At 31.6% G+C, this 72,089-nt stretch overlaps 3 protein-coding genes across 5 annotated transcripts; 2 read left to right on the top strand and 1 right to left on the bottom strand.

The window, feature by feature from the left end:
* Positions 1–16,748: 16,748 nt before the first annotated feature.
* LOC139495399 (uncharacterized) lies at positions 16,749–20,087 on the bottom strand. Its single transcript, XM_071283701.1, has one exon. The coding sequence runs from the start codon at positions 20,085–20,087 to the stop codon at positions 16,749–16,751; it is 3,339 nt and encodes a 1,112-aa protein (XP_071139802.1).
* Positions 20,088–31,322: 11,235 nt separating this feature from the next.
* Positions 31,323–33,452, top strand: LOC139494735 (uncharacterized). The gene is made up of 3 exons (XM_071282940.1): positions 31,323–31,392; positions 31,806–32,018; positions 32,551–33,452. Exons 2-3 carry the CDS (start codon positions 31,911–31,913, stop codon positions 33,022–33,024), a joined length of 582 nt encoding a protein of 193 aa, XP_071139041.1. The 5' UTR covers positions 31,323–31,392; positions 31,806–31,910; the 3' UTR covers positions 33,025–33,452.
* Positions 33,453–40,230: 6,778 nt separating this feature from the next.
* Positions 40,231–47,680, top strand: LOC139495051 (uncharacterized). Of its 3 annotated transcripts, XR_011657245.1 has the most exons (3): positions 40,231–40,623; positions 41,420–41,509; positions 47,199–47,680. XR_011657245.1 is itself a non-coding variant. In XM_071283206.1 (2 exons), the coding sequence occupies exon 2, from the start codon at positions 43,560–43,562 to the stop codon at positions 46,149–46,151; it is 2,592 nt and encodes an 863-aa protein (XP_071139307.1). In that variant the 5' UTR covers positions 40,231–40,623; positions 41,420–43,559; the 3' UTR covers positions 46,152–47,680. The 3 variants fall into 3 exon arrangements, 1 of the variants encoding a protein (XP_071139307.1); XM_071283206.1 differs by having other exon boundaries at positions 41,420–47,680; XR_011657244.1 differs by lacking the exons at positions 40,231–40,623; positions 41,420–41,509 and adding an exon at positions 43,565–47,080.
* The last annotated feature ends 24,409 nt before the right edge of the window (positions 47,681–72,089 follow it).

The raw sequence follows: 72,089 nt of genomic DNA, 5'->3' as shown, positions 1-72,089 counted from the left end.
ACGGTGAGTTGGATGTAGAGCATGATGATGAGGCTGAATCATCACGGGAATCACCAGTCTCAGTACATGTAGACTGTTGGGAGTTTAGGCCTACAATTAAAAATTATTTAAACATGTAAATAAAGGTCACCATTGGAAAAATGGGATTAGATATTGCATGTACATGTAGCTTCTTTACTTTAAGCTAAAATGGCTGTTTACATGTGAGCACAGATAAACCTGTGCAGCTGGAAAATTTTTAAGGCATGGCATGACCTACATGTAGATATATAAAATTCAAATGTATATAATGTTTCAGAAAATTAAAAACTTAACTGGATTTTGCTGTGCACTTTTTTTGGTCCCTGCAGATATGAAGTTTAGACACAGCCATTTCAGCCTCAAGGTAAAGATGTTTATTTAAGAATTGAATGCTTCTTTTTTTAATTTTATTGGGGTCAGTACAAGCGTTGACCGAAGCACATTTTGTATAAAGTGTGGAAGCGCTTCATATTAAAAATGTGCGCATGATCAACACTTTTACACCCTTATAAAATTATAAAAAGAAGCATTCAATTCTTATAATTACATTTTTATGCTACAACCATGAAATTAAGTTATATCAAGCTTTCTGTTTTTTTTGTTTTTTTTTAATACATGTAAATGCATTGTTTTGACATTGTCAGGGATAGCACGTGCAGTCATAGCTGCTGTATTTTATATGGAAATAAAATGTGATATGGGAGTGCCTCACGATTGTTTTCAGCCAATCAAAAATTACGAAATCTAATGAAACATACATGTAATGTTATTATGTATAAATATAATGTCTTTACTGTAGTAGTTGTTCAATTTATTTCCATTCATTTTGTTTAAGACATGGTTTTTTTCTCAGGATAAACAAATGTTTTTCGACATTCGTAAAAATACAAACTATATTTTTTAATAACATACAGGAACAATATTATTTTTTCCTAAGTTCAACATTGTATTTTTACCCTTTTTTTAAAAAGAAAAAGAAACCACTTTTCCCACTTCCTTTCACCCTTTTGAAACAAACTATTTTCCAAGAATATTTAGAATCAAATTATTTTTTTTAAAAGCCCATTGTTTTAATACCATTTGGTTCTTCTTTACTTTTTTTTTGGGGGGGGGAGGGTGGCATGCCAAGAGGTACATTTGGCTTTTGAACCAATTATTAAACTTTGTTGGCTATTGCATACATTTCTTTTGTTTAATAAGATAAAATGAAACGATTGTGTACCATTAAATCAACCTGTCTACCATTTTTAATATGTTATATATATATACGTGCCATCAACGAGATCAGCTGAAATTCATATAAGGGCCGAAACATATAAAGGGGACGATTGAAAGTCAATGCTTGAGTAAAATATACATTTAAAGAATATGGGAAAATGCTTGAATATGATGCATAACACATTTGTGCATATTGTTATCGAATCATTTACCTGCACTGATACAAGAATGGCGTAAAAATTCGTCCATATTGCTGTAAAGAGATTTGCAAGATTCACACTGCAAATGCACGCTTTCTGTTTCGGCCATGGTGAATGAAGTTGTCACGTGGTCTCTCCACTTGCTACCTGGGTCTCGAAATGGAGAATCGGTAGCTCTCCAGTAGACCAGCTGTTCCCAAACGAACTATCGCGGAGCGATCCAGTAGCGATCCTGCAGACCAAACAAATACGCCCCAGGCTAAAGTTGGGGTCAAATATACATGTGCTGAAACATATAACTCAAACAGAAATCATCATGGATTATCCCCTGGTAGTGTTTGTAACTGGGCAATAATTTCCTTTATTGATTTAATTTTAACAATTTTCATTATCAATTTATATTTAACCATTAACACAAATGATTAAATTAAAACATTTCAACTTTCCAGACGCAAATGTTAAAACACGGGAAAGAAATAAAATATCTTACAAGACATAAACATGTAAAGAATAAATATATATTTCAGCTTAATAAAAATATTTTCATAATGGCACTTTGTCATCATTTTTAAAACTAAGTTCCAAACATTATTGCTCAGTTGATATACATGTATGTCCTTCTGATGCGGTACGAGCACAGGCACTTGTTTCTATCCAAAATAGTTTTATATGGATAGCCGACCTTCCTATGGATAGAAACAAGTGCATGTGGGTACGAGATAACTATAATTCTCATGCAATCCCGAAAAGGGGGGGGGGGGTTCATCACAGACAAACATGACATTAAATCGTTATCACTGATGTATTGTTTAGGGTCAGTTGAAGGACGCCTCCGGGTGCGGGAATTTTTCGCTGCATTGAAGACCTGTTGGTGACCTTCTGCTGTTGTATGTTTTTCTATGGTCGGGTTGTTGTCTCTTTGAAACATTCCCCATTTCCATTCTCAATTTTATTATACGAACAAGAACAAACAGCTCTACGTTGCTTTGACATTTATCAATTTTCAGGAAACATTGCGAAAAATGATCTTCAATATTTCGAAAACATGTGAAATAAAATTGCTAACACGGTGGACCGTCGAGTGTCAACAAACGTAGTAGACTTGTTCACTGAAAAGACGAGGATAATGGTTTCATCTGACATTTGTTATGCATTCCCAGTTTTGATCATGATATTTAAAAAGACGTACTTTTTTCAATCTATGTAACTAGAAAATTCCAAATTGAAATATCTCTTCATCTGGACCGACTTGGCATCTACTACGTTTGGACGGGTCCATTTCATTAGTAAGGTGATCGATAAATATTACGGAGTTTGACAGAAAAGGAAAACGAACTTATTGTTATGTGTTTTCAACAAGGGTTTCGTTCCGCTAAATTATTTGCGCAAACAAAGTTTGTCTATTTTTAGATTACAGGTAATCATTTGACACTACGCATTAACCTGTGTAGTGATTTTGATTTTACGATAAATGTATGAATGAACGATAATTTTATGAATGAACAAGAGCACCTGACCTCTTAAAGAAACACAAATTAAACATATAAAACCGTATTTAATAGGAGATAATTCAGTTAAATTTTCAATACTAAATCAACAACTGAAATGAATCCATATTTTGTTGAAACATCGTACGAACGGCGGAAAACGGAATCGCAGTTATAAAAATGTACTTTTTTTCACTCGGACTTTTATGTTATTTGATAGTCAAACGGTTGACCCTTTAAATACAAAAATACATCTACAAGACCATATTCTGAAACTTCTTAAATCCACTAACGTTTTTTTAAAGTTTCAAGCTATGTATTGCATTAGAAAACATACATAGGTGTTAAAGAATGACAGACCAGGAGCCTGTTTAACAAAATACTATGGCTTGATATGGGCGGAGTCTCTGATCTGGGTCACAAAGATGACCATACGCGATAGCATAAAAGCAATTGCTTTAAAAAATTCAGACTTAACAGAAAAAGTAGTATTATTGAACAAAATAGTTTTGTCGTTCAAAGTATGTCAAGATCCATAAGTAAAAGTAATTTTAATAAATGAAATAATTTTGTCGTTTAAAGTATGATGTTATACACAATCACAGAGTCACGTCAAATGAATATCTCAAACAACTGACTGAACAGTAAAAATAATATTATTAAAGACTAATAAAAGAATACTATAACACGTTATTAAGATGATAACCAACGTCAGTACGAACAATCTATACTTCAAGACCTTTTATTATCAGTGAAGTTGATACGGAATATTTAGCAACAAGTTCTGGGTATCTTCCGATGAACTTTGATTTAGAAAAAGGACGAGACATTCTTTGACATACCCCTGGTTCATCAACTTTCTGCTCAGACACTGGTGACGTTTTACAAAGTCTGAATTGGAGCTGCAAGCACTTGAATACCGAAAAAGTTGGGAAATTTATATTCTATATGCGGGTGAAGTTGGTATATTACTTCTAAGGTGGGAGAAATTGTTAATTTCAAAATAAAAATCGTCTCGTTTGTCATAGATTCTGGTACTGAGATGACTGTATGTCAAATTCGAGGAACAAGTCCAAAAATGAGGCAGAGGAAGCCGTGTTTGTAGTCTCTTTAACTTCTAGTTCTGGTGGGTATATTAATGGAACCCAATCAGAAAAGTTTGGATTGTTAATTGAAAAAACAGCATCAACATATCTGAAAGTGAAATTAAATAACCTGGCTTCTTCGATCTTCTTGTTGTTGACAAGCGTCTGAAGAAACTCCGATTCATTTGAAAAAAGAAGAGGTCGGCAAGGAGAGGCACACAGTCTCCAAATTCAACAAATATGTTGTCAATAAGAAACTCCAACATACTGATCACTTGTTCCTTTGTGCAGCATGTTTTGCCTTTCAGTTTCCTATTAACAAAATATGCCTTATGGTAAAGTGATTAATTTAAAGCGTATGCTACCATTTATATGATGAAAAGCATTGTAGATAATTTCTTTTAGACGGTTTTAATTTCACATGGGGAAAATTGTTTACAAGGTTGAAAACTCATAAGTTATGATAGAACTTATTTCAGACCCAAGAATTCAAATTATGCAGAAATTCTTTAGAGTTTTTAAAAATCCACATATTGTAATACTACGCGAATAAACAGTATCACAGTATATCTGAAGACCCTCTTTGCGGACATAATTTCAGTCAATATAATGTAAAATTCAGTGGAACATGCAGATGATACGGCAATGTACCTTTGTTTGTACGGAATTTTGTGAAGTTAAGGTATCCAGTACAAACAAGGTAAGTCCTCTGATTTGTTGTTCAATGAAATGTCCATTGAAGCCATGAAGGACTTATGATTCGCCAAAAACTCATCCTTGTCAAATAATATGTTTTTGTATGTGGGATTACCTGAGTGCTCATTTATTCCTAATTCGTTTACAAGACACTCGTAGTAATACAAGTTTCATATAAAGACAATATTATTTGAAGCTTTGTTCGCAGGAACAACAACATACTTATCTTGAAGAGATGATAAACATTTTACTGCCTATTTGTCACAGAAAAAGAATTTTAGTCAATATAATGGACAATTCTTAAGTGGAACATGCAGATGAGCCGGCTATATACCTTTTTTTTTGTACGGAATTTTGTGAAGTTTAGGTATCCATTAAAACAAGGTAAGTCCTCCTAAAACCATGTATTAATGTAAAATCTATCATAAAAAATATTTACACCTACTATTTTATATAAATTCAGCATATAATAATGTTAATCAAAATATCTTAAAACGCACAGATTAAAAGGAGTGAAATAGATTTACTAGTAAAAGGTAAAAGGACATAGTTTATTCATTTATTTCTCGACAGAAAAAATAAAAGGATTAATACAAATATCGATTGCTATTTAATGGTCTGGGAGTAATCATTACTTTGTACACCACTAAAATTAACTGTAATGTTACTGTACAGAACATGCATAATTTATATCAGCATACTTCTATTTTACCAGTTGTTCTTCAGTTAAAATAGAAGTTGATTATATGGAATCATAGAACTTTTAAAAATCTAAAATATTTAATCTGAAACATTACTAAGTTAGGCTTTTTTTAAATCTTAATTATTGAATATTCCTTTTTGTGTTACTTTGTCCATTTAAGTTTACTCTTTAACTTTCTTTTAAGATATATGTCTGATAATTAACTAATTTAATTCTTTTTTTGAGGGGAACAAAATAATAGTTTTGAAGACTTTCAAACATAAATACAGAGTCAGGTAAAGTAGATATAAAGTAGATTTAACAAAAAACAGACTTAACAGTAAATGTTATTATAATAATAATAAATTAACTGTGACGGGATACATAATTACAGAGTCACGTCAAATGTATATCACAAAAAAAAACCCAGACTTAACAGAATAAGTAGTATTAATAAATAAAATAATTTTGTCGTTCAAAGTATGATGGTATACATAAGCACTGAAACACCCTTTGAATGGACGGCAATTTATCCTAACTAAAAATGATGGAGCTGGTTCTGTATAGAATTGATTGTATATTAGGTTACCGGGATGGGAGGAATGCTGTATTGGATGGTACAGAATCGTGAAAGGGTTGACTTGGTACACTAGGTTGCATTTGTGTTGAATTAAAAGTTGTTGTTTGTTGAACTCTCCTGCATAGTTCTGGAAATAAATGTGAGCATTCAGGACTGGGTGTTCCTGGACAGACATGAGTTGGTAATGGAGACAACGGAGACATTGGACGTGCTACAGGATATGCTGATAGTCCTTCGTATCTTGGTTAACTTGTAGTATTGCTGGTGATGGAGGATTAATTTAAACAGCTGGAGTTGTGAGGTCTGTCAATTCACTGTAGAGTTGAGCCTAGCTTTGAACTTACAGCCGAACAAAAACGTTATTGCACAACTAGAAAGGAGTTGTTGGCAGTAATTAGATTTACTAGACAGTTCAGACACTACCTTCTGGGAAGACAATTCACTGTTAGGACAGACCATAGTAGTTTGACATGGCTTGTCAATTTCAAAGAGCCCCAAGGGCAATTAGCTATGGTTGGAAGAGCTCAGCCAATATGACCTGGTCATAAAGCATATACCAGGTAAACAACACATTGATGCAGATGTCTTGTCTCGTCTCTTGTGTTTCAGAAGTGTTCTCTCAATTTCAACGTTCAATTTGCCTCTAACTTTAAATGGTTTACCATCGGCAAGTTTCATAAATAAAGCCAACAGTAGTATACCGCTGTTCAAAACTCATAAATCCATGGGCTAAAAACAAAATCGGGGTAACAAACTAAAACCGAGGGAAACGCATTAAATATAAGAGAACAACGACACAACACTAAAATGTAACACACACAGAAACGGACCAAGCACGAGACAAAATCCCACTTGAATAACAAATATAACATAAAAACCAAATACATGAATTTGGGATCGACAAGTACCGTGACATGTATTATCGCAATGTAAATTAACACTCAAAAATAGGAGAAAACAAACGACGCATACTTAAAAATTGAGAATGGAAATGGGGAATGCGTCAAAGAGACAAAAACCCGACGATAGAAAAGACAACAGCAGAAGGTCACGTCATACCACTTTGTTACCATCGTCAAACACATCTTTACCTGATTTAATCAGTTGTTTGATATTTCCCAATACAGTCAATCCATCAAAGTTATAAATGTTCTTAATTCTAGCACATTTCATCGGTTTGAAATTTGAAGGAAAAAACAAGTTTACAATATTTTCCTCGCTATCTGAGAAGCTTGATTTGTTTGGTTTTGAAGCGGTTACTAGTTTCGTATGCTGTGCACATTAAGGGTTGGATTGTAAAGAATTTAAAGGAGGATTATAATTAACTAAGGAAGAAGCGGTAGCGTATCCAGTAGCAGCCATTACTGTATTTGTTTGGAAAATAATTGCCGTGATGATGGGGATGTTTCCACGGCTGTCTTTTACTACCCTGCGAATTTCCAATATCTGGCTTGGCATATCTTGAATTTAAGGAGGATCTGTCTGTATTGACACTGTGGTCTTTGGAGTTGACTTATCAATAAGTATATTCACAAATCTTTCTAGTCTGATAAGATGATGACAGAATCAGTCTCAGCTTGTTTGTCAACAACACCTTTCTCGTAATACTGGACTAGATTGATGACAATATTTGCTTGGTCTTGGGTAAGGCCTCCCTTAAACATGGCTCTCTCTGTGGAAAGGCTCTTGTCTGGCTATAATCTCCAGCTCCTTGATATAATACTTTCACTAAACGACTCTTGCTACCCTGCTAAAAAAACAACAAAAAAACACTAAGATAATTACTTCTAGAAGGAATTAATTGACAATTCAGCCACACTAAAACACCAAATATTATCATCTAGTGATCATTGTGCTATTTTCATTTTTATGTCCAAATTAATATATTTTTGGGTAAATACAGTGGGAATCAGTTCATGAAACACAAAAATTACAGATGGTGCTATTAAAATCATGTAAAGTTATTCAGGGACATAATTGAAGAAATGGTCACTACCTTAATTTGTACTTGATCTGAATCTTTTGAATCTTGGAATCTTGCACAGTGCATAATTACAAGCTCTGATCATCGTGATTGCAGTGAATTGAAATAATTGTTATGCATGTCAGAGCAAAGACTTTAGACTAAAGAGAAGCTGTACAAACACCCTTTTGTTAAATTTGTCAAGTTTTTGAAACCCTTTAATTTATAGCTTGCTGTTGTCTGTACTACATTTAGTTTTTGCATAAAAAAATAAATCATTATCAAAAAGCTTAAAGGAAAATAGTTAATGTCAATGTTCCTAAATAACAGTCAATTACCCGATCTATGCTGGCACCTTCATTTTGACGCGTTCCTCCCCTTCAGCTATATTAATTGTTTCTAGTTCTACTCTTTGGTCATCTGCTAATGACCTTTTTTCCACATCCATTTCTATGCTGACATTTTCATCACTTCTTTTCTCGCCTCACCCAGAGAAAACGAAAACTTATCTGGGGTTAAGTTCTTTACCCCTTTTCTTTGTTCCCGCTCATATCTAAATTCACAACAGCTCTTGTCTTTAAGGTTTTTCTTAGAAACTCCCTTTGATAGAGGCTTCCTATTTTCAAATGCTTTGAGAAGAAAATCGGAACCGTCATACTTGAACTTTTATGTTTCCTTTTCATAAATTACATATAGAACTTTTGGTTCGTAGACTTGTTCAATAATCAGTTTGTCCTTCAATTTTTTAAATTTCCATAATGCACAACTTTTCTGCATTCGTAGTGAATGTTTCCTGTTTTTAATACCATCTGATATTGTTTTTAGTCTTTTTTTTGCATCGGGTTTGGGTCTTGTCAATCCTTCCTCACCATTATCACCACCATTACTACTTAATTTTGCCTGACTTCTAATATCTATAATAACACTATTTACACTTTCACTATCATCTCTATTTACATTATTTACAGGAGTTAAGTGCCTTTTCAGGCTCTCTATGGGTCCCATCTTGGCTCCTGGTTTAATCTGTAAAAAGAAACCATATTTATTTAACAGTTGCAGACAATTTAATAAATTTAAATCAAAACTAACTGGTGCTGAACATAAAAAGCAAAATGACTCTGAATTACTGATTTTATACCTAAGGAGATGTTTGTACGCGAGTTCCTACCTTAAAAAGCTTTTTCGTACAGCCTTTTCCTGACTTTTTTTCTTTGCTTTGATCAATGTCCTCTTGTGATATATGCTGTTCAAGTTGCCGTTCTGGTTGTTTTTGTTCAGGTTGAGCTTCAGCATGTGCAGGCTGTGGTTGTTAATGGGGGATGGTGATCCATGGACGACTTGTATAGAAAAAATACAAATAACAGTCGTGCCAATGAAATAAACTCTTATTAGAACAATTGATACTGAAATGTATTGAACAGACTTCGTAAAAGTATTTATGTGGTGGAGTAAAATATAATTATTTATTATCTCATCACTTGGCATCTGATGTCTTATCTTAACATGTAGAAACAGGTTGTCCAGTTGCCTGTTTTTGTTGTTCCGCCAGTGTCCTACCGCTCACTACACCAAAACCAAAATTGTCCTTTCCTGGTGGTAGGAGCTCTATCGCAGCATCCTTCAGGACCACTGGCATCTTCCTCCTTTGCCATATGGTAAGTCGTCTGTCAATGGCAATGCCTCCATGAATCGACTTTTTTTAAAAGAAAGAGTCACAAGTTTTATTTTTAAAGACAAAAAAAGGCCGTATCCGGTCTCCATGTTGTCAAAGACGATCATACTGTTACATACCGGCAGACACTCCTCTGGTCGACATGGAACAATTAACAACGTTTATGTTTTTTGAATATTGACAGCAGAGAGACGATAATTTGGCATATTTTCTCCATTCTCTCATTCCCTTCTGGTATGCTGTGTATCTTCATCCTCCAATAATATATGTCTGCTGGTTGGAATTTGGAATAACTATCTAAGCTGCATTCGCATTTGTGTTCATCTAGTTCTGTTGCAATGTTTTTGAAGGCGAATGCAGACTATCTTCTTTTAGAGTTGAGTTCTGTTTGATTTATGAAAAAATAACAGTAAGCTATATAGTATACACTTTCTATTCAGAGATATTTAAATGTACTGGTTTAATTTTCACTACAGTGTATGTAAAGTGCGAATGATAAATAAACAGACGATTTTTTTTTGATTTTTTTAAGAAAAGGTAGGCTGTTGTTGCAGAAAAATATTCATATACAGCAGAAGAATAAATAATTTTCCGATAGTAGTTGAAAAGGGCATAAATCATCAGATCAAAACAGAGCAGAAAAACATTTAAAAAATGATTGAGTGCTTCTTGTTCCTTTGCACAATTCTTCAGACGCCTCTAAATAATCTCTTATTTTTCTGTTTAATAGTTTTAACAAGCTGTTATCTGTTGGCACTTCATAGATTTTATCTTGCGTTAGTATTGTAACAGTCACAGGTTCTGCTGTATATATTACCTCTTGTGTCCCCAAGGGTGACTGGGGTAAAGAAATATGGTCACTTGGTCTTCTCCCGACCGGCAGTAAAACGCTTGCCGAAGTGGGGCAATTATTATCAATAAATGTATTATCTGAATGATTATCCAAAAAGTAAAATTTACAGTTAATTGTCGACAAATTATCAATAAATGTTTTATATGAAGAGTGGTGAAATATACTGAACATTTTTGTAAATTGTTTGAAAAAAGCTGTGGTTGGTTCAAGTTTACTTCAAATACAATTGTCAATACATATTAGAAAATTATCATGATCAAATGACCGATTTAATATAACATCAAATACAATTATTAAAAAAATCAATCAATTTACAGTATAATGTTGGAAAATTATCAATTAATGTATTATCTGAATGAATATCCAAAAAGTAAAATTTACAGTAAAATGTCGAAAATTATCAATAAATGTATTATATGAATGAATATCCAAAAAGTGGTAAAATTTACTGAAACATTTTGTATTTTTTTTGAAAAAAGCTGCGGTTGGTTCAAGGGTGACTGGGGAATAGAAATATGGTCACTTGGTCTTCTCCCGACCGGCAGTAAAACGCTTGCCGAAGTGGGGCGTCCGTTTGGCTGTGCGGGATGTATCAAGTTCGCAGTCACGTCCGGTCAGAAGGGGGACGTTAAATCCGATGCCTCGTGTAAAGAGAGTGCCACGCTCTTTGCACGTTAAGAACCCTTGCGACAACTCTTTGAGAGGTCCGTAGGTGGCCTGTTGCAAGGCAAAATTTCTGTCCCTATCCAATATACCCTCATTTTCCAGTGGCAGTCCAAATTTCCCCGACCATCATCCTAGATGGCCTCTATGACAACAACCTACCTATTGTTTTTATTGTTAACTTGTTCTCGTCCTGAATATGCATGAAATATTTGCCACTGGACGTTAAGCAACCAACAATCAATCAATCAATGTAATTTGTTTGAAAAAAGCTGTGGTTGGTTCAAGTTTACTTCTAATACCATTGTCAATACATATGAGAAAATTATCATGATCAAATGACCAATTGAAGGTAAAAACAAATACAATTCTAAAAAAATATCGACCACTTTACAGTAAAATGTTGGAAAATTATATATACACAGGTGGCAACACTAATGTAATTATTTACAAATATCTATTAGATATGGTCGATTAAGGGTCTCATCTAATTCAATTATCAAAAAAGGGTTAAAATTATCATAAAAATGTAAAAACGATTCAAAAAAGCGGTGGTTGGTTCAATTTTACTTCTTATACAATTGTCAATACATATTAGGAAAATGTCTTGATCAAATGACATATTTAAGGTAACATCATATACAATTTTAAAAAAAAGTTGTAAAATTAACAGTAAAATGTGGAAAATTTATCAATATAGGTTACATCTGAATAAATATATACAAAAAGAAGTAAAATTTATTAAAAAATGTTGAACTTTTTAAATAAAGCAGTGGCTGGTTCAATTTTACTTCTAATACAATTGTCAGTACATATGAGAAAATTATCATGATCAAATGACCGATTTAAAATAACATCAAATACAATTATCCAAAAAATCTATCAATTTACAGTAAAATGTTGGAAAATTATCAATAAAAAGTAAAATCACAAAAATACTGAACTCAGAGGAAAATCAATTTGGAAAGTCCATAATCACATGGCAAAATCAAAAAACAAAACGCATCATAAACGAATGGACAAGAACTGTCATATTCCTGACTTGGTACAGGCATTTTCAAATGTAGAAAATGGTGGATTAAACCTGGTTCTAATGTATTATCTGAATGAATATCCAAAAAGTAAAATTTACAGTAAATTGTCGAAAAATTATCAATAAATGTATTATATGATTGAATATCCAAAAAGTACAATTTACAGTAAATAGTCGAAAATTATTAATAAATGTATTAAATGATTGAATAACCAAAAAAGTGGTAAAATATAGTGAATTTTGTTGTAAATTGTTTGAAAAAAGCTGTGGTTGGTTCAAGTTTACTTCTAATACAATTGTCAGTACATATTAGAAAATTATCATGATCAAATGACCAATTGAAGGTAAAAACAAATACAATTCTAAAAAATATCGACCAATTTACAGTAAAATGTTGGAAAATTACATATACACAGGTGGCAACACTTATGTAAATTATTTACAAATCTCTATAAGTTATGGTCGATTAAGGGTTTCATCTAGTTCAATTATCAAACAAGAGGCTCTGAAGAGCCTGAATCGCTCACCTTAATTCTTTTGGTTAAATCTCTCATCAATGATTATTTTGGCTTTTCAATTTATTTAAATGTTTTTTGGATCGTCCTATTTTCTTCAAAAGCCAAAAAAAATAATCATTTTCTCCTATGTTCTATTTTAGCCATAGGAGCTATGTTTCTTGACATACAAGGAAATAAAATATAAAATTTATACTAGATACTACACAATATCACACACCTATACCCCCCCTCCAAAAAAAAAAAAATTTGACCCCCAAAAAATTACCCTCATTTCAAGTAAAAGAGCCCTAAATTTTCATAAAAAAAAAAGCAAAAAAACACCCCAAAAAACACCAAATTTTCTTACTCCCAAAAAAAATTTTTTTTTTAATAACTTTTTTATAAAAAAAAAAAGTTATTAAAAACACCCAAAAACAACAAAAAAATTCCAAAAACAAAAATTAAAAAAACCGGGAGAACAGGCAGAGAAAAAATTCTGTGGGATTTAAGAGAAAAAAAAATCAATTTTTACTTTAAAAAATGAAAGAAAAGCAAGCGAGCGGAGCGAGATACACTCCGGTTATCCTTAAAAAATGGAAGCGAACTGTTCCCCTTAAAAAATGGAAGCGAACGATTCCCTTTATGAATTACCAAAATATCCCCATTGTGCTATTATATGTGGTCAAACTGGATGTGGAAAAACAGAGTTTGTTCTTGATTTATTAGAAAAAGAATATAGTGAAGTGTTCAAATATATAGTCATACTTTGTCCAACCATCCAATGGAACAAAGCATACAAAAATCGTGAATGGATTGGTGATGTTAGAAAACCAAAAACAAAAAATCTAATAATTGTTAATCCTATTGTTGAAGTGAGAGAAGCGAACGGTTCCCTTTATGAAGAAGAGAAGCTACAAGAACTACTAAGAATGTTCTTTAAAAATATGCTGGTCATCCAACATTATATATCATTGATGACTGCAGTGCAACAAAAGAACTAACAAAGAAAAAAGATATGCTGTCCGAGCTTGCATTTTCAGGAAGACATGCGGAACAATCAGTGTGGGTCATTTCACAGAGATACAACTCTGTTTTAAAAGATTTAAGAGAACAAACAAAATGGTTATGCATGTTCTACACAAAAGATAGAGATAGTTTTGATAATTGTCTAAGAGAAAATGATGTTATTCCTACTTTGGAAGAAAGACAAAGAATAAAGGAAGAACTTAAAAAAAAGAAACATCGTAAATTAATATTAAAGACAGATCAACCTACTGATTATTGGTTACTTAATTGATTGTTTTAGAAATTCTCAAGTAATGCTTAAGTAATGCTTAAGTAATTCTTAAGTAATTTAACCAAAAATAAGCAATTCTCAAGTAATGCTTAAGTAATTCTTAAGTAATTTAACCAAACTAAGTAATGCTTAAGTAATTTAACCAAAAATAAGCAATAAAAAAAGCAATGCTGTTGAAAATACTAACAATTGCAACAAACACTGCAGTCTTATCATTGGTTGGATATGTTGTATTTAATTTTTTTAAAGTTAAAAATAAATTATATCCGTTTTTTGAAACGTATAAAATGAATGCTGAAGAATTATTAAGCGAACAAATTGTGGAAAACATAAATATTGATGATGAAGCGAGCGAAGTGAACGGTTCCCTTCAAGAAAAAAAACGCGAAAGATTATCAGCTGTTGTTGCTGGTGGGAGTAGTAAACAATATCTGGGTAAAGAATTACAACTGTCAGATATTGATAAAATGACAACAGAACAAATAAACAAACTATACTGTAAATATGAAGCAAGATTGGGAGCTAGTATGACCAAGACATTAGGAAACTCTTTTATAAATTTATATGTCATGGGTGTATCAAAGTTTTTCAAAGTTGTTAATCCACCAATTTTAATACAAGACTTAGAGGAAGATCCTTTTATCAATAATGCTTTAACTAATACATGTTGTGAACTGTACTATAGATATGGAATGTATCTTGCTCCTTTTACTGCAATATTAACAACAGCAAGACATATTGAACCACTCGCTTCGCTCGATTTCCGAAAAAAAGATGAAAAAAATGACATAAAAAATGATGAATGAAAATCCTGAATAAATAGAAGTATTTAAAAAACCCAAACCAAAAGACCCAAAAAGAGTAGCTGCTGGTAAGAAAGGTGCAGAAGTAAGAATAAGAAATGCAGAATTGAGAAAAAAAGAAGTGGAAAAATTAAAAAAAGAAAATTTAAAAATCAAACAAATAACAAAAGATTCTGATACAGAAACAGATTATGAATCAAACGAACATATCCCTTCTGTCAAGAAACACTCCAGTTCCCTAGTTGATTATAAATTTGTACTTTTTTCTATAAGTATTGTTGGATTGGGATTGTTTTTTTACAACCAAAGTAAGAAACCAGAAAGAATGATTAAAGAAACTGTGGTGGGTAAGGAAATAACAAAACCAGAAAAACAAAAGAAAGAAATTGATCCTTTTGAATTTAATTAAATTTAGTACATTAAAATGACAACTCAAAAAGACGGAAAACAAATAGCAAATATGTTATATCATGCTGGAGTGGAAACATTGTTAACAGTTGGATATGCAGAAATAGGTAAAAAGGTATTAAGGAGGCCAGCACCAAAAGTGGATTTTAACATGAATGATGTTGTAATGTTATCCATTGATATATTACTTGCGATGGCAACAAAAGATATGTTGATTAAGCAAGGTATTATACCTGCTGATATTATGAAGTAATTTTTGTTTTTATAAAATGGCAAGTGCTTTAACAATGATGCTTGGTGGGGCAATAACAAATGCTTTTGCATTTTCAGGGAGTAATTATTTATTTTCACATATGGGTAGTAATGCAAATGAAGAGAAAATAAGACATGATAAAGCTATAGAAAAATTAGAAAAAGCACAAGCAGAATGGAATAAAAAAAGAATACAAAAATTAGATTTTATAAATGAACAATTACAAAAGGAACATCATGCGGTTCAGACTTTTGATGATGTTGACCAGGCAATGAAACTATACTATCGTGTCACGAATAAAAAATTAACTTCATTATCACCTAAACCTACATTAAGTGATTTTTATACTCCATCAGAAGACCAGAAAAATAGAGAGATTGCATTTGTTGTTGGTGGTATGGTATTAACTGGTTTTATTGTTTGGAAATTAAAATAAAAAATAAATACAATTTACGTTTGTATGAAAAATTGGAAAAATAAGAAAAAATTGATAAAAATTAGAGTCCCTAATTTCTGTACTTTTCCTGGTAAAAACAGCAAAATTACAAAAAAAAGTATGTACTATTCCTGTACTTTTTCTGTTTTTAGGGGTATAGAGAAATAATAAAATAAAATAAAAAATTAAATTTCAGGACATGGTTTTTCAAAAACATATTCATAAACTTTATCTGGTCTAATAAAAGCATCCCAACCAGGAGGAAACTTAGATAACTTTTTACCATCAAACTTTTCCATTACTTCCATTTGTTTTGGAGTCAAAGGACATTCTCCATCATCTCTTAAACAACATATCTGATAATCTGATAACATTATTCTTCCTAATATAACTTTAGCGTCAGGATCATCTTTCTCAGTATAAGCTTCAATCATTTTTTAGTCTTTTATTTTTTAAAATAAAAATTTAAATTATATATTTTTTAATATCCATAAGGAAAACTTCTAATTAAATTTTCATTTTCACAATATACCATTCTTTTATCAAACATATAATCATAAGCTTTAACTTGTTTAACTGTTTTAAGTTGATGATCTTTTCCTATTTTTATATTATTATATTTAACAGTTTCATATTTTTCATTTTCATCAGTAACTATTTTTATTTTTTTATCTAATGTAATCTTTTTTTCTACTTCAGCATTTAATCTAAAACCTTTACAACAGCTAACTAGTTTTTCTGTATCTAGTTTCATAGAATAATCTTTTGGACCAGCAGATATAAATTGTTTTATATGATTAGCGTTATGTTTTGAAACAATTTCATCTGTTAAATCTCCTAATTTATTTCCCATCATACTTTCTATCTTTTTACAAGCTTCAGAACCATCATCATTATAAATTCAAGAATCTGTATCCATGTATAAAACTCTTTCTTGAAGGATATCCAATAGTTCGTATAATTTTAATCTAGCATGTGCTGTTGTAAACAAAGCTATATAAACATTTACACTTGGATTAGGTTTAGAGTATTCTTCTTTATTTTTATATTCTGTTAAAACAATATCTTCATCTAATATCATAGTACTTATATCTTTATATTTTTCATTAAATACTATTTTAGTTATATGTTCTAAAGTTAAACAATATTCTTTTTGTGTAAAATTATCTCTCATACCAAAATGTCCCCATAAATTATTTAAACATATTTTAGCTATAAATCTTAATCCTGAATTGTACTTAACTTTGTCAATATCTAGATCATAAGCAGTATTATCTATAATGTATTGTATTTTTGTTTTACATTCTTTATCGTTTTTACAATCATTTTTACAATATTTAGGATCACATTTACATCCTGAATCTTCTTGTTTATATTTCATAAACGTATCTACATAAAGTTTAAATATATCTGTAGATGTTTTTTCAAAATGTTCTAGTTCATATATTTTTTGTAATTCATAACCTTTTTCTATTGCTTTATCTATTTCTATTGTAGACCATGTACCTACTATAACTCTTTCCTCATCAGAATGTATACATTTTTCATTTTTAATATTTTTACATTCTTTACATCTTTTTATTTCATGTATTTTATCATGTTTATTTAAAGTAGGATCATCTATGTGTTTACATTTAAAAGATATTTTATTCATACATGTTCTACATAATCCAAAAAGTAATTTATGTGTATTATCACTAGTTGATTGTTTATAAGGTAAAACAGGGTGATACAATCCTTTAGGTGGTAATATTTTACATTTCATTATTCCGAAATAATTATTTTTTATATAATCATCTACAGAAATATCTGTATATGTAATAGGATGTCCTATAGGATATTTACAATATTTATTTACTGATGGATACAGAGAACAAAAATCTACATATCTACCTTTTAAATCAGAAAGATTATTGTATAATTGAATAGTTTCTGTTCTTCCTCCATAAAATGCATCTCTTTTATCAATAGGTTTTAAATGTGGATCAACTTCAGAATATTTTTGTTGATCAAACTCACATTCCCATATTGTATGAATTTTTACATTTGGTTTTAGATAATCTTCAATAGTTTTAAGTCTTTCTTTAGTTTGGTCATATAACTCTTTCATAGTTTTTTTATTTCTATCTTTTTTACATATTTCTTCAGGACTATAACATTTTGTACATCCATGCCAATAACATCCAAAAAATTCATAAACATTACGCATTTTATTTTCTCTATCATAATAATAACCATCGACTTTATAACATTTATTATTAATGAATAATTTCTTTTCACCTCCTCTTTTAGCATGTTGAATCATTATATTATATTCTAAAGAAATATACTCTAACCATTGTATTGATTTTTGTGAATGTACTTCTTTAATTGTCATCTTTTTGTGAATTCCAATTGTTTCATTTGTCAACATTAATGTTTTAAATATTTTTGTACAACATTGAGCAATTGTAATATATTGAAATGGATCGATACAATTATTGGTTATATTTAAAAATAATTTTCTATATAAGGTACAACCTTTGGCAAGAATTAAAACATCCAATAGACAATAATAAAATATTTCTTTATAGAATTTAAATTCTTTTTCTTTAACTTTATTATACCATTCATCAAATAATTCTTTATTTTTAATTGTCATAGTATTATAACCAAAATATTCTTTATCAGGATAAATTCCCTCATATTTTTGATTCTCTGTTGTATTAAAATAATGTGGAAAATAACCTTTGTTACCCACAAATCCAAATGTTTTTGGGAAAGCAGCTAATCCACATAATGTAAAATTTATAGAATCTATGAATATTAAATTTATTCCTTTAATAAATATAGCTGTTAATTTTAGTCCAGAAGAAATTATGTTATGTTCAATTTTATTTTTTACAATGTATCCTAAAATCGGTTGCATATCATAACCTTTTCCATAATGTGAAATAAAAGTGTAGTCTTTAAATTTATCTCTTATGAAATATTTACAAAAGTTGTCTATTACAGAATTTGTTTCATATTTAATTTTTTCTACATCACTAAAACAATCATCTATGTCTAATTCTAACAAGTTTAAATTATCAATATTGAAATCACATTTAAATACTTTTACATAGTTATTTTTAAAACAATAAATATTTTCTAAATCGTAAGCTATACAAAAATTCATTATATGTATTCCTGTTTCTTGATTTGCTTCAAAATCAAAATATATATATTTATTATTTTTTACTTGTTTTGGTACTGATGGTTTCATATAACATAAGTGTTCTTCATTACTTTCCGTGTATTTTTCATAACATATTAAACATATTTTTTCACCACATTTGTGATTTTTACCTGTATATGTTTTGTTACATTTATCACAAATATGTTGTTTTCTGATAGTTGTTACTGTATTATCTTTGCATGTATGTTGTTCAGTATAACCAATTAAACATACTTTACAAAACTTACGTTTAGCTAAAAATCCTGTTATATTTGTTATAGTGTCAAAGTGTTCATCATGATAATATAAATATATTTGTTCATTATATTCTTCATTACCATCATATACAATATATTCTGTACTATTTGATGTAAAAACAATTATCCTCTTATTAAGATAATTTTCAAAAGCTTTTAAATCATCTAAATCATTTCCTTCTTTTTTTATTTCTACTCCTGATTGTTCATGTAAATCTTCAGCAACTCTTTTTTGTAATGGTCTACCCTCTTTAATGTGTTTTAATTGTGAGTTTGTAAAATTTTCTAACAACTTGTTTGAAGCTAAAGAAGTTACAATTGCCCTTGATAAACATATTGTATCATCATTTTTTATTTTGATAATACTTCTTTTATTTATGACATCTAATATTTTTAAAGCTTTACCTTTTCCTCTTTTATTGGGTATAATAGTAACTTCAAAAATAACTTCTTCTAAATTTAATTCTTCAGCACTATTTAATAATCTTTCCATTTGATCCATGAATAACTTTTTAACTGTATTATATGTTCTTATAGGCCAGCTTTTATGTTTAGTAATTATGATTTCATGAATAGGTACTATTTTAATTCTTCCATTAGGGTAATCTTTTATGGAATAGTCTACCATGTGATCAAAAGCATTTGTAAATGTTTCTTGTTTTTCATCCTTTAGACTAATTTTATAATTAAATACATAAATACTTGCTTTATGTTTATATTCTTTTGTCAAAACAAGTTTATATGAATCTCCTCGCTTGGATAAAATTTTATCCTTTTTTGCCTCCATTTTTTAAGAAAACAATTTTGGTTATATTTAAAATGGTGCTTCCAAATCTAACAAATAAATTAGCAGATGAACTACATCATAGAGTTATAAAATCTTTTCCTAAAAGACGTGTTTATGTTAATTCAATAGATCAAACATGGGCAGTTGATTTGATAGATATACAACAATATTCAAAACAAAATAAACACTATAAATATTTATTAGCAGTTATAGATATTTTTAGTAAATATGGTTGGTTGATTCCATTGAAAAATAAAACAGGAGTAGCAGTAAGTGAAGCATTTAAAACATTATTTAAAGAAAGAAAACCAATATATATTTGGTCAGATAAAGGATCTGAATTTTATAATCGACAAGTAAAAGAATTGTTAAAAGATAATAACATAAAGTTATATTCAACTGAGAATGAAGAAAAATCCAGTGTAGTGGAACGCTGGATAGGAACAATGAAACAACATATGTATAAATACTTTACTGCTAATGAAACTTTTAAATATTATGATATACTAGATAAATTAGTTAAAAATTATAATAATACAGTACATTCTTCAATTAAAATGACACCTGTTCAAGCAAGTAAATTAAAAAATGAATTAACAGTGTATAAGAATTTATATCCAGAAAAGGAAGAGAAAATTAAAAAACCTAAATTCGAAGCAGGTACTAGAGTAAGAATAACAAAAAAAAAGGTAAATTTGAAAAGGGTTATACTACTCGTTGGAGAAAAGAAATATTTGTAATTGAAAAAGTTTTAAATACAATTCCTTTTACTTATAAAATAATTGATTTAAAAGGCGAAGAAATAACAGGTGCTTTCTATGAACAAGAATTACTTTTGACTAAGTTTTAGATCTCTAGGTAGATTTAAAATCCATTGAATAAATCCATTAAATCTTAAATGTCTGTTTTGTATAGCAAACAGTAATTACTGGTTTGAATAGTTGAAACGTTGTGAATTTGATATTTAAATCTAACTACAGTCAATTGTAATATAAAATATATTAATAAAAGAACAAATTCAATAAGCGTCAGTAAAAGTTTAATAGTTGTAAACAAAATTCTCAGGTAAAATTTACAATAACCTGTAGTTAAGTAAGTATTTACTGCATCTAAGGAGTTGTTTACTGCATCTAAGGAGTTGTTTACTTCAACTAAGTAAGTGTTCATTGTAACTAAGGAGATGTTTACTGTATCCAAGCAAACTGTTTATATTTAATTCAATAGGATATGACTTCTAAATAAACTAAATCGATCATTGTAAATATTTACAGGTAACAAAGTGCGGTTTTTAATTAAATTTGCCATTTAATATTGCTACAGTAACTTCAAAATGGAATCTGAATTGAGAAGATGTTATTTAGTTAAAGTGTCGGATGAATTAGAAAAACTTGAAACATTATTAGTGAAACGTAATAATACGATAAATTTACAAGATATGGAGATAAACGGCATAAAAAAGGACATTGAATATTTAACCGAGAGAATAAATAAAACTAAGGAAGATTTTGGTGACAGAAACAAGAGACGGATTTGGCTTCGATTAACAAGACAAAAAGTTAGTGCAAAGACTAAGCTTAAAAAATTCATAACAAAAAGAACCTGTGAGAATGAAGAAAAGACTATATTGGAAATAAAGAGAAGTGATTTAATTTCTGAACAGAATAGGATAACAGAACTTGTTCGTCAAGACAGTAATTCCTAGTAATTAACTTCTTTAAATCTTCCATCTTCAAAATTAATTTGTGCATCTTGTATAACAAACAGATAAACATTTATTAATTTATTTGCTCCTGCTGTTTTAGTTATTTGGATAGTAATACCTTCAGAAGCATTTTCAATTCTTCTACCGGAACCGTGTAATGAGTTGTCATCTGTTGAACGTAAATCTAACCATAATGCATAATTAGTTGTAAGATATTTTTCTAATGTTGTATAGGATAAATTTAAATCCTTTAAAACTTCTTCTGTTGTTTTATTTCTTTTTGAATTTAAAGCAAAGAATTTATTTATTTCATCCCATTGTTGATATGCTTTCATTCCTTGACTGTATAGTTGATTTGGAACACCTTCTATTGTCATTTCTACTTTTGTTATGTTAGGATTATAATAAGTTTCGGTACTTGTTCTTTCAGGATCTTCGAACAACATTAGAATTCCTTTCATACTTCTAGCTGGAACATTTAAATTTATATTCCACAATGTATCAGATTTGTTTTTGGTTATTTTTCTATGTCTTAGTATTCTATCGTACAAAATAACCATCTTACCATTAACTTGTTGTCTTATCTGTCTTGCTAATTCTGCATCAGTAACCATATCAAATTCTAAACAAATGTTTTTGATTGTATAACTTGCAGATGTATCTGTTGATTTAATAACATTGCTATAATTATTAAATGTAAGTTCATATTCAAGTCTATCACCAAGACCTGCTTGATAAAAAGGCATATGAGTTTCTAATAGTTCAAAATCAAGTGGGATACAAAATCTTGCACCATATGCAGTTGCAATTGCTTCATCGCCTGTGTCTGATGCTTTATCATCCGCGCCAACTCTGTGTTTTAACATGTTTGTTTCACCAATTCCTTGGTATGCCATATTTAAACGTTCAGATGTAGATTTCCATAAATCAACATAACAATGATAAATATCACTATCATCAATTGACATAATTTCATTTCCACTTATACGAATTGTTGTTTTTTTAACTATTGTTCTTCCTATGTTTTGATATATAGTTGCATTGTCGTCTGTAGATGTGAGTTCTATTTCAAATGCCAATCTGGTTGTTCCAGGAACAATAACATCATTATTGCTTAGATTGGGGAATCTCACTAATAGCTGTTGATTTTGATCAATAGTTGAAGGATTATTTGTTATTGATACACTTTGACGAATACCTTTCACACCACGGGGTTCTCTTATTTTTCTGTAAGGATTTAATTTGTTTCCGTATGCCGACATTTTTAAGGATTAAATTTGTTATAAAAATAATTCAATTATCACTGATACTAGAGTATTGATACATGTATAATTATTAGTCATACTAATAAAACTTATTAAATCTCCAGCCTTAACTTCAAAAGGTGTATAAAAGTTATTAAAACCGTGTGTGACACCATTATCCAAACTCATTTTGTAACTAGTTGACTTATCATTAACAATCATCTTAATGGCTATAATATCTGTGCTTGTTCTTAAACTTACTAAACTAATACCCAATATTTGTCCTGGAAAGTTCATTACATAATAACCACCACCAACACCAAAATTAAACTTTTTATTTCCATGTATTGGACCATCAATTCCAGCATATATACTTATTATTTTTCTGTCTGGTTTATTTTTTATATTACCAACTATATTTTCAACATTTAAAACTCTGATGCTTAGGGCAGCGACACTCCGATGTAAATTTTTATCCTTAGTATCCATTGTTTGAAGCTCACTCTTCATATTTAATATTTCTTTTTCTACGTTTTTTTTTTTTTGACACCAAGTATGCTCATTTTATTAAATAAATTATATAACTTCTAAAACACAATTAATTGGTAAATGATTAATTATCTTGTTATTATTTTCATCTCTTATTTCTAATTTCAATTCTGTTATAACATCATTTACTAAACACTTATATTCCGGATGCTCAAATCTCGCTGTTATAACTTCACCAAACTCTTTATTCTCGACTGGAATAACAGCCAATAATGTACTTGGCTTACCATCAAGATAATTATGAGAAGTGCTAACTTGTTCCAAATGGATATATAATGATTTATGGATAGCAAAATCCACAAATTTGTTTCCATAATGTAATTCATTAGGTTCGAATTTACGTTTATTATTAAATCCTAACATATTTCCCAAACCCTTACTTATCTTTAACTCAGTAGTAGTGTTTAATGAAGCGATACCATTTGCTTCATTTACGGATAATACAATATTTTCTTTTTGAAATTCATCCACTATTTGTTGAAAACTATAATAACCATTCATAATCCTTTTCTGTTCCTCTCCGGTTTTTGTTATAAACCCATGATAAACATTATACCAACCTATACTGTATCTTATAAATTTCAAACCAATACGTTTATTTCCATTTCTGTTATTTATGTATTGTTCTAAGTTTATTGTATTATCAATATTTGAAATAGTATGAAACATTTTTAATATAAAAAAATGATAACAAAAGAATTTAAATATAATCCTAATGTTTCATGTAATCCAGGTATTAAATATTCTGAAAAAGATCATCAATTAAAAACAAATCTTGTAAATCAAACGATATTTGTAAATCAAAAAGAGAACTTTAAAACATCTTTTCCTGATTTATTTCAAAACTATCAAAACCCATCAATACACACTAACGAACCATGGAATACATGGATTCATTCTTCATTTGATTGGTGGCAATGCCAATTAAATTTTGCAGTTTGGTGTGCAAGTACAGGATGTGGGATTTCTTATAATGATCATATACAAAATACTTCAAATCTTACAAAGTCTTTTTATATGTTTCATTTATATTATTGCATTGCCAGAATTTTAAAAGAACTTAAATCACCTTTACCAACAGATTCTTCTTTCTGTTATTACAAGAACCCATATGACAAAGCTGCATATCAGAAATTATGTGATGAATTTAATATTTCTCCAAATACAGATTGGAGACAAAAACTAGAATCATCATGTCAAGGATTAGGAAGTTTTGAGCAATATTATAAACCAAGTGGTAAATATAGACAAAATCATAAAAAGGATGGTCCATTCTTTAATATTCATGATACAATTTATCATGAAAAAGATATAAGTATGGCTTGGACAACATTTATTTTAGATAAATCAGAAGGTTTTACACGAGCAGGTATTGAACGTATTAATGAAAGTATTAAAATTTACGTATGGGCTTTGTTGGGTGCTCAATCTCAAACAAAAACAGAAATTTTAAAAGTAGGAACAGGATTTGATGCACAAAAACAATTCTTAGCAAATGTACAAGATGTTATTAATAGTCCTATTGATTTACCCACTCAGATATCAAATTATCAAAATGTTTTAAAATACGCAAGAAGTAAAGTTGATTATGCTTATGGACTTGGTTTATATATGTCTCCCAGTGATATGGTTTTGCAAATTGGAACTATTGTTGGTTATAATAATAAAATTATAATTGCAACAGAAAATCAAACACTTGGGTTTAATGATGATTTAAATAATAAAAATTTTGATCATGTTGATTTTAAGCCAAAAGAACCTGTAAAACCACAAGAACCTATAAAACCTGAAAAGCCTAAAGAACCAAAAATAGATCCAATAAAAAAAATTGAACATGAAGATCATGAAGATAATAAACAAGCAATAATATTTGTAAGTATTGTAATAGGATTTACAGCACTTTATTTTTTCAAATAATCTCTAGCAGCAGTAAACAATAAACTAACAACTAAAATAAGCAATGCCCATAAGTTGTTTGCAAACCAATTTACTACGTCTTTTGTTGCAGACAATAACCAAGAAACAATAGAACCTATAATACCTGGTAATGCAGCTGCTAATTTTCCTGCAAGAAAAGATAATAATTTTCCAAGATTTTTTAATTGTTTTTTTATCCAGTCTTGTACACCACCACCTTTTGATGGAGGAGAAGGAGAAGGAGAAGTAGTTCCACCAGTAAATGTTTCAACAATAACACCAATAATCATTCCAAAAGCAGTTAAAACACTAACTATTGTTATTCCTTGTTCTCTGAATAATGTTCTTATTCTTTTACCTAATGTTCTGTCTTCGTTTAAAATTTTATGTATTGTTTGTTTAAATCTATCTAATTGACTACGTAGTTTTTCTCTATTAATATTAATTGTTTCTATTCTTGCACTTCTCTCAGATTCCAACTCTCTCATTCGACTACTTATTCTTTTTATTTGAAATTTTAAATTGTCTTCTTTAGCTTGTTCTAATTTGGCATTTTCTTTTGCTAAGTCTTTATTTGTTTCATTCAGTTTTGCTAAATTATTTGCAAGCTCATCTTCAAATATTGTAAATGCTTTTATTACACTATCCATATCTCTTTTTGTCATTTTTGTTTGTGTTTCTTCATTTATTAAAGATGTTCCTTGTTCAATAAATGAAGTTTCTATTTCTTTAACATATGTTTCTGCATTACTTGCTGTTTCTAATAATTTTTGTCCTTCTTCTTGTGTAGATATTTCTTGTAATGGAATTACTATATTATCGAGTTTATTTAACATTCTCTTAAACCCTGCTCTACCTTCTTTTAAATAATCAGATATTTTATAATCATCTACATCTAAAACATCTCTGACAAAATTAACACCGTATTCTTTTTGAAGAGTACTAAATTTATAAAACTTTAATACTCCTTTTTTAAAATATGTTAATGCAATATCATTACCTTTTTCATCTTTTACATATAATATTTGGTTTCCTTTATAATCTTCTCTAACTAAAAAACCTATTTCACTACGTGTTGTTTCACCATTTTTTTTATAAAATTGTTTAATCATTTTTTTTATAATTTCTTTTTTACGAATTTTAGCATCATTTTCTGATAAATCTCTTGATTTTTCAAATTCCTTATTTATATTATTTTGAAACTCTTCATCATCTTGAAAAGACGTTTCTTCTTCTTCATAATCATCATCATAATCATTATTTTTAAACACAGGATTATCAAACTCATAACCTCCTTCAGCCATTTTATTCATCTAAAATATTAGATAATAAACAATAAAAAGAACCTGTTAAAAACAACTTAAGATAAAAATAATTAAATTTTTTATTTAACATTATTTTTACATTTTTTACTAATTTTTCTTTTGTTTCTTCATCCATTTATTTAATAAAAAATTGATTCATAGTTTGGTGGATTTCCGTTATCAACTAAAATTATTTTATTAAAGAAAATCAAAGATTTTCCATTTTTTTTTTTAATTCGTTTTTTACTCTATTTTCTGTTTCCTCAATTAGTTTTTTTCTTTCATCATCTGGTAAACTTTTTAAAATTACTTTTTTTTTTTTTTTTTTTCATCTCATTAAATTTTTCTAATTCATCTAAAATAAGTTTAAATTCATCTGCACTTATCTGTCCGTCAGTTAAAGATTTTGATATTAAATCTTTTATGCTGTTTAACTTGCATTCTGTCATTGTTTTAATTTCATAATGTTTTTTTGATTTTGTTGTCAACTTTCTTCTAATTAATTTAACTAGACCTCCTAAACTTCCACATACAACAGCTGTAATTTGTATGGGAAGTAAGATAGGAAAAGCTATTCCTATACCAGCTAAAACAACAGATGTCGAAATTAAACTTGTATCAACACCATCAGTAACATTAACTCCGCGTTTATATTTTTTGTATAGTGATTTACGTTTATCTCTCTCATTTATTAATGTTTTTTCTATTTCTGTTATTTTTTGTAGTCTATAATTTTGTCCATCTTCTATAGGTAATTCTGGATATAAATCAGGAGCTGTAGGTTGTTTCATTTTTAAAAGTAAAAATTGATTTTTTTTTTTCTCTTAAATCCCACAGAATTTTTTCTCTGCCTGTTCTCCCGGTTTTTTTAATTTTTGTTTTTGGAATTTTTTTGTTGTTTTTGGGTGTTTTTAATAACTTTTTTTTTTATAAAAAAGTTATTAAAAAAAAATTTTTTTTTGGGAGTAAGAAAATTTGGTGTTTTTTGGGGTGTTTTTTTTGCTTTTTTTTTTATGAAAATTTAGGGCTCTTTTACTTGAAATGAGGGTAATTTTTTGGGGGTCAATTTTTTTTTTTTTTGGAGGGGGGGTATAGGTGTGTGATATTGTGTGATACTCTGAAACTCATTTAGCCTAAGTTTGGCTGAAATTGATACAGCAGTTTCAAAGGAGAAGATTTTTTAAAGTAAGTCAACATGATGAACAAATTGTGAAAAAAAGTGGTCAATTGACAATTTTGGTCAATTTGACTTAATTGAAGATCTTACTTTGCTGAACATTATTGCTGTTTACAGTTTATCTCTATCTATAATAATATTCAAGATAATAACCAAAAACAGCAAAATTTCCTTAAAATTACCAATTCAGGGGCAGCAACCCAACAACAGGTTGTCTGATTCATCTCAAAATTTCAGGGCAGATAGATCTTGACCTGATAAACAATATTACCCCGTCAGATTTGCTCTAAATGCTTTGGTTTTTGAGTTATAAGCCAAAAACTGCATTTGACCCCTATGTTCTATTTTTAGCAATGGCGACCATGTTTGTTGATAGATCATAACTTCGGATACAATTTACAAACTAGATACCCTAAGGAACATTCAGTTAAAGTTTGGAAGTATTTGGCCCTGTAGTTTCAGAGGAGAAGATTTTTGTAAAAGATTACTAAGATTTACGAAAAATGGTTAAAAATTGACTATAAAGGGCAATAACTCCTAAAAGGGTCAACTGACCATTTCCGTCATTTGACTTATTTGTAAATCTTACTTTGCTGAACATTATTCCTGTTTACAGTTTATCTCTATCTATAATAATATTCAAGATAATAACCAAAAACAGCAAAATTTCCTTAAAATTACCAATTCAGGGGCAGCAACCCAACAACAGGTTGTCTGATTCATCTGAAAATTTCAGGGCAGATAGATCTTGACCTGATAAACAATATTACCCCGTCAGATTTGCTCTAAATGCTTTGGTTTTTGAGTTATAAGCCACAAACTGCATTTGACCCCTATGTTCTATTTTTAGCAATGGCGACCATGTTTGTTGATAGATCAAAACTTCGGATACAATTTATAAATTAGATACCCTAAGGAACATTCAGTTAAAGTTTGAAAGTATTTGGCCCAGTAGTTTCAGAGGAGAAGATTCTTGAAATAGTTTACGACGACAGACGACGGACGACAGACGACGGACGCCAAGTGATGGCATAAGCTCATTTGTCCCTTCGGGACAGGTGAGCTAAAAAGGGTTAAAATTATCATAAAAATGTAAAAACGATTTTATAAAGCGGTTCAATTTTACTTCTTTTACAATTGTCAATACATATTAGGAAAATGTCTTGATCAAATGACATATTTAAGGTAACATCATATACAATTTAAAAAAAAAGTTGTAAAATTAACAGTAGTTGCAATATTAACAGTAAAATGTGTAAAATTTATCAATATAGGTTACATCTGAATGAATATCCAAAAAGAAGTAAAATTTATTAAAAAATGTTGAACTTTTTAAATAAAGCAGTGGCTGGTTCAATTTTACTTCTAATACAATTGTCAGTACATATGAGAAAATTATCATGATCAAATGACCGATTTAAAATAACATCAAATATTATTATCAAAAAAATCTATCAATTTACAGTAAAATGTTGGAAAATTATCAATAAATGTATTATCTGAATGAATATCCAAAAAGTAAAATTGACAGTTTATTGTCGACAAATTATCAATAAATGTTTTATATGATTGAATATCGAAAGAAGTGGTAAAATATGCTGAACATTTTTGTAAATTGTTTAAAAAAAGCTGTGGTTGGTTCAAGTTTACTTCTAATACAATTGTCAGTACATATTAGAAAATTATCATGATCAAATGACCGATTTAATATAACATCAAATACAATTATTCAAAAAATCAATCAATTTACAGTAAAATGTTGGAAACATATCAATAAATGTATTATCTAAATGAATATCCAAAAAGTAAAATTTACAGTAAAATGTCGAAAAATTATCAATAAATGTATTATATGAATAAATATCCAAAAAAGTGGTAAAATATGCTGAACATTTTTGTAAATTGTTTGAAAAAAGCTGTGGTTGGTTCAAGTTTACTTCAAATACAATTGTCAATACATATTAGAAAATTATCATGATCAAATGACCGATTTAATATAACATCAAATACAATTATTAAAAAAATCAATCAATTTACAGTATAATGTTGGAAAATTATCAATTAATGTATTATCTGAATGAATATCCAAAAAGTAAAATTTACAGTATAATGTCGAAAATTATCAATAAATGTATTATATGAATGAATATCCAAAAAGTGGTAAAATTGACTGAAACATTTTGTAATTTGTTTGAAAAAAGCTGTGGTTGGTTCAAGTTTACTTCTAATACCATTGTCAATACATATGAGAAAATTATCATGATCAAATGACCAATTGAAGGTAAAAACAAATACAATTCTAAATATATCGACCACTTTACAGTAAAATGTTGGAAAATTATATATACACAGGTGGCAACACTAATGTAATTATTTACAAATATCTATTAGATATGGTCGATTAAGGGTTTCATCTACTACAATTATTAAAAAGGGGTTAAAATTATCATAAAAATGTAAAAACGATTCAAAAAACCGGTGGTTGGTTCAATTTTACTTCTTATACAATTGTCAATACATATTAGGAAAATGTCTTGATCAAATGACATATTTAAGGTAACATCATATACAATTTTAAAAAAAGTTGTAAAATTAACAGTAAAATGTGGAAAATTTATCAATATAGGTTACATCTGAATAAATATATACAAAAAGAAGTAAAATTTTACTTCTAATACAATTGTCAGTACATATGAGAAAATTATCATGATCAAATGACCGATTTAAAATAACATCAAATACAATTATCCAAAAAATCTATCAATTTACAGTAAAATGTTGGAAAATTATCAATAAAAAGTAAAATCACAAAAATACTGAACTCAGAGGAAAATCAATTTGGAAAGTCCATAGTCTAGGAGTTATCTCCCCTTTGAACATGATCAACTACAATCCTGAAACAAATTATATTTGCTATAGTATAGTGCTTATTTTTCTAAATGTGTTTTATTTCATTTCATGATGAAAAGCTATATATTGCCATAATTTCATATTTCTATCAGTTTAAAATGTACATAAATACTTCTTATATTTTTAGAAGATGCTAAAGATTGCTGATATTAGGAAAATTGAGCCAGATAGTCCCAATGAAACACCTACTGTAAAGGCAGTGGTACTAAATGTAGGCCAAATACAAAAAGAACATGGAAAAGAAAGGCTATATGTCGTCTTAGGGGATGAGACTGGGAGCATAACTGCAACAATATACAATCCTGATGTATTTGATAGATTCAGGAAAAACATGGGAGTAATACTGATGGATATCCTCCTCAAACAGTCGTACATTGGGATTACTAAACGTACAGAGGTTGCAGTTACTTAAGCTTTCATCATACCTGAAGCAGATACCATTACAGCAATTTTGAACTCGCCAGAAAAATCATTGCATTCAGTAAATGGTATAGTCTCAAAGGTATGTTATAGATCTAAAATGTATGTAGTTGGATTAATATGAAAGAAAAGATTTTTAACACTTAATAATGATGCTTTTTTTTTGTTAAAACAGAAGATACTGACACAGCAAAACAGCTGCATAAATAAAAAAATTACAAAGTAACAAATGAAAGCAAGACCAAATAACCCAAGAAGAGACAGACACAAACAAGGAAACATTCAGGAAAGCAATACTTTAAATTAAAGCTTGTGAATTGAAGTTAAAGAAGTAGATATTTCCATTCTGTTAAATGTCAGATTTTGTTGATCATTGCCAGGGGAGTTACCAACAAATATATATCTTGATATTAACAAAAAAAAAAAAAACGATTTAAGTAAATATTTCATGTAGCAGGCTTATATTCTATTGAGAAATTATACGATTCAATTTAGGTTAGCCCAGCAACTACAAAACCGGTAGGTGGAAATGATGTACTATTTCTAGAAATATCACTTAAAGACAGTACAGGAAAAGCGACAGTTGCAGTGTGGGATTCTATGGTAGACACCATACAGAAAGGCAAAGTAATCAACATCAGTAAATGTAGAGTACGACTTTTTAATGCAGAGAAAAAACTATCAACAACGAAGGCTAGTGTTTTAGAGGTTTGTACATGTATATGTTTAACTATAGAAAGTTAAGTGCAACTGCTTTATATAATAATTATTAGTGACAAAAGGTTTTTATCGCATTTTGTATAGTTTTCATAATAATTTATGAATCCAAATACACAAATAGAGGTTGCTCTTCTCTTGCGAGAGGGTTGCAATATTTAAAGTTTACATCTTCAATGTGCAAGCATATTAGAATTTAAAGTGTAAATTTTGTGACTGGACAGAAGGAGAATCTGTTTTCCTCTTTCATTTTTTAGATCTATTCAGAATAACTGTGTCCATGTTTTGCTTGCCACTAACGTTTTAAAAAACATGACATAATTATCAATTTCCGACAAATCACAAAACCTAAAATTACCATACATCAGACGGGTGAATAAATATTAAGTGAGGTCTAGAGAGTTGTATTGAATCTGAACAAATGAGTTGCACTTATATTAACTTAGTTATTCAATTAGCACATCTTTTAATTCATTGGTATTTAAGCAACAACTCTTCACTGTGTTTTATCATTATGTTACAGGTAGTTGCAGAGAGTGAACTTCAAGAGCTACCAATAAGCTCTGATGATGATGATGCTGACAGAACTGATGAAGTTGCGCCTAGTCATATGCCAGTTGGTAGTGTTATTGCAGTCTTCGAAGTAGATCCTTATCTTGCCTGTCCTATCAACTCATGCAGTAATAAGAAATTAGTCACAGTACTTCAGAATCAATTATATGTGATGAGATGTAGTAAATGTAATGGAACTTTCAGAGCATCTACTGCAAAAACATATTTGAGAGTAGTTGTCCTCTTAAACACAGAAAATGGAAACAAAAAATGTGCAATGTTTCTTCCAACAATTAAACAGGTGTTTCAGTCAAGGGGAATTGAGTTTCAGTTGGATTTTGATAAAACTATTATCATGGAAGCAATCATGAAAATTGTGCCGTTTGAAATTAGATATACACTTCGTGGAACTACCATTGTAAATATTTTGATGAAAAGAAAGTAAAATTCTGCTAGTATGATGGAAATTGCTGTTTTGAGCTTCATGTTTTGTTGTCAATTTTTTGTCTAATTGTTAGATTAGTGCATATCTTGTAGTTATTTAGTTTACTTTTTTAGTTTTTAATTATTGTATTGATATAATATGGTATCAATGTCTTATTGTTAGATTAGTGCATTTTAATTATTGTATTGATATAATATTGTATTGTCTTTTTGTTAGACTAGTGCAGAACTTGAAGTTATTTAGTTTACTTTTTTAGTTTTAATTATTGTATTGATATAATATTAGATTATCAATATTTTTAGTGTAATCAAATTTTTATGGTAGAACATTTATAAATGTGTAAACTTATTTTGAATTTATTAACAAAATAAAGTGTATCTGTCATATCGACAGTCAATTTTCATGTTACACTAAAGAAATACTCAAGTGTCTGAGTTCTTTAATTAAATTTTAATTTTATAATAATTAGAATTAAAATAATGTTCAAAAATCATCATTTAAATGTCTATATAAATGCTTATAATAAATAATTCTCTTATATTAGTTTTGTCACTTTTCATGCATATGTGACCAAATAATGGATAAATAGTAAATGTTAAGGAGACAATCTCCCAACACCAAAGTTACTATGTGATCACATATTGTATTAGTATTCTTACTATTCACACACAGATGAAAACAGAATGGATAAAAGTAAAACATACCAATGAAACTTCTAAAGCGAAAGTCCTTAATTAACTGGCAAAAAAGGGAGGGCTCAAACACATCAAACTAATGGAAAGCAACTGTCATATTCCTGACTTGGTACAGGCATTTTCTACTGTAGAAAATGGTGGATAAAAGCTGGTTTTAAAGCTAGCTGAACCTCTCACTTTTAAGACAGTCGCATAGTATTCCATTTAATTGAAAAATGGGGTACAGCAGTCGATCAACATGGTGTTTAACTCTTAAATACCAAGAGACATCAAATATGTCAATAGAAAAGAACAAAATAATACAAAAACACTCAAGAGACGAGACATATTAGCAAAAAGTAAGACAAAAATTTAAAAATTACCATAACACAATAGGACACATGCAGGATGTAAAAATACCAAGCCACGCCAAAACGATAATATCAAAAAAGGAACGAAACAGTTGGGGTTAGAATTATACAGACAACAAAAAAGAACCCTGTGCCACGTAATTAAGATAATAAACAACTACAGTACCTAGAATCTATACTTCAAAAAATATTATCAAAAGTACCATCTATAGATTGTATTAGTATTCTAACTTTTCTTACATACATGAAAAAAGAATGGATAAATAGTAAATGTCAAGGACACAATCTCCCATCTCAAAAGTTGTGAAGTCAATTTCATAATGGTGGCACTCTTCTTATTTATGCAGTTTATACATATAGTTGTGACTGGAAGTAAAGTAATCAAAAATTAATCAGAGTGGTGGCCTATGTACATTTTAATAAGAAAAGAGAGATAATGCAAGTAATGGCATCCTCTAAAAAAATATTATCCCCTGTGAGTTATGCCCTTCCAACAGAAAGTGTGGGGCATATTCTTTTACATCTGTATGTCTACAGTGTGCATATGATATAGATTAAGAAATCTTTCTATTAAAAACAAACAACAACAAGCTGATGGACTTAATGACAATTTTTCCTTTATGTAAAGTTTTTCCATCTAAAATTATGCTGTTGCACTTCGTGTTCACCTATTGTCTTTTTTTTTTTAAAAGCAACTTGTTTTTTAAATTTGTTTATCTGATCTTGACCTTATAATGTTTATTATTAAAATTATTGTTTGTTTACTTCTTAAATCTACTCATTAAAAGTAAAAACAATTTTGGAGTGAGTATAATCTTATAATGTTATATTCATTAGGAATAGGAAGAGTGTTTCAAAACAATAGAAATATATAAATGAACACCTGAAGGACTTCAATTTAAAATTCCAATGTTAGTAAAGGATTTACATGGAGGAATAATTGTTTAGATAATGAATTTCCATTAGAACTGTGGTGTTTATCATCTGCAAGGACAAAATAATTAGTTGATATCATACAGGAACGTATTGAAAAGGAAATTAAACACAATAGTCATAAAATTTTGTATGTGACATTAGTTCGAAAATGGGAAAATACTGTGGATTCATTTATTTTCGTGGGTATCAATTTTCGTGGATTCCCATTTTTGAACTAATGTCACATGTTCCTGACCACATATATATCGATCACCAAATTTTACAGAAGTAGATAGAGTCATTGAACAATAGGGATTGTTTCTATCGTGCAGTTTAACTTGTGCGTCCACAGTTTCAGTCACATTATTATTCCTTGAGTTGCATTGATTAGATGTTTTGTTTCATACATAAAATAGACATATTTAGAATCGATAAAAGCAAAGAAAAGAAGAGAAGAGACTTCCGACTCATAAACAAGACGAACACATACAATCTATCTCTAGTGCTCCTATCGAAAATTTCGTCATCAGGGATGTCTGAATGTTTTAAATCTTAATTATCAGTGGGCAAACAAGTACTCTTGGGTCCTGCTTTACAAACACTTCTCGGAAATACACAATCTACAAAAAGTTTGAGTTTCTTGAATGTTGACTAGGCTATAACTTAATGCGGCAAAACTTAATAGAGTGAATCTCAAATCGTACTCGATTAAAATTGGATACTCTTCTGATGGTGAATCGCTTTTAGTTCTCAAAGTGATTGTGATGAGAAACATGCTGGTAACTCACTTCCCAACTTTACTTGCATTGTTTGTTGTTGATAAAAGTGCATTTTAACTTGTGTGAATTGTAATAACGTTATTTGTACAAAATTATAAATACAAATCAAACTTCTCTGTCAGGCGTGTGCAAATCAAATTAGTAGATCTAGTCCCAATTTTCTTTCCTTTCTCTCTCTTTAATTGAGAATAAACATTATTTTTCATAACTCATTCACAATATTTCTCCTTTCAGAATTAAAAAACTCTCCTGAAGGGGGTTGGAATATCAGAAAATGACAAACAAAAATTACCCACAGACATGAATTAAATGTGATACCGTTAACAAAAACAAGTAAACATGGTGTATACCATTTGTGATAACGATAGAAAGTCATGTATTAACTTTTGGATGCATTGTTATATGAATGTAGTCACAGGGGAGTCATTGAAAAACTATGTTAATTAAGTTTTTCATCTTAAATTTAAATTTAACTTTAATGTCGTCCCTTAGATTTAGCTTTGAATGTGGTCTATAAAAATAATAAGATTATGATTCTCGTTTCGGACAAGATTTATGATTGCACATGTTTAACTACTTGTCAATTTGAACATTGTGTTCATCTTCAGCTATGATCTGAACGTCACTGTTGTATCTAATGTTAACAAAACGCGCGTCTTAATGCATAGCATTACCTTAGCTTTACAGCCCCTCTTCCCATCCTCTCTTTTTCCTCCTACATGTACAATAAAGGATCCATGGTCATTCAGATACCAGAAGTAAATACAGAATCTTATAAATTAAAAAAATTGACATCTTACAGATGAAAACCCATCCTCAGCACCAGTAACAGTTATACCATCAAGCCCAAAGAAATCAACATCTAAACCCTCAACAACGCCGACAGTTATCACAATTTTGTCAGCACTCTCTCCAATATCTACCAAATCCATGCCATCTTTACCTCCTCCAGCAAAGAAGCCCAAGAAGTCCACCCCTAGAAAAACCAACTCAACCTGGACCAACATATATACCTACACCGAAACAGTTGCTTCGCCTGGGTTTTTTTGGAACAGCGAGTTATGTTATGATTTGTTACTGAAATAACACTAAACTTATAATTCAGACAATCACACAAATGTTTAAACCAAACAAATTACTTGATGTTTCATATGATATCAATACCTTGTAGTTCTAAGAGGATCTTTTTAGGCTTGACCAATGATACAGATAGTAGTTGATTTCTGTAACAAGTCATGGCATGGTAAGGTGGACATAAGGGTTGTAAGCTGCTGTCATTTGGATCTGACAAAGCATATTTTACACAATGGTCTGGGCATTGGTCTTCAAGTGCTAAGTGGAGCTTAAAATCTGTCTTAATCTACAGCTTGAATGCTTGAGTGTCCTCTTTAATCTTCTTGAGCTTCTCTATCATACTTGGATTGCAAAATATTAATGCCATGTGAAAATTTAAAAAGAACAATAAAACATATTACAAGTTTTCAAAGTAAGATAAACAAATGGGAGCTAGATTAATAAATAGTGTGATACATACATTTTGTTTTGTCAAATATTGTTATCGGAAATTAGTATTTACCCTCTATAAACTGGAGAAGTGATGCAACCATTTGAAAAAAAAATAAAATGATTCTGCATGGCTCTCACAACCTCTTCTCTTGTTTTTTTCATTTAATGTCTTCCTGAAACCTGAACATTCTAAAAGCTCTACATACTTTTCTGTTATGTCGTACTTATTGTCTGCATTTACAGTATCAATCTATAATGTACAATATGTGCATTTTTTACATTAATAAGGACGTTAGTTTTCTCGTTTGAATTGTTTTACATTGTCTTATTTTTGACATGCCCGGAACAGAGTTGCTTACATACAGGCCTGCGTTTCACTGAAAATTGTACGATCTACGTTAACGTTTGGTGTCAGATTTTACCTACAAGTTGATAGTAAACGTAACGTTAACTTGAAGATTACCTCTGGTTAGGTTCCTAAATTTGGTCTTACAGTTAAAAGCTTTCTGTAACTTATCCCCAGAACTTTCACCTACTCTGTTATCTTAGCCCACATCTTGTTTTTGACATCCGCTGTTCTAATCGCGCCAAATTTTCCTCTCAATAACCCCAACTTCTCTACCACTCTTCTACTGCTCAAATTTACTTCCATTTTGAGATTGATTGATTGTTGGTTGCTTAACGTCCAGTGGCAAATATTTCATGCATATTCAGGACGAGAACAAGTTCACAATAAATACAATAGGTAGGTTGATACAATATAGGCCACCTGGGATGATGGTTGGAGAAATTTGGACTGCCTATACACCATCTATGGACACTGATTCTCAATTGTGTTTAATAAAAGGAACAGAAAAATACATACACATGTGCATGTATTACTTATTAAAAAAATAAGAAGTGTTGCTACTACAGGTACATGTACAAAAATGTAATATTTTGACCTCTGACTGCATACTGCAAGATGTTTCTTGCTATTAATGTCATTTTTAAGCATAGGTGTATATCAGGTAGTCAGTAAAATGTTTACAATTTATAACTTTTTCATTAATACTATGAATGCAAGGGGATACTTGATAAACAGATATTTTATTTATTAAGAGCATCATACATTTAGACAGTCATGACATAATATATTTTTCTAATCATTTCATTAAAAATTTGTCATATGATGTCAGATCTTGCTTCTTATTAACATTTATAATATAGGTACAACTTTAAAAGACTTGTGACAATATTTAGCTGTAATAACCGATGTCTATTGCTGAGGACAGTACATATATATGGTGTTCTCTTGAAGTCTTTTGATTATTTTTGTTGGTTGGTTTCTTTCTCAGAAATTTATATCACAAATCCCCTTAATTTAAAAAGAATATGTTCCCTTCATTGCTTTGTTAAGGGGGTAAAATACAAATATATATGGGTCATTTTCAAAAAATGTCTAATTTTTGAAATTGAAAAGATTATTTAAAGAGGAACGAAAGATACCAAAGGGACAGTCAATCTCATATATCTAAAACAAACTGACAACACCATGGCTAAAACTGAAAAGACAAACAGAAAAACAATAGTACACATGACACAACATAGAAAACTAAAGATTAAACAACACGAACCCCACCAAAAACTAGAGGTGATCTCAGGTGCTCCGGAAGGGTAAGCAGATCCTGCTCCACATGTGGCACCCGTCGTGTTGCTTATGTGATTACAAATCCGGTAAATAGTCTAATTCGGTAGGTCACATCCATGAAAGGGAAGGGGATTGTAGTTACGACGTAAGGAACATATCCGATATCATTTGTGAAACGGTTATTCCATAACGGTCAACCAACTCGTGATGGCGTCCGTAAAATTTACGAAGGGATGATTTCAACTTCACCATTTGGAACTTTTGGTTTAATAGCTTCCTTGTGAGCAGTAACCCTCTATCAAGAAAATCATGATAGGAAATGCAAGCACGGGAATATCGTATCAATTGGGAGATATATGCCCCGTATGCAAGTGCTGCTGGAATGTTACTACTTAGAAATGGAAAGTTCATAATTGGAAAGCTGAAATCATCTGTTTTGTCGTAAAATTTTAAAAGTTACTTATTCAAACAACCATCTACATAAGCAAATCAAAACAAACAGTATTTTAAGAACAACATATTTAAAGATGCAATTTTAATGATGTCATACAAGAATATGTTGAAACATTTTGGGACCGGTGGTACATTATTTTGTCTATCCTGTTACCATATTTAAAAGAAATGTTGGGCTATTAAGAATAGGTTTATTACTTTGCATTTTTGAAATCAACACTGACTGATTCAATATTCATAGGGAGAATAATTTAATAACTGATTTAAGTAACAGGATAGACATGAACCTCCTGTACGCTGATTGAATTTAGTTTGTAGATAATCTGTTATATACAATGATAAAGAAGCTACGATTTTTGGTTAGAATTATAATTAATATTCTTAAAAAGTCCCTTTCGCAGATATCAAGGCGATCAGAAAATTGGAAAAAAATCATTTGAAATGTGTTTTTCTGACAATGTACGCACACAAATACCCCCAAAATCGGACTTAAATGCAGTTTAATCTTATCAAAATAGAGGTAAGGTGTGTTTATTATTAATGTTATGAATCACAAATCCGACAAGCTTTCATTTAAACCATTACAACTGAAATTTCCATTAGAAATAAAAAATTTAGCATGGGTGTACTGAAAATGACCCATATATAAAAGGCCTTTTTGTAAACAAGTTCCTAGTTTATCCAATAATACAAAATTATATTTATTTAGAATTCATTAAAAGACTTTAAAATTAACAGAAGATTTAACAAAACATATATAATTTAAATTATTATTATATATATATGGATCTTACTTTTCCTAATCATCATTAGTTTACAATTGAATTATGTGAGTTTGTTTTGGGCCGGGTGCATGTTTTTTTTTTTGGTAGTTTCAGTAAAAATTTTCAGTGCTGATATATATATATAGGCACGGAAAGTCTTAAAGTTCAACCAAAAATAAGAACTGCAAACTATTGATTATACCTGTTTACCAGATCTATTGTTCATACCTGACCATGCAACCTTAAGTCATTATATTCGAGTCTTAAATGTGAAAAAAATAACTATACTGTTGTATCAAGAGCGCAGTTTTATCACTTATACATATATAGTTATTTTTGCATTACTTTTTATATATTTGTAGATGCCAAGGAAAAGTGTCAGAAGTTCCTTCTTGAAAATAAGAAAAAACCTGAAACAAAGAAAAAAAAACACGCCAAAAAGGAAATCTGTTCAGAATGAAGCCAACAATACATGTACAAACAAGAGCTTGGCAAAGAAGAAAAAGGGTAATTGTGTATTATGCTCTGTTATTTATCTGCTTGATATAATGCAGCTCAAAACTATATTTATTTGATTCTACCACATCATCAAGTATGTATCAACTGATATTTATCCACTCGAGACAGTTAAATTTTCAAATTAAAAATGCAAGGCTCACCAAAAAAGTATATGGTGTATAGACATGTAGTAATAAGCAATGCATGGAAAATAATTATAGAAACTTGATACGGACAAGAAGTAAAACATCCTAAAGCAAATAATATAAGTAGGTTTTGTTAAGATTGGTCCATGGACAATGATGGACACAATTATTTCATTGAATTTATAAAAAGACAAACTATTAAAGAAATTATCATTTACGCAATGATTGATGCAATATGATAATTAACAGTTGGAAGTTTTAATCCCAATATTATTTATTAAAAGCCAAATTCAAAATGTTGTTTCTTTATTTTCATCTGTTTATTAACATATATATAACAGTCAGGGGTACTACTTGTACAAGTAATTTTTAATATACTTATTTACTTGTATAGGTACAAAAAAATGACTTAGATATTCAGATTTTTTACTTATATAAGTGAAAAAGTCAATCTTATCTTCATTTCTTAAATTCTTAGGTTTTCTTTAGAATTTTAATTTGTCTGCCCATTCTTCACTCTGTATACATGTAGCTGTGATATAAATTCATTTACTGTTTCAGTTTTAAGTAATTGTGCCTGTCAAATTTAATTCTTTTTGTATATGATTGGTTTTAATTATTAGCTGAATAAAAGAAAAAAATAACTCTTTTTTTTACAGAGCAAAATGAAATAAAGAAAGCTGCTTAAAACAGCCATAATGAATGCGGAGGAGCTGTTTAAGGAAAGCATGATGCATGGTGTTACAAATGTAGGTACAACTAATATAGTAAATAAGAACACAACCACTTTTTCAGATTCATCATGTCATATATTGCCTCAATTTATCACATCTATCAAAGTTTCAGAAGCTCTTACTGCCTTAAGTAATCAAACTTTGGTAGATGTGACGGATCACGTACAAACCGATTCTGTGCATGTGGATTTACCGAAAACCTAAATGCCAATTATGTCAAAAACAATAAGCTCAGATGTGGTTACTGACTTAGCCAAATCTTTTGCCGACCAAGTTAACTTGAATAGACTTCCTCCGCCTGAACCTCCGATATTTAATGGCGATCCATTAAAATATGCGTCATGGAAAGTAGCTTTTGAGACCCTTATTGAGCGAAGGAACATACCACCTTTAGAGCAGATCCATTACCTACGTAGGTATGTTGGAGACTCCGTTCGTGAAGTAATCGAAAACTTGTTCCTTATTGCAACAGATGACTCTTATTTTGATGCTAAAAAACTGTTAGACCAAAGGTATGGTGACCCGTTTATCGTTGGTAATGCTTTTCGTGACCGACTAGAAAAGTGGCCTAAGATAGCGTCTCCTGATAGCTTAGGATTGAGAAAATTTTCAGATTATATTAAACAGTGTCTTTCCGCAATGAAAACGATCAAGAATCTGAACGTTCTTAACAATGATCGTGAGAACCGAAAACTTTTATCAACATTTCCCGACTGGATAGTTACACGATGGGGACGAATTGTCGCTCAACATAAAAGTGATCATCATACATTTCCCTCATTTCAGACTTTTCTGTGTTTATTGAACGAGAATCAACGATTGCGAACGATCCTGTTACTTCTCTCAACTCTCTTAAAACAGATAGTACACCACGAAAAACGGACACAAACTTTCGAAGTGTTAAAAATGACCGTGATACACCACGCAGAAATGCATTTGCAACGGAGACAAAGTCGACTAGTTATGATAGGACCAAAGAAAGTAACTCCGGTGCTAATAAGAATTGTTTGTTCTGTCACAAGGCTGGACACATACTTGATTCATGTAGAAACTACCTTGCAAAATCTGTACAAGAGCGTAAAGAATTTGCTAAGAGAACAGGGTTGTGCTTTGCTTGTTTAGGCTCTGGACATTTATCGAAACAGTGTAACAAACGCGCAACGTGCAGCATTTGCACAAAACGACATCCGACAGCCTTTCATTGAGATGTAGTAAAGCAATATCCGAACAATTCAAAACAACCTACACCTTGTAATGAGGAAATGGAACTTTATAAGTCTCAAACTGGTGCGGTTTTAATGAGCATAACCGAGTCATGTGGAAAAAGCTCGATGATTGTTCCTGTTTATCTCTCTCATACTGATAACCAACAACATGAAATACTAGTGTACGCACTCTTAGATACTCAGTCTGATACTACGTTCATTTTGGACAATACACGTCAAACTCTTGGACTTTCTGGTACCGACGTGAAGCTGTCATTATCAACCATACATTCACAGAATTCAATAGTCGATAGCTGTTAGATTGATGGATTGATAGTAAGGGCTTACGATAGCGACATGAAGATAACGTTACCGTCTACATTTGCCCGCGACATCTTACCGGCAAAAGAGCACACATACCTACTGGTGATATGGCGATAAGATGGCCGCAGTTAGAGAAGATTGCCAGTCAGTTGATGTCAGTAAGTGATTGCGAATTCGGACTATTTATAGGTTATAATTGCGCCCGTGCATTGACTCCTAGAGAGGTGATTCCGACAACTGATGATGGACCTTACGCACAGAAAACACACCTCGGAAAGGGTATAGTTGGTATTGTGGATCCGAGCTGCATTGATAATGCATTAACTACACATTCTCACAGAATGATAGCGTTTGAAAGCCATGTATTATTTACTATTAGAAATTGTACAAAATTAGTAACTCCCGTTGAAGTAGCGCGAATGATGGAACTCGATTTTTCCGAACGAACTCATGACAAACAGTCTATGTCATTTGATGACAAACGTTTTTTGAACATTCTTGAAAGCGGAATCAGAGTAAATGATTGACATTATGAAATGTCCTTGACCTTTAAAGGATCCGAACCGATATTACCGAACAACAAGTCTCAAGCCATTCAGAGATTCAATCATCTTCGAAAGCGTTTACGCAATGATGCTCGATACCGAAATGACTATTTTAAGAGTATGGATGACTTAATAACAAAGGGATTTGCGGAGAAAGTTAAACCGTCTCAATCCGATAACGAAGGACATGTTTGGTACATACCACATCACGGAGTATATCATCCTCAGAAGCCCGAAAAAGTCCGTGTTGTGTTTGATTGTAGTTCTAGATACAAAGGTGAATCACTAAACGATTACTTGCTGCAAGGCCCAGACTTAACGAACTCGTTGGTAGGAGTGCTTTGTAGATTTCGTCAAGAACCAATTGCAGTAGTCTGCGATATTGAACAAATGTTTTTACAGTTCAAAGTGAGAACTGAACACCAAGATTATTTACGATTTTTGTGGTGGGACAATTATGAAGATCTTTCGAAAGAACCGTGCGAATACAGGATGAACGTCCATTTATTTGGGGCCGCATCATCCCCAGGATGTGCCAATTTTGGACTTAAACAACTTGCTAATGATTATGAAGCCGATTTTGGTTCCGAAGTATCGAACTTTATTAGACGTGATTTTTACGTTGACGATGGGCTTAAATCTGTGTCAAACGTTACAGAAGCAGTAAACCTTATACATGGTAGTGTAGAAATGTGCAATAAGCGTGGTCTTCGGTTGCACAAATTTTTGTCAAATTCTAAGGATGTTTTAGCGCACATACCAGAAAAGGATCGTGCCAAAGAGTTGAATTTAAACTTATCACATGATGAACTTCCTACGACAAAGACATTAGGAATTGAATGGTGTATTGAATTAGATGTGTTTCAATTTCGTATCACGCTCAACAACAAGCCGCCTACCAGGCTAGGAATGCTGTCTACATTAAGCGCAGTATATGATCCGCTAGGTATTATCTCACCCATCATTCCTGTTGGGAAACAGCTCTTGCAAGATTTATGTAAGGATCAAACCGATTGGGATACCCCGTTACCAGAAGATATCCAGAACAAATGGGAAAGGTGGAAGCAAGACTTAATAGACCTTGAATTATTGAAAATCAATCGTTGCTTCAAACCGGTCGACTTTGGCGAAGTAAAATTCATAGAATTTCATCATTTTTCAGATGCTAGTTCAAATGGTTACGGTCAGTGTTCATACGTTCGCCTTTTCAACTTTAAACAACAAGTACATTGTGCTCTGGTTATTGGTAAATCTCGAGTAGTTCCGTTAAAGCCCATTACGATTCCCAGGTTAGAGCTTACGGCTGCAGTAATCTCCGTGAAAATCAGTGCAATTTTGAGAGATGAACTTGAGTATTCCGATAAAAATGTCACTGAGTATTTCTGGACCGATAGTAACGTAGTACTAGGTTATATTGCGAATGATTCCAGGCGTTTTCATGTGTTTGTGGCTAACAGAGTACAACAGATTCGCGACAACACCGAACCATTTCAGTGGAATTATGTCAGTTCTGCCGAAAACCCAGCCGACATTGCTTCTCGTGGAGCTACACCGATCAAATTAAGAGAATCAAAGTGGTTTACGGGACCAGATTTCTTATGGAATGCGGAACACGTAGTCAGAAAGGAATTATCGGATACGTATAAACCGTTATTGAATGACCCGGAAGTTAGAAAAGTTAAAGTAATGTCTACAAGTACTTGTTTACCTCCTCCTGCGTCCATACTTGAACGTTTAGAATACTTTTCAGATTGGAACAGAGCTAAACATGCGACAGCTCTTTGCTTGAACCTGAGAAATGCGTTGCTAGCAAAACGTCCGAAGGGAACCTGTTTATCCGTTAACGTGGAAGACATGCGACAAGCTGAACTTGAAATTGTCAAAAGGGTTCAAGACACTTTCTTCAAGGAAGAATTACTCATATTGCGTTCATTTGATTCTGAAGGACCGTTTGAAGCCAACGACTCAGTTAAAGTGCGAAACAATACTATGAAAAAGAAATCGTCTTTGTATAAACTTAACCCCTTTCTCGACCAGGCCGGCATCATCCGAGTTGGTGGCCGCATCCGACGTGCTGATCTGAGCATTGATTTGAAGCATCCTATTATATTACCTAGACATTCTCACGTCACCGAGCTTATCATGCGCTATTTTAACGAAAAATCATTTCACCAAGGACGTGGAATTACTAAGAACACAATACGTTCACATGGATATTGGATAATCGGATGTAGTTCTGCTGTTTCGAACCTTTTGTTTAAATGTGTTACATGTCGAAAATTGCGTAGCCAAACCCAAGTACAGAAAATGGCTGATTTACCGGTAGACCGACTAGAGACCGTGCCTCCATTCACGTACTGTGGTGTTGATCAGTTTGGACCTTGGTTAATTAAGGAGGGCCGCAAGGAACTTAAGCGGTATGGAGTTTTATTTACCTGTTTGTCATCGAGATCAATTCATATCGAAACTGCTAACTCTTTAGATACGAGCTCTTTCATTAATGCCTTGAGAAGATTTGTGTCTATCCGCGGACCCGTAAGGCATCTTCGGTGTGATCAAGGAACTAACTTTGTTGGAGCCTAAGGAGAATTTACTAAGGCAATGTCTGAATTGGATTTTGACCGAATCCGTCAATATCTACTTGAACAAAACTGTGATTTCGTACAATTTAAGATGAACGTTCCGTCTGCTAGCCACATGGGTGGCGTTTGGGAAAGACAGATACGTTCTGTCCGAAACATTCTTTCAACTTTACTATGTCAGCTAGGAACTCAGCTTGATGATGAGTCGTTAAGAACTTTAATGTCTGAAGCAACAGCTATAGTGAATAGTCGACCACTTACGTTGGAAAACCTGAACGATCCGCTTTCCGTTGAACCGTTGACACCAAATCATTTATTGACTATGAAAAGTAAAGTTTTTCTACCACCACCTGGAAACTTCATGAAAAACGACGTATATTCCAGAAAGCGTTGGAGACGGGTTCAGTTTCTTGCAAATGAATTTTGGAGTCGTTGGAGGAAAGAGTTTCTTTCAAATATTCAGTCTAGGCAAAAATGGATCGCTCCGAAGCGAAATTTATCTGTTGGTGACATTGTTATGATTAAGGATGACAGTTTAGTGCGAAACATGTGGAGACTAGGTCGAATTTGCAAAACATTCATTGATGATGATAATTTAGCCCGAAAAGTAAGACTCGCAGTGGGATCAACGAATTTGGATCGTAGAGGAGTCCGTAAGTCAAAGCTCACCGAACTAGAACGACCAATCCATAAGTTGGTCTTACTCCAGGAGACCGAATAATTCCCTGATGAGGAGCCATACGAATAAAAGGATTTATTCGTTGACTTTAATAGTGAAATTAGATATCCTAATTTGAGGAGCCATGTAACGGAAACGGAGATGCGCCCTAGGTTTTAGGTTTTAGGTTTATACATTGTTTTTCAGTTATCTCCCTTGTCAGTGAACGAACGAATGTACGAACTAGATCAGTATGTAATTGGCCCAAAGAGGTAAATTTGTTGTGTTTTTAGTATTGTGCGGATATTGTGCTTGATTCATATGTCATTCGAATATATTTTCTGTTTATTTTGACTGTTTTACTAAGGTTGTTTTCATTTTTCTTTGTAGTTTTTCCCGTAAACTTCGAACTTAGTACGAGGGTACCTGCGACACTATGCAGTCTATTGTATTGTGTATTATTCATCAAATGCGTCTTATAACAATAAACAAGTAGAATTTATTGGACTTGAACTTTGAGACCCAACTACTACTACAAAAGGAATCCCAGAAATAAAAAAAATCGTTTGTCTTGTAGTTGGAGGCTGTGCACCGCATTTTTTTCATTATACTTGTAAGGTGTCATTTTATCGCGCTTCTGTTGCATGGTTCCACACTTGTTCATGTGCATGTCTTGTTGCAAATTCATTTTAAAAATTCAACCCTCTACTGTAAAAAAGATACATATGGTGAACTATGCATTTGAAGCACATTTTAGTTTCTTCTACTTATAGGATAATACTCTCATATTTTAAAATACGTTTACACCGACACGATTAACTTCATTGGATTCCAAAAGGTAGTTATATAAATACGGATATTTCTTAGAAATGACGGTCATCCTTTAAAAGTTACGGTCATCATTTACAAATTACGGTCATCTTAAAACCAATTACGGTCACCCTTGTATGAATCGCTAATTCTGTTACGGTCGTCTCGATTGTGATTTACGGTCATCTGAGCGATTTTTTTAAATCGAAATTCCTGTTTCATGCACATTTTTCGGTAGTAAATAGTGATTTTCGTGTGAATCTTTTATACATTTACATCGTTGAAATGTATGATTTGTAAAGAAAATGATATAGAAACACTTTAACAGACAATACAGAAACTGACCTAATTTTTCATCCGACATCTAGGGATGACCGTGAATGCAGTTACGGTCATCAGCTTTACCCCAGTGAAGGGGAAGACGTGATGTCGACATCCACTCCAATATCAAAAGATGGAAGGGTTTTAATTTACTTTCCTTAATAGCTATTCCACAAGGACGCGGTGTGTCAGTGTATTAAGATCACCCCAATGTCATTCAATATAATGTATATCATTGAACGTGCACGGAATCAACCGCCAGCTCGACAGAATGAGCAAGTAACAATACAATAAGTGACAATAATATTTTGATACATCACACAGGTAACAGAAAAAATTTTGTCGTTCACAGTCATCAATCAATTTTGACAATTCCAAAAGCTTCTCCTTTTGTGCAATGGAAACCCTACAATTATATAATCTTCCAAATATATGGGAACTTCAAAGCAGTCTGCCTACTAAATATAATTGGAAAACATTAGTGAATCTCAAAATGTCAAACTACTGGAACCTACACCACATTGCAACCTACAATTCTTGATGTTCGATAAGGTATAAACAAAAGTAGGATTATGACACGAACGTATACCCTACAAGCTGATCGGCATAAATTCAGCAGACATGAAATTGCTCCAACTTGTCAAATGTGCAATCAAGAACCAGAAGACCTTACTCATATGCTTACTACATGCTCGGCATTAAGTGAGACAAGAAAGACACTTTCAACCCAATTAAAATTTATGTAACCAAATTCATTGGAGAAAGGAAGTGGAAAGAGACATTTAATAGACTAAAAAATACAGTCCTTATAATTGACTGTACAAACTTCACAGATATATTTAGTGAAAGCAAGCTCAAAATAGAAGAACTTGAAATGCTCACAAGAGATATGTGCTACAAGATGCATAACTCGAGAATAAAACTGATAAGTGTGTAATGGCTGCTGACAATTACCACTCAACTTAAAAACTTTTTTAAAAGTCTATTTTGGATTTTAGCAAGTGTATATATATTCACGGAGTGTGTATATAGTTAGAGACTTTTATCCACATTGCAGGAAATAGGTGTTGAAAACAGAGAATTTAAAAAATCAAAAGTCTTTATAATTAAATTTAATCTTACTTTTTGGCCAACTCTCTTTCAACTGGACTCAGGCTTTTATATAGTTCTTCACCCCCCTCCAATCTGCCCTATTGCTGTATTTACTTAGTTGCATTTTGCTGGTTTCGTTTCCTCTTCTGAAATAAATGCTTGAATTTTACTCAAACTAGATCAGCAAGCTCCTTCCAATTAACTATTGTTTTTTCTTCTGACAGTTCCTTAATTGTTTCAGGTATTTTGTTTTGATGTGAAACCAACTTCATAATATCTTGAGTCAATGTAAGTACCTCCTTCTTGTTGGTACAGTGGCAGTCAAAATTTTCCCGACCATCATCCTAGTTGGCCTCTATTGTATCAACCTAATTATTGTATTTATTGTGAACTTGTTCTCGTTCTGAATATGCATGCAATATTTGCCACTGAATGTTAAGCAACCAACAATCGATCAATATTCACCAAAACCCCCTTCTAAAAAAAGGATTATCACATTACTAGAATAATTCTTGAATGGAAAATTACAAACACAAGAGTGTGCACACTGAAATATTTCGCCTGCTTTACTGAATTTATGTTGAAAGTCTTCAAGATTTACATTTTACTTATACAAGTATCACATAAAGTGAACATTATCAATGAACCATGTAAACTAGATCAAGGTCAGACTAATCATGCCAAACTGACATGTACACCGTACAATTATTCAATTCGCTAAGTATAGTTGACTTATTGCTTATAGTATCTAAGAAACAAACCTATTGCTTATAGTATCTAAGAAACAGACCTAACAAGAAAAACTTAACATTGACCAATTAACCTTGGAAATGAGGTCATGATCAGATGAACCCTGCCAGACAGACATGTACACCTTGCAATTATTTTATTTACCAAATATAGTTGACCTATTGCTTAATGTTTGTGATATATAGAACTAAGCAAAAAAAATTAACCCTGAAAAAATGATGACTCAGCATAAATTCACAGTTTACAGTATGCATAGTTTACTGTAAGTCCTGGATACGTAATGAATTCATAATATTTGCATATTTGTAAGTTCAATTGTTAAGAAGTGCTTATATTTACTCTTCACAGTCATTGAAACTCATAGATCCTTCCTGAATATTATTTATGGAGTATTTGTGTCTTTTCGATAACACAAAATTAAGCCGTAACACCTAAATCTGCTTTTTTGTCACCACGGCATAATAAATACAAGCCAGAAAGGCAAAAATATTTCAAGAAAACTTACAATAGTGTATTCTATCCTGAATATGTACCAAATATTCCAAATTGCTAGAAACAGCAGAATGATTTAGAAAATTTGAGGCCCCAGGGGCAAAAAACATTGAAAATTGCCTACCCCCTGGGTCATAAAACAAATTATTCAACTTGTAAATGTTATGATTTTATGATGTTAAAGTTCTTGATATAGAAAACAATAACTATGCTTGAAAGTTATGCAAAAATCAGATGTTAGCAGTCATCTCTGCAACATTGTAAGTGAATTTATATCTCAGACTGGTATCTGCATACATACAACTATTGCAAATATGGCTTTGTTTGAACACTTCTAGTATATATAGTAGCTAAATTGTGTCAGATATATGGTTACAGATGATACTGTTGTGACAAGAATTTTAAGTTGACCATTTGAGGCAGAAAATGTGTTCTTTAATTGACAAATAGGCATACAGTAAGATGTGGACTGGAGACAGAGGTTGGATTGGATACTTTATATACTCTTGAATGTTATAATGCTAATGCTAAACATAACATTTATAATATTCTGATAGGCTTTCAATATGTTATCAAAACATTTTTTAACAGGTTCTAGGCATTTTTTAAAATATGCAAATAGGGTAAGCTGGCAATAATTAAAGTCTTGTTTGAAAAATTGAAACAGGGGAGGGGGTATAAAATGTATAGTAAAGAAAAACTTAGAGTATACACAGTGATTTCTTTAAGACAGTAAAACGCTTGCCGAAGTGGGGCGTCCGTTTGGCTGTGCGGGATGTATCAAGTTCGCAGTCACGTCCGGTCAGAAGGGGGACGTTAAATTCGATGCCTCGTGTACAGAGAGTGCCACGCTCTTTGCACGTTAAGAACCCTTGCAACAACTCTTTGAGGGGTCCGTAGGTGACCTGTTGCAAGGCAAAATTTCTGTCCCTATCAAATATAGATATAGGAAGATGTGGTGTGAGTGCCAATGAGACAACTCTCCATACAAATAACAATTTAAAAAGTAAACCATTATAGGTTAAAGTACGGCCTTCAACACGGAGCCTTAGCTCACACCGAACAACAAGCTATAAAGGGCCCCAAAATTACTAGTGTAAAACCATTCAAACGGGAAAACCAACGGTCTAATCTATATAAACAAAACGAGAAACACGTATATATTACATAAACAAACGACAACTACTGTACATCAGATTCCTGACTTGGGACAGGTGCAAACATTTGCAGCGGGATTAAACGTTTTAATGGATCCAAACCTTCTCCCTTTTTCTGAAACAATAGCATAACATCACAACAAAGAAAAACATACGATAAAATATCAAATAACCTCATTTCGGTGGCAGTCCAAATTTCCCCGACCATCATCCCAGATGGCCTCTATTGTATCAACCTACCTATTGTATTTATTGTGAACTTGTTCTCATCTTGAATATGCATGAAATATTTGCCACTGGACGTTAAGCAACCAACAATCAATCAATTAAGACTATAATTCTGATAAATGAGTATTAATGTGAGAAAAATTGTTTTTATAGAGTTTTCTATTTGAATAAATGTCTGTATAGGTTGCACTTTGTAATACAGCTGTTTCTGAAAACCCTCCTCTCTCCTCTTTTGGGGAGAAATTGAATATTCATAGAAAATTAATTTTGTTTACATACTGGTTCCCAGTTATGCTCTCTGTGTTCTATATCGCAGAGACAGAACTTGGGAATGTTACCAGTAAATAAACACGTGCATATTGTTTACATTGAAATCTGTGGTAACCTTTCATTCGAGGTAGGGGTAGTTAAGAAAATTAGTGTAAGTTTAAACTCTGAGAAGTTCAGGGCATATAAACGGTGAAAATATGCCGCACAGCCCTATATTTTGACCTTTGAAAAAAATTGTGGTGCAAATGAACTTTCAATTTTAGGAAAAGATTTTTTTCAAAACTTCATAGTAAAAGTGGTAGTTTTAGTCGTAAAAGAAGTTCCTATGGGAAATTGCACTGTAAATATTTACAAAAATGCAACCCATAATTCATATAGATATATACATGAAACCATGGTCATCTACATGTACGGTAATGTACATATCCATCATAAAACACCTCGTAAATACTGTAACTCTTAAGAAATAATGTAAGCAATGTGTGTGCATTTACTTTTAACTATATACCTTAATATAATACAAGGTACTTAACTATTCTTTTGGAAAAATGACACCCAGTCCCGAATTCCCGTTATTTTTCGATTTCTCGGTTTTCAAACCTACGTGAACTTATGCCGTAAATCTAAATTGATTTATCTACACAATGGTATATGACACGACTATCATTGTTGTTGGGATCATTAGCAGCAGGCCATAAGTCGGTCAACGGATTTTTTTTTGCATATGTCTCAAGACTTGGCAACACCCAGCCCGCAGCGTTTGAATTATTATAAAAAATATTAAAATAAAAACTGTCAGCTTCCCTCTGAATATGAATAATTATCTTTATTGTAAATTCTTAAACAAATATGTGATTCAAACCCAAATAAGTGTTATTTGAGGTCTGTCAAATGAGTCAGGAGTTTCTAATGTTAGAACCCAGATTTTCCCATTTCATTGACATCATTCAGACTCTCTCTGGACTTTACATAAGATATTGAGATAACTCCAAAAGGTTTAAAAAGCGGGATTTTTTTTTCTACACATAAATTCAATCTGATTAAACATTTTAGCAAAAAGCATTAATATTTCAACCAGAATCAAAACATATGTTTGCCAGATGTTCATGAAAATTGTACCTTTGAAAATGTTCATCAATAGTCAATTTTTGTAAAATCAAAAACCTTAGAGGATAAATCAATCACTCAGAGAATTATCAAAGTTTTGAGACTTTCATATAAGCTATGTAGAACAGTACAGTCTACATATTTGTAATGTTGCTGCACATGTGTTCACTATTGGTCTTCATTGTAGTCCTTCTGTCGAATTAAAGGAAACCTCGCAAATGGTCAATACAAAGGGTATCTGCTGAGGTCTAGAATCCCAATAATCTGTGATTTATTCAATTGCAGTGTGAAATGTTCAAAGTAATGTTTGGCACGTTCCTCAATTGAGTACAGTGTTGGTTCTTCTGAGAAGTTGTAAATTATTAGGTTGATTATCTTGTATGAAGTTAAATGGTATTGCCCTAAAAATTTCACAATTACTGTCTCTTATGCACCCTGCCAGAGCAAGAGATAGCAGTCCATATTTTTCTGTAAGAAAGATACTAAATAAAGGGGAACAATCAGTGTGGTTCTTGCTATGTCTGTAATGTGCCTTTTTAAGTTGGCTGTTGTTGGCATCTCCCGCCCACCAGGTGATGATACTATGTTAAAAGCGAAAGGTTTCAGAAGGTATGCTTGTCGTATATCAAACGAAAGGTCGTACAAAGTACATTACGAAACACTACTTTTACAGGAAAGACCTTTCAATTGTTTTACAAACAATTGAGATACTAGTTATTCATTTCATTGGGTTTTTTTACTATACCTTATTTTAAGGTTATTCCACTTTTTTCACAAGCGTTAGTTTCTTTTTTAGTACCAAGAACGCTCAAATCTTGGGGAAATTCTTGCCCACACTTCAACTTTCTTCATAGTTAGGTTTGCCATTTCCCCCCTCCTCCCTTTGTAGTAGTTGATCAAATTTAGAACATCTGAATGGAACCAAGCTGAAAAAAAGACAATGTGTAAATAAAATTATTAATTTTCACAAAATAAAAGAAAATATTTTGTTTACCTGTGATTATTATCAGTTACATTATGTGTGCTAGTGACCTAGATGGGAATCAGAGCAAAGCTTGAATACCAATAATTATATAATAGATCTTGAAAAACTGGTCATTATCGTGATATATGGACAGCCCACATGACTGTGGTATTGACTAAGATAGTGCTGACTGAAGTTTGGTACCTATTGAAACCTTTAAATTGCAGCATTTCTTTGCACCTGTCCTTAAAGTCAGGAACCTGATGTTAAGTGGTTGTCGTGTGTGGATGTGGTTATAAAAGGTTTCTTGTATCTCATTTTTTATAAAGATTAGACCATTTGTATTTCAGTTTGAATGGTTTTACACTAGTGATTGGGGGCCATTTATATAGGTTGCTATTTGGTGTTAGCCAAACTTTGTGATTTTGACCTATAATAGTTTACTTTTACAACTTTTTTTTAAGTTGCAACTTGTATCAATTGACAATATTGTTATTCGACCAATCAATAAACAGATTGGAATCAAATGTTATAAGTTGCTATTGAATTTTCAGAACATCTGACTATGAATCAAACTTTCAAAGTCATCTAAAAACACGGGAAAGTGGTAATGGAAATGGTATTTTGACTGGACGGCCACCATGCCAAGAAATTGCCTCGGGTGAAATGACAACAGATATACAAAGAACATAATAAAGAACCTCTGGACTGACAACTACATTGTTATTGTCATTGTTTCGCTCTCCATTACCTTGGATGTGTCTGTTCAGATTGTCCACATGACTTTGGACCTCAACCTCCTGAACGTCTGAATTGCCATTATTTTTTGAAGCTATCTTGTCAAAAATTTCCTCCATCCTCCTTTCCATACGGCTAGCTACCCTTTCTGTTACCCTATTGGTCAACTCCTCCATGACATCTGGTGATATAACTGTTGCATTATTTGGAGGGGTTGAAGGCCCATTTAGTACAGCAGTTGAAGTTTTCTTCCTCCGGACAGCAGACTTCATTTTCTTAATGGCACCTGCCACTCCATACGAGGATTGTCTTTTTGAAGACATTGTCTGGAATATACTACTGTAAACTTAATACAATACTTTCAATCATAATATTTTATATAATATAAAACTATTTTGTTTTATTGAATTTGTCTATTTTTTCTTTTGAATTTCAGCTTGATTATTCATGTTATTGTTAACCTGTTTGAATACTTAAATCTGGACGATACTATCCCCAAGGGTGACTGGGGTATAGAAATATGGTCATTTGGTCTTCTCCCGACCGGCAGTAAAACGCTTGCCGAAGTGGGGCGTCCGTTTGGCTGTGCGGGATGTATCAAGTTTGCAGTCACGTCCGGTCAGAAGGGGACGTTAAATCCGATGCCTCGTGTAAAGAGAGTGCCACGCTCTTTGCACGTTAAGAACCCTTGCAACAACTCTTTGAGGGGTCCGTAGGTGGCCTGTTGCAAGGCAAAATTAATGTCCCTATCCAATATATCCTCATTTTCCGGTGGCAGTCCAAATTTCTCCGACCATCATCCCAGATGGCCACTATTGTATCAACCTACCTATTGTATTTATTGTGAACTGGTTCTCGTCCTGAATATGCATGAAATATTTGCCACTGGACGTTAAGCAACCAACAATCAATCAATCAATCAATCTGGACGATACTCAACCGTTCAATTGTTTGTTTGTGTTCAATAATATTTTATAAATGAAATTATATACTTTGAAACAAAGAAATATAGTAAAAATCAAAATGGGATAGATCAGCCAGCTATTGAGCTTGATTTAATTTTATGCCACTTAACAGAAAAATCTTGTACATTAAGACATGTAAGAGGTATACCAAACTCTAAAAGAAACAAAACCAAAAAAGAAACAAAAATGGTCAGATAATGAAGTATATGAATATAAAAAGTCAATAAATGCAGTCGGAAAAGAATTAAGACAAATTCCCTTTAACTGTTCACTGAAACATAAATATTTCTGTTTACTCAAATGATTTAGAAAGTTAACAGAAAAAAATAGAATATAAAAAGAAAATCTTTGATAAACTTTCAGATTCGATGAATAAAAATCCTCAGGAATACTGGAAAATACTAAAATCACTAGAAAACAAAAATATAGATGGAGATGATTTAAAAGAAATGTTAAAGGACAGTGAAAGCACAATTAAACATTTCCAAAATCAAGGAACGTTTTCAAAAATAAATAATGATTTTCAAACCAAAATTGAGCAAAAGCTGAAAAATATTGAAGATACTATTTCTTTTAACCCTGAAACAGACAGGCCTATTACTTGCTCTGAAATTAAATGTATTTTAAAAAATTTTAAAAATGGAAAAGCAAGCGGTCCAGATAGTGTGTTAAACGAGGTAATTAAATTTAGTAGTCCAGTAACTACCAAAGCATATGCTAAATTATTTAATCTTATGTTAAAAACAAGACACTATCCAACTTCATGGAATTCTGAATGCATAACTATAGTACATAAATCTGGTGACAAATGTAACCCAAGCAACTACAGAGGAATTTCTTTAATCAACTGTATATCCAAATTATTTAGTAGTATCTTAAATCAAAGAATGATTAAAACTATGGGAAAAAAAAATAACTAATGCTCAATTTGGATTTAGAGTTAATCATAGAACTGCAGACAGGGTATTTATCCTTAAAACTTTGATTAATAAATATATTCCTAAAAATAAAAGAAAACTTTTTGTCTGTTTTGTAGATCTTAAAAAGGCTTTTGATTTCCTTTGGAGAATTGAAATGCTTTATAAATTAGCTGAAATGGGTGTAGGGAAACATATGTTTGAAATAATAAAACAACAGTTTATTCATACTGAAGCATCTTTAAAATATAATGATAAACATTCTAGATTCTTTTCATTGACCGAGGAGTAAAACAAGGGGACAGCATTAGTCCCACACTCTTCAATTTATTTATTAATGATATAGTTGAAAATTTTGACCATAAAGGTTCAAAACCCTTGAGAATATTAAATTTTGATATAGGAAGTCTTTTGTTTGCCGATGACCTTATAATTTTATCGGAGAGTAAAGAAGGTCTTCAAAATAGCTTAAATAACTTATCAAATTACTGTGAAAAATGGCAGTTATGTCTAAATACTAAAAAACAAAAACAATGATCATTGAACAAAGAACTACAAAACTGGAACCATACATGGTAATCTAAATGCAAGTTTAACAGATTTAGCCAAAAAAGCTAGGAAAGCTCTGTTTTCATTAAAAACACATGCAGCCTTTTTGGGAAATTTCCCTGTTAATGTATCCTGTAATCTTTTTTATTCTCTTATAAAACCAATTTTAACATATAATGCTGAAATATCATTTATGGATACATATCAATCTTATTATAGAGCAAAGGGCAGATTAAAATCTCAAAACACAGATATAGATAATTTCCAATATTTGGATAAAACTCCCTTCGAAAAGGTTCATGTTAATTTCTGTAAATATATTCTAGGTATTAAAAAACATTGCTAATTTAGGTGTTAAAGCTAAACTTGGTAGACAACCAATAGAAAAATATATAAAAACACAAGCAATTCTTTATTGGGCTAAATTAAATACTGAAAACATAAACCCGTTACTAAAAGAAAGTTATACATTAAGTAAACACCTTGATTCACAAGGAGTTTATACTTGGTCCGCTTTTATAAAAGATTCAACACAAGAAACGAATATTGATATACACAAAGTAATGTCCGTTCAAAACATGGAACAAGTTAACAAACTAAAGACTTGGATTAAGAATATTACAAGTAAATTTTATTCAGAACTACTGGAAAATAAAATAAATAGTTTGAACGAAAATAACAAACTTTTTCTTTACAAAAATATTAAAGTCAAACAGACAAAGAATTTTATCTTAAATATCAAAATTTTGAAACTAGACGTTTATTTACAAAATTTAGAATTAGTGACCATAATTTGCTCATTGAGAAGGGCAGATATCTAAAAATAACTCGAGACAATAGAACATGTCCAAATTGTAAAACCTTAGAAGATGAAAATCATTTTCTCCTCCACTGTCAAATTAATAACGTTTTACGTATAAAACTTTTTAATGACATGGCAATAGATAATCCTATGTTTCCAAATCTATCTGATACACAAAAACTAGTAGTCCTACTAAACCCTTCGTATTTAAATGTACTCCATCGTAAATAAATTTATCTTTGCATGAATATTTATGTGGTCCCAAAAGATAAATTTCGATGATTTTTCAACCTCATTTTTTATCATTTTATTTATTTATCAGTGTGCATTTTCGAAATACATAATACACTATTATTTTCTAGATGTATTCATCTTTCTTAAAACTGAATTTAAATATTTTATGAAAATTGAATGTCACCAAATTTCAGCGTGTTCTTCCTTTGGCTACTATTTGGAAGAAAGGCTGGAAATGAAAACATTTGCATGGAGTAGCGCCCCCTTATCAATTGCAAATTCCAATGAGTTTCAAGTTAGATAATCACATATGTACCATCCATAACTATTTAACTGAATACAATATAAATTTAGTCTTTCATTTTACCATAAAGTCACCTATGCTGCACATAAGTGTTTGTATATGGCTTTACTAAAAAAAGTGGCTTGTATTTCAACTTTAGTTTGTTCCTTTTCTGTGTCTACATGTATATCATCCAATATGTTAGAAAAGTTGTCTGTCTCATCACTGAAATACAAGATATAGAATGATTAGAACCAAATTATGTCTGAATTTGTTCAGTAGGGATACTTAGATTTTTATTTTATTAAAAGAAATTTGATAAAAATGAATTTTGAGGATGCATGTTAAAAGTGATAAAAAAAATATGAGCTTTAAACATTACAGTTGGAACAAAATCTACAGTCCTTGGATGGTGTAAACTTCCCACTAACACCATACACTATAACACCATACACCATTACACCATACACCTTGTACCATTACACCATACACGTTACACCTTTGCACCATACACCTTACACCATACACCATTACCCATTCTATCTACACGATCCGACATTACCCATAATGCAATTAAATTTCCAATATTAGGATTATTATTATTATTTATGTTTACAATTTCAAAAACTAAAATAAAAAGAACTTCGTTTTCAACTAATGAAATGTTGTACACTATCATTTACACCATTCCCGATCACACGTTACACAATCACACCATTCCTCATACACCATTACACCATTCCCCATAGCAGCATACACCTAACACCATTGCACCATACACCATTACACCATACACGTTTTTTTGGGAAGTTTACACCATCCAAGGGCTGTAGTTAGTCTTTGAAAGATTAACTTACAGCAACACTGAAAAAAATCTGTATCGCTATCAATATCCCACTGTAAATTTTCATCTAGGATAATCTCATCAGCTTCTAATTCTGCATTTATTAATTGGACAAAATAGTTAGGCACCCAGTTTTCAGTTGTCATGTCATTTCTAGTTGACGTCTATTCACATATACTTCATTGCTTATGCTTGTTGCTGCATTGGGCTCCATTTCGATTCTTGGTATTATCAGTCGGTGCAAAACTTTCTGTGGTACTATGGGGTCACAGTCTTGGTACACAGAAAATATTCTTCCATTGATAACTGAACTTAAAGCAAATATTTGCCATATCCCCATGAATTCTCCTGGTTTGATTATATTCAAGACTTCTGCTTCATATATGCGTCTAATTACATTTATAGTTAATCTATCACCTGCTGTGTACTCACTGGAAAACATTGCATATGTCTTCACTAATTGTTGAGCTTCCAATAGGAAGTGTGAGGCCATAACACTTCTGAATCTTCTCTACATCATTGATGGTGATATTGCGGCTACTAGGCTTTGGCTTTTTAACACCAACAACAGAATGTGATGCTACTGGAGGTTGTGCACTTATTAAAGTAGGAAGCTGACATACTTTTCTCCTTCTCAAATCAGAGTTTCTTTTCAATAATTGGTTAAAATGCGTTGAGCATATATAAAAATCAGTAAAATTCTTTGGCAAAAGACCAGATTCAGTTAAAATTATATTTTTATCATTGCAATCAGTTACATCATCAGAACACTCATCTGTAGTTTGGGTTAAAATTGCTACTTTCATTTTCAACATAAACAACAAAAGAGTTGTACTAAGGGAAATAACTCTAGTAGAATTTTGCACTCCTGACAGCATATAGAAATTTGCTGTCAGGAGTGCAAAATTCTACTAGAGTTATTTCCCTTTGATAACCCATTCAGTTTCTTAGTTCTGATTGGTATCAGCAACTTCACTGCCGTAATCCATTAGGAAAAATAGCTCACGATATTTCGGACCTTTCGATTACACATTTCGTAGAGAAATAAAGGCAACAGTAGTATACCGCTGTTCAAAACTCATAAATCCATGGACAAAAAACAAAATCGTGGTAACAAACTAAAACCGAGGGAAACGCATTAAATATAAGAGGAGAACAACGACATAACACCGAAACGTAACACACACAGAAACGGACCAAGCATCAGACAAAACACCACGAGAATAACAAATATAACATGAAAACCAAATACATGAATTTGGGATAGACAAGTACCGTGCCACGTCTTATCTCAATTTCTCAAAAATAAGAGAAAACACAAACGACTCAACGTTAAAATGCAACACACACAGAAACGAACAATAATACAACAATGGCCATCTTCCTGACTTGGTACAGGACACTTTTAAAGGGGAGTAAAAGTGGTGGGTTGAACCTGGTTTTGTGGCATGCCAAACCTCGCACTTTAATGGCAAAGTTAAATATAACATTGAAATGACAACATAATATTACAGGACTACAATACAAATTAATAGAACATATTAGACAAAGAAAAACATGATTAATAGATAACAAAAAGCATCAGGTTTAAAATTCAATACGCCAAAAACGCGCCTTGTCCACACAAGACTTACAAGTGACGCCCAGATATAGAAGATCGAAAGTGAAAAAAGTACAAAGTTCAAGAGAAGTATTGTTAAAAATGTTGAGGTCACCTATAATAACTTGGCCAGCAGGATTATATGAGAATTAGGAATTAGCACAAGTGCAATTCAGGAGGTTTAGACTTGAAGTCGTCAATATCGAGATCCAGCAAAACGTGTTTGTAATTGAAAATTTTAGTTGCAATAGGTTTGGTATAACTATAAGAAATGATTGGTACAGACTGGTCTTTGAGATAAGTGGGTATTTTCAATTGAACTAATTTATGATGAAGGATATTGCCTAAGTTGACGCCATCGAGACCGTTGTTGGCAAAGGAAAATATAACAAGAGTACTATTGGATTCGATATCAATTCTTTCATATTTTGTGACAAACAATATTGCATTTGAATAATGGTTGATGTCTAACAAAACACGTTATTAAGTAAGTAAACATTGACACTTACACCTGTAATTAAGCATTATTTTTTCCTTTGTAAAGGGACATAACTCTAGAAAGGTAAAAGTTACGCATCCAAATTCGAGGACAACGGGCCAATAAACATTGGAATATAGAGAGACTGTAATCCTCTTATTTTGGGAGAATTTGTAAACTTACTGATAGGTCAGAACAAGAAAAAATAGCTTTGCCAATCAATCAACATAAGACACAGATGGATTCATTGCAAAAATTGTGCTTTGGTGTTGGTAATGTGTTAGTAGAAACTTATTTACTAAACTTTTTTGCTGCTTACAATAATCTATATCTATAATGATAATAACCCTAAGCTGCAAAATTTTCTTAAAATTACGAATTCAGGGGTAGCATCCAACAACTTGCTTGATTGGTTCGAAATTTTTAAGGCATTTAGATCTGGACCTAATGAACAATTTAATCCTCATCAGATTTGCTCTAAATGCTATGACGTCACGCGCGATGTTCGTACATGTAAGCGTAAAACAACGTCAAGAATATTTCGTAATGTTTAACCAAAAATTCGACTGAAACGTTGTTTTGAAGCAAGTGCGACATTTTTGTAAGACTCCACAAAATTGATGTATCGTCTTGTATTGTGTTTTCGACCGTCTGACGTTTTCGACCTAATTCTACTTTCACTTCCCGTATGCTGCGCATGCCCGTATGACGTCATATTCGGCTGCTATACTTAGTAACAATAGCAAATGATACCACGTGGGGTGAAGATTTTTCAAATAAAGTTATTATATTAAGTATTTACGTTTTTTTTATTTGATATCACATTTTTGTACCCTTTTCACTAATACTAGTTTTACCTTCCAAAAGAATCGGTCTAAAATAAACGAATTTTCTAAACTTACGGCAGAGGTCTTTTTGCATGCAAAGTTAACTTCAAGGTCATTAAGTCACATGACTTTCAGGTGATTAGTTGTATTACTTAAAGTTAATTTGAATACGGAAATACGCATGCTCCTTACAGCTTTTTACCGAAAAAATAAAATATCAGTTAAATTTTATTTACAGAAAAAAACGGTGTCAGTGGAAATTACAGACAATACTTACCAACCTCACTTCACAATGGATTAACCAAAGTATTTAACAAAAACATGAATGTATACAAGACCATACAAGGCTTCCAAAGTGCCTAATTCTGAAATGTGTACAACTTGTCCAAAAAAGACATCAAAATAATATTTTATATCTTATAGTTGTATATTTAACCATTTAATTCTTTAAGTCATAAGTTTGATCGCCTCTAACACTTTGATATACACTTTGGTAACAAAAATTTATAACAAATTCCGGATATGTACAACATGTCGTTTCCGACCTTTGATCCTTTTTTTTTTTTAGATAGGTCGAAAACACAAGACGCTTGTTTTTGTCAACAAAGGTGCCATCGATCTAATGAACTCAAACAAGTTGCTTTCTTTAAAAAAAAGAAATGCAATCGTAAACTAAAATGCATGTTTGGTATTAAATATTAGACATTTTTTAAGAAAAGAGTTTTTATTGGCATTTGAGATACACAACAGCCTGTGTTTGATTTTGCTTTTTCCACCTGCCCACCCGTGCCCACTCTAGCTATAATCTCTTTTTTTGTAAAAATATTGATTACAACTGCTTATCTGCTTTTTTCAAGTGATTGTGCTTGCATGTTTTTTTTTAGATTAAACAAAAGAAACTACATGCCCAATCCTATGGGTGTGCAGAGTGGACAAGGTAGAATTTTTGCCCACCCGGTGCCTTCTCCTTTGGTGGACCGGTAGACAAAGCAGAATCCACCTGAGCTGTAGTGTATGTTCATAGTTATTTTAACAAGGGCTTGTTATTGTATTATTAAGATCCTTACACCAGCTCTGCAAGGTTTTAGTGATGCAGCACATGTTTTAGCCAAATATTGAAGGCTGTATTATAACGTAAATAATTCCTTACTTTAACTACACTGTATCTTACTCACAGGCACTTGTTTCTGTCAATGTGGGGTTTACTATCCATACCAGTACAAAAAAAATTTTTTGTACTGGTATGGATAGTAAACCCCACATTGACAGAAACAAGTGCCTGTGATCTTACTGGAGAGTTCTCTTTGGTATTCCTACCACTTTAAAAACACATTTTCTCTCTGACATTTGATTATTTCATTAGAATAATCTAAATATTTAAATTGAACTGAAGTAGCCTTGTAGGTTTCTTATATTGACCCATCCCTTTTCTCTTAGTCTATATAGCTAGTCATTTGGGTGCACTGTATAACCTACTGATCACTGAGATGGTTTGTATTGAAAGAAAAAATGTATTAAACCTGTAAAATTTACATTTTGCCTAATTGTACCACATTGTGTCTTGAAAGGGAGTTGTGTCAATGACATTCATACCACATCTTCTGAATTTTAAAGCGAATCTGTTTTGAATGAAAAATTAATTGATTTCCAAAATTGATTTTTTTTTAATCTCAAACCAAGCATAATTTAACACCACAAAGAAACACATACAACCCATAAACCGTAGCGATTATATAAGACATCAGAGGAAGTTTAGTTTACACAGTTATGAGAACAGTTGACCAGGAGCTTCTAATTAATTTATAGAGAACGCGTTTATATCAGTGCATTATCAAAATGATCACACAAAGCTTTGTAGCTTTTGATAAAAATTTAAAAAAAAATATCATTAAACAAACTTAAAAATTTCATTAAATTATTTTACATGCATAAAAAACCTAAATATCAAATTTATACATAATCTATAAAAACCGAAAATTCAATATCTGATTGTTTTGACAAAAAAATAATTTAAAATCAATTACTACAGAAGTGATAGTTAGTTCCCTGGCTAAGGTCACGGCCGACACTCGGCTAACCGAGAGATTGGTCGGTTAATCTAAATTGAGTATGTGGCTATATCGGCGGTTGGTCTGTTAATCGGGTTGGCTAAAGTCTGTTAATCAGGTGTTATCGAGGAAATCATTGAAAATTCTGCATGTTTCATTGTATAACTTTTTAAATATATGTTTATCATAAAAATTATTCATGTCTAACAAAACAATTCAGTGTACTGAATCCAGTGGTGTAATTGTTATTTTTCTAGCTTCGATGTACGATCTATAAAATGAAAAGGCGTGCTACTCATCAATAAATTTATACACATTTTACACACACAAAATGTACACAAAAAGACACGTTGATTGAATTTACTTGCATGCGATATTTTGAACATCGAACAAAGACAGGCATTATGTTTGTCAACCAAATTGATATCATTGTGTGAAAAATCTACACAAAAATCTGTATTTTGGTGACATAAATCAATCTTTATTTAAAACCTGGTCTGTTAATGGGTCGGATGTATAAAACCCGGTCTGTTATTTGGTCTGTTAAGAGTTATGAATGGCAATAAAAGTATAATTTTATTGCTGTATGGGGTGTTATTGGATCAAATGGGTAGGCTCAAGACGAGTGGCTAAAATATACGGAAACAACACATGAGCAATGAAACATAATATATACGGAAACACTGACATGAACAATGAATTTAGGCCATGAATATTGATATAAAAAAGTGTAATATTAAAGTATTATTATACATCATGTTAAAATGCCATATTCTGATTGCCTAATACGAAGGTGTTAATTTACTCTATCACATGGCTGAGCGGGTGACAATTTTTTGGAATGTCACCCTCTCGGCTAGACCAATCAAAAATCGGCAGTTTAAACGACAATGAATTGAATCTACATCAAGTTATTTTATAGACAATGCTTAAAGTTCTAATTTACTATACAAGGAAGCGTGGAACTCAAACTTATGTCTTTTACAATTGGTGGAAAAACGTATTTCACTTGTTAATATTTTTACTTTAAAACCTATAAATCATTGTGTGTTATGCTTATTGTTGATATTAAACGCATTCGTTCACCATCGATGGGTTTCAACTTGTGATGTACATTTCATCATGTTCATTGTGATGTATATTTCTCAGTCAGATATGAGGCCTTTTGAAAGGGGTATTTACCCAAAATTTAAATAAAATAAATAACAATAACAAAATAACAATTGAAAATATTTTTTTTCTTGAAAGCAGAGCTTTTTTCCCGTTTCGGGCCTAATCCTTGTATCGTTGATATGTCAAGTCAATGCACTACTATCGTCTATTTACTTCACTTCAGATGATTTTTCAAATACCCGTTACGCTGTCAAGTACGTGACTACATAGAAAATACTTTATAATAAAACTCATCTGTTAAAGAAAATGATGATAGGACATTCAGTATAATAAATCAAATATCACATAGCTGAGAGGGTGATAGAGCAGATCGGTATCCCTCGAAAAAACATTATCAACCTTGGCTTCGCCGCGGTTGACAATGTTTTCTCGGGACCCAATCTGCTCTATCACCCTCTCAGCTATGTGTTATTTATATCTTTTCACATATTTGTTACGGATACGGATACATTTTTAAGATTTACCTGTTATGTTTCATTAAATTGTTATAATTGAACTTTTTTTCCCTCTTTTCTACACTTAAATATGTGATAAATAGCTTAAAGATTATAACATGTTTTTCCATATTTGCCCTGGTATCATCCCTCGACCCATATCGGCCGTCGGCTAAAGCATTGAAGCCGATATGGGAGTCTCGGGATGATACCAGGGCTAATATAGAAAAGGGCATGTTATAATCTATACATATTGATTTCATCCAAGAATGGTCGCATATATCATGTGGATTCTGTTTAGGTTGTCATGAATGACACTAATTTGTATCGTAAGTGGTATTTACCAGTATATAAATCAGAGATAAACGTCGTAATGTAACTAAACATCAGTAAGTAAAAAATATTGGGATGCTAGAATATATAAAGAATAAAGAAATAATAATGAGTGAGATAAAATAAAATGTAGAGAAAAGTAACAGACAATTTAAAGAATATAGAAATAAACAACACCCCCAATCCGGACCCTCATTGTATACACGAGAATCTGGATGGAAACACAGAATATATAGAATAATAGATAAGGACAGTAGGAAGTGATGCATTAATAAAAAAAGATAGAAAAAAATAATAACTGTTTGAGAATAAAGACATGAAACACCCCTGGGTGTTGAAACAGTAACGGATTGCTATGTACTCATATTGGTAATAAATGCTAAAAATTTACATGCGGACAACTGCAGTTCTCCTCTGCACTTATGTAGAAAGGAACTAAACAGAATAAAATGAATTAAAACTTAAGATAGCCAAATGTAGCTGCATTCGCTCCTTTCCATTTACTTCTTTAGACTGATTTGTAAACAACAGATGATTCAGTAATAGAAGAAAAGAACCAATCGGATGATGTTGACGATTTAGAGTTTAACGTCCAGTGACAAATATCATCTGCATTTGAGAACGACAACACGTTATATGTACCATGTGTTGTATTAGAAAGACACTTTCGGACGGATTTGAGAACGTGCTACTTTGAACAGACACAAAAATTAAGGCTGAAGAAAACGTTAATAATAGATTAATGCATATTCCAGCAGGCAATCCATATCCATATATTGAAGTGACACACCCCTTAATAAAATGCAAAGGAAGTCAAAATAAAAATGTTCTTACTAGAAGGATGATGTTGCAGCGTATTGTCATTTTTTTTTACTCAAGAGCATCTCATTCTTAACTTTTTCAAAGGGAAAATATAAAGGTTGCACAACTATTGTCGTGGCTAAATAACTCTTAACTGACACACATTCAATTGTCCAACCCATTAACAGACTTTATTCCCATAATGTTCACTAAAACGTGGTATTACTCACGTTATATTACAATTATGAAATATTTACTAATTTCAATTTATATTTTAGAACCAAAGTACGATTTTGTGTCCTTTTAATGATATCTAAAATTGTTTTTTTCGCCTTTCACTACAAAAATTGCTATGCGTATAAGCATAAATACTACATACTTGGGCGACGCCTTTTAGTTTTACTAAAAACTACGCAGACTATGAAATGTTTTTACAGTTGGAAAATGTTCTATGATATATATCATTTTGTCAGACACTTTTCTTTTTTTGATTTGATTCTTATAATGTACCTAAAATCTGTATATTAAATAGATTTTAATATTAAAATTGTGCGTTTTACTCTAAACAGACGTATAACCAACCCGATTAACAGACCAACCGCCGATATAGCCGCATACTCAATATAGATTAACCGACCTATCTCTCGGTTAGCCGAGTGTCGGCCGTGAAGGTAACTATAAATAGAAAGTATTTGTGGCTAAGGTAACTATAAATAGAAAGTATTTTTGACTAAGGTGACTATAAATAGAAAGTATTTGTTCTTATCTCTATCTGCATCTGTCATCACTCTGTATCTAAAAATAAACATTTGATACCTTATCGCTGACACTTAGGCCTATTAAGTCTACCGAAATTGCATGCATGATTAATTTTAAGATTTATGATCGTAATTAAAGCGGCACTTTTAGGGTGCAATTGTTTCTAACTAAAGTTTTGAAAACGTTTTGAGGCGTTTGTTGTTATTTTCTAACCATGCTAACTGCTAAAGAAGTAGAAACATCGTTTAATAATTCTTTTCTGACCCTATTTGAACTTTCAATAATTCATGCTCATGTTGTTGAAAAACATACTTTTTATAAACGTAGAAAAAAATAAATCGTTTAAACAGGTTGAAGTTATAAACAAATTAAATTAAATGTTTGCATGTATTGTATTAACAAACGAAAAACGACAAAACATTTGCATAGTCAAGTGTATTTTTTTTAATATATTTTAGTTGTAGGTTTCCGTTTTATTTTATTTTTTCATATTCAATATCTATTTAATTACATTTTTAATAACCAATTTTTTTTTTATTAAAGTTGCAATATTTAATTACAAAAAATAACTGTAATTTAATCATATGCAAGAAAGACTTCCCTTTAATTTCAGTATGAAAAAATAAATAGCTTGCTTTTTTAATACATCATACATCATGTACATCTTCACTAAACTTAAAATCTAAAATAAAATGCTACCAATACTTTTTTTTAAAGATTTTATTTTTAATTATTCTCGTTCAGAATATAAATCGCATTGTTTACATGAAATCTTATCTCATATCTAAACACAGCTGGTTTCAACGTTTGACTCTAATTAAAATACTACGCATGTAGGTTAATATTAGCAGCTTGTAATCGTGTGCAAGGAAATGTTTAACCCGAATAATTCAGTCGTTATATTCCGCTGATCTACGAAGGCTACATCCCTCGTGTGGGAGAAAATCGGACACGGAAAGGGCTTGAATTATTCGAGTTAGGAAATATTATATCATAATAAATTTCAGATCATACGTAAAATATCTCTATAGCAACTTAAGATGCTAATACTTATTCAACAGATTGGTAAGCTATTGCGCATGTATTTGAAAGGTTGTCAAAGCTATTGCGCATGTATTTGAAAGATGGTCATAGAAAGAACAGAAGTGTTCCGAATAACATCCGGTGTTCCGAAAGACTACAGATATCGTCCAATATATACTGCGTAAACCCTCAGGGGTTTACTCAATGACAAAATACATTAAAGATCGAAATATATTTCCGATACAATTATTATATGCACAAGTATACTAGCGACTCTTAAAATATTAGGTATGTCTATGTTCAAACATATAACAGGAAATTTCGGAAAAATATGTTAGAAGGTCGAAAATACAATACACGAGTAGTATTTTAGTTTTTTGAAAAAATTAGAAAAATAACATTTTAATAAATCATAACATTCTACCATTATAAGAGCACTGACAAGCAAACAATTGACGTACATTTGAGTTGGGTTCGTTTTTACGTCAAAAATTTGCAGTGCGACAACCTTGTAAGCCTTTGAAAAATCGCCCATAAATTACCATATATGATTTTTCAGTATATTTGTCTTAAAATTCATAAACGGTTTTTTTCTATGACGTCATCATTACGTCATAAAAAGTGCATAAAAGACTGAATTATCCATTCTGCTTAATAATGGAAAAAAAAGTTTTTTCAAAATATTAAATAGCATAGTTTAGTGGTTACAATAAATGAATAATGTTACGCGGGACAACCTTAAAATCGACGTTTTTTTAAAAGTGAAGTTTGTCGCATGCAGCATTAAACATAGTTTCAGCAATTATTTTTTTCGTTTTTATTTTAAAATTCGTTATTTCTAAAATACGCACAATAGCAATGAATATGATATCACAAAATTATATATTTTGGACTTGCATCTTGCCAACTACACCGAATTTCCAAAGAGGTACGAACATCGCGCGTAACGTCTTTGTTTTCAGATATAAACCAAAATCTATATTTTACCCCTATGTACCATTGGACTCGCGAGCGGGGTCATCGGACACATTTCAAAACTAGATACCCTTGTATTGATTGTGTGGACAAGTTTGATTCAATTTGTCTGAGTAGTTTCAGTGGAGAAGATTTTATAATAGATTATTAAAAAAAATACTCTTTAGGACATATACTTTTGAAAGAGTCAACTGGTCATTTTTCTCATGTTGACTTTTTAGTAGATCTTACTTTGCGGAATATTATTCCTGTTCACAGTTTATCTCTATAAATAAGTATTTTTCAAGATAATAACCCAAAACAGCAAAATTTCCTTCAAATAATCAATTCTGGGGCACCAAAAAAATATCGGTTTTCATCTGAAAATGTATGGGCAGATAGATCATGACCTGATAGTGTACTCCATGTTAGATTTGCTCTAAGGGCTTTGGTTTCAGATATAAGCCAACATCTACATTTCATGTTCTTTTTTAGCCATGTTGGCTGTTTTAGTTGGATCACGGGACACATTTTTAAAACTAAACACCCCAACGATGATTGTGGCCAAGTTTTTACAGAAGATTTTTGTAAAAGTTTACGACGCCGGACAGCAGGTGATGTGAAAAGCTACGAAATGAAATTGAAATGAATTCCCCCCAAAAAAACCAGCATATTCAAGGCAGTGGTATACCCTAAAATTCTGTGAAAACTCATTAAAGGGAAGCCAAGGAGCTACGACAGTCAGATTATTACAGATGTGTAGAGAACCACAGAGCCGAATAATGTTGTTTTATAGATGTCAAATGTCACAATAAAGTACTTGTTGCAAAAACAATGCAGGAAAAAGAGGTGACCATGATCCACAATTTCACATTAATACTTCAAATTGTGGATAAAAAACTTACAAGCAAGCACACTTCGTTGCGCGTGCTAGCACGACAGTAAAAATTATGAAAAAAAGCGAAATTGAAAATGAAGTATATCCATTTTTTTTTATTTTGGATATAACTGTGAGGCATATAAAGTGGATATGCAGGTGATCAAATGAGGATGACCATTGAAGACACCATGAATTTTTGAGAATACCAAACAGAGTGCAGATAAAAGGGAACGACACATTTTTTTTTTTGCTTTTGACGTCTCGGAAAAAGAAAGACTTGCATTACTTTAGCTCGTACAATTTTAACGAAACTGTCATATATTGTGTTCCATACTTAAGTTCCGCACCGGAAGTCTTCTCGAACGCTGTCCGAGAAATGTTTGTAGACCTTCCGGGGGTCGAATGTATCGTTGATGATATTCTTGTTTTGGGAGAGAATGATGAACAACACGACCACCGCGTTCGTAAGATGCTCAACAGATGCCAGCAAATGAACTTTAAGCTAAATAAAGCGAAATTTGAGTTGCGCGTACCGAAAGTCCACTACGTTGGACATGTTATAAGCAAAGACGGCTTAAAAGTTAATCCGGAAAAAGTGCGTGCCATACAAGAAATGCCAGCACCGACCGATGTGGCAGGAGTTAAAAGGTTCCTTGTTATAGTACAGTATTTGGCCAAGTTCATACCTAATCTACCAGATGTTTCCGATCCGCTCCGTAAATTGCTAAAAGGTGACATACAGTGGCATTGGGATCATGAGCAACACCAAAGTTTCGAAGAACTTAGGCAGTTAGTATCGTCAGCTCCCGTTTTACGATTCTATAATGTGAATGAACCTGTTACGATATCAGTTGATGCAAGCTCTAAAGGTCTTGGAGTACTTATACAAAATAAACAGTCGTGGCATATGGATCCAGAGCTCTCACCGAGACGCAAAGTAGATATGCGCAAATCGAGCGTGAAATGTTAGCAATCTTGTACGGTTGCGAAAAGTTTGATCATTATATTTACGGTCGCCGAGCCGTTACTGAAACCGACCATAAGCCGTTAGTTGCAATTTACGACTACTTAGAATCCTGAAATTCATAAACGAACTTCATAATTTAAATTAAAATAGATAGTGTCATTTCTGGCTTATATACTAAATTTAGTCCTGGTATCTTTGATAAGTTTATTTTCCCTTGTTAGAATTTACACGAATATTATAATACCTTGTGAGTGAGCAAACTTTTTAGATGCAGGTTTGGGTAGGATTTTATTAACTAATTACTGCTATTTTTAAATATGCATAAAAAAGGTTTCTTTCATTTTACCAAGTCAGGAATTCAGCAGCATATTGACTTTATGTCTCATTTTTCAAATGGTTTATGATCTTGATAACAATAGTGTGGGCAATATTCTGTACTCCCTAAGCTGCAGTGCTCAGTTGGATAAAAATTGGACTGAGT

This window comes from Mytilus edulis, chromosome 11, assembly GCF_963676685.1.
Source record: "Mytilus edulis chromosome 11, xbMytEdul2.2, whole genome shotgun sequence".
In the NCBI taxonomy this organism is placed as follows: Eukaryota; Metazoa; Mollusca; class Bivalvia; order Mytilida; family Mytilidae; genus Mytilus; species Mytilus edulis.
Note: the sequence above shows the minus strand (reverse complement) of the source record. Positions and strands in the feature narration are given on the sequence as shown.

Bases quoted from the DNA above. Each gene is read 5' to 3' on its own strand.
- LOC139495399 (XM_071283701.1), bottom strand. From the start codon at position 20,087: ATGGAGGCAAAAAAGGATAAAATTTTATCCAAGCGAGGAGATTCATAT.
- LOC139494735 (XM_071282940.1), top strand. From the start codon at position 31,911: ATGGTAGACACCATACAGAAAGGCAAAGTAATCAACATCAGTAAATGT. The intron at 32,019-32,550 runs GTTTGTACATGT...ATTATGTTACAG, and splicing joins CGAAGGCTAGTGTTTTAGAG to GTAGTTGCAGAGAGTGAACT.
- LOC139495051 (XM_071283206.1), top strand. From the start codon at position 43,560: ATGTCCTTGACCTTTAAAGGATCCGAACCGATATTACCGAACAACAAG.